This window comes from Oryx dammah, unplaced genomic scaffold, assembly GCF_014754425.2.
Source record: "Oryx dammah isolate SB20612 unplaced genomic scaffold, SCBI_Odam_1.1 HiC_scaffold_5, whole genome shotgun sequence".
In the NCBI taxonomy this organism is placed as follows: Eukaryota; Metazoa; Chordata; class Mammalia; order Artiodactyla; family Bovidae; genus Oryx; species Oryx dammah.
This window is the reverse complement of record NW_024070189.1, coordinates 97,754,871-97,812,734: the sequence shown is the minus strand read 5'-3', so window position 1 is coordinate 97,812,734 and position 57,864 is coordinate 97,754,871. Positions and strand designations below refer to the sequence as shown.

Here is a 57,864-nt window from a genome sequence, read left to right as displayed (position 1 = left end):
GCGGCCGCCGGGCCTGGTCACGTGACCGCCGAGGTCGGCGCCTGGGGAGGGGGCGGGGCCGAGGGGCGGGGCTCCCGGCGGCCCCCGGGGCTACGGGGTCCAGGCCACCGTGCGCCCCCCTCCGGAGCGGAAGCTGCCGGGTCGGTTTCGCTCCTCTTTCCTTCTTTCCGATTTCTCCGTTTTCCCACGGGTCACCCGATTGAGCGCGCGGTAACCCAGAGGAAAAGAGGGAGCCAAGTTAAAGCAGGGAGCGGTGGAGGCCTTTGGACCTCCCTGGACGTCCTCTCAAAAAAACAAAAACAACTCATTTTCTCCCTGTGTTTGCAAGTTGAGGCTTTCTTAGAACGGACTGTCATCCAAGGGCACCGGAGCTTCCCCCACAGGCTGCAGACAAGCTCTGAGCAGACTTGTGTTCAAATTCCAGCACCCTATGCCTTGGGGGAGTCCTCCAAACCTAACAGCCCCTTATCTGTTAAAAAAAAAAAAAAAAGAGAGAGAGAGAGAGAAAGAGAAGGATTGACCTACCCACCCTTGGAGGTGTTGACAAAGTGAAATGAGACAATGCATGCCAAGTGCTGTGAACGCAGTAAGCCCTGGACAAAGGTTAGCTGCTGTGATTTTTAGTGTTTTTGCTGTTGTTATGTAAAGAGATTTGACCTCTAAATCTGTCACGGACTCGCTGTGGGCCCTGTAGCGTCTGATCCTCAGTTTTCGCCTCTGTAAGATGGGGACACGCCTCTTCTTCGGGGCTGCTGCGTGCAGGTGGCGCTCCACCGTGCAGACTCGTGCCCGGTCGGAGGCGGAAGGTGAAGACCTCTGAGGAGCTTCTCCAGGGTCTCCGGAGTCCCTGGAGCATGCAGCCTGGCTCGTGGCAGACCGGGCACTCCCTTTCAAACTCGGTGACTGAACCAAGCTGCGGTCCACTGGGCGCGGGGCAGAGAGCGCTCCTCCGCCTTGGCGCCCTCCTGGGAGCCTCCAGAGCGGGGGAGGCTACCTTGGTTACCCGCAGCTTTGCATGGTATACGCGGTCCCAGAGATCGGGGCTGGGTGTTTTCTCTCTCCCTTTGGGCGACTCTTTGGGGCTGGGTAGTGGTGGTGGTCAGGAAGCAACAGTTAGAACCGGACATGGAACAACAGACTGGTTCCAAATAGGAAAAGGAGTGCGTCAAGGCTGTATATTGTCACCCTGCTTATTTAACTTATATGCATCATGAGAAACGCTGGACTGGAAGAAACACAAGCTGGAATCAAGATTGCTGGGAGAAATATCAATAACCTCAGATATACAGATGACACCACCCTTATGGCAGAAAGTGAAGAGGAGCTAAAAAGCCTCTTGATGAAAGTGAAAGAGGAGAGTGAAAAAGTTGGCTAAAAGCTCAATATTCAGAAAACGAAGATCATGGTATCTGATCCCATCACTTCATGGCAAATAGATGGGGAAACAGTGGAAACAGTGTCAGACTTTATTTTTTGAGCTCCAAAATCACTGCAGATGGTGACTGCAGCCATGAAATTAAAAGACGCTTCCTTGGAAGAGAAGTTATGATCAACCTAGATAGCATATTCAAAAGCAGAGACATTACTTTGCCGACTAAGGTCTGTCTAGTCAAGGCTATGTTTTTTCCAGTGGTCATGTATGGATGTGAGAGTTGGACTGTAAAGAAAGCTGAGTGCCGAAGAATTGATGCTTTTGAACTGTGGTGTTGGAGAAGACTCTTGAGCATCCCTTGGCCTGCAAGGAGATCCAACCAGTCCATTGTGAAGGAGATCAACCCTGGGATTTCTTTGGAAGGAATGATGCTAAAGCTGAAGCTCCAGTACTTTGGCCACCTCATGCGAAGAGTTGACTGATTGGAAAAGACTCTGATGCTGGGAGGGATTGGGGGCAGGAGGAGAAGGGGAAGACAGAGGATGAGATGGCTGGATGGTATCACTGACTTGATGGACGTGAATCTGAGTGAACTCTGGGAGTTGGTGATGGACAGGGAGGCCTGGCGTGCTGCGATTCATGGGGTCGCCAAGAGTCGGACACGACTGAGCGACTGAACTGAACTGAACTGAGTGGTGGTGAACAGAGAAAGAGGAACAGGAGGAAGAGAAATTATACCAGTCTACAATCCGCCCACTTCCCCCCTCCACGGTCTCCACCAAGTCCATCTTCATCATCGTTCACCTGGACCAGTGCAGTCGCCTCCTGTCTGGTCCCTGGGTTCCTTCCTTGACTGCATAGTCTCTTTTCCCCACAACAACCCAGGGATGCCTAGGAATGTCTAAGTCAGGTAATGTCCCACCTCTGCCTAGATCCCTCTTTGACTCCCAGCTTCCCCAGAGGAAAAGCCAAAGTCCTACCAGCAACCCACAAGGCCCTTCACCTTCCTTCTCTCCTCTTCTCCCACCTCTTCCCCTTGCTCACTCTGCAGCCACACCTGTTTCCTGGCAGTTCCTCAAATATTTATCCATTGAATTAAAGAAAGCTTTGAGCCAGCTCTTTTGCTTTTGATTTAAATGTGAGGAAACTCAGGCCCCTCACCCTCAATGAGCTTCCCAGGTGTGCTAGTGGGAAAGAAGCCCCGACTGTCAATGCAGTAGACACAAGAGACGCAGGTTCCATGCCTGGGTCAGAAAGATCCCCTGGAGGAGGGCATGGCCACCCATTCCAGTATCCTTGCCTGGAGAATCCCAGGGACAGAGGAGTGGGGAGAGAGTCCTACAGTCCACAAGGTCATGAAGAATCAGACATGACTGAAGCGACTTAGCACCAGTTATAAAGTCAAGATGTTTATCGTCCTTGCTGCATCTTATTCTCCAGCCCACCCATTTTACAGATGGGGATGATGGGGCCAAGCAAGGCTGAGAACCCGTCCACCACCTTATCCAGGGACGGGCTCTCTGCTGCCTGACACGTTTCCAGGCTGCTTCCCTGGATAGAGCTGGGGAACCCTGCCAAAGTCTCACTCCAACCCTCTGGCATTCATTTATTCAGTGAATATTTATCGGCAACCACTGGGGACTTCGGTAGCACTGGAAACAAAATTTCACTTTGGGCTTGAAACAGGGACACCAAGGACTTATTGTATAAACTCAGCCAAATATGATAACTGCACCAACACCTCCCTGTGCCTCCTCTGGCCTCTTTCCAGTCCTCTCTAGGGCTTTAGAAGCCCTAAATCACCCCCACCATAACCCACCTCTGCCTGCTGGAAAACCTGTTTCTGGCACTCTGGAGCTCTTAGGAAAAACACCACTCCTCATCTGGCCTACAAGGGAGTCCAGTCCAGCCTCTGCCCACCCATCCAGCCACATCCCCCTCCACTTCCCTCAACCCCATCTAACAAAACTGGCCTTCTCTCCGTTCCTCAAATATTCTCACCTTACTTCCAACCACAGGGCCTTTGCACTGGCTGTTCCCCAGTCTGTAATGCCCTTCCCTCCATCTCCCCAAGGCTGGCCTCTTCTGACCATTTAGGTCTCTGTTCTTATGTCATCTCCTCTGAGAAATCTTCCCAGAGCACCCCCATAGCCTGTCATCTCTGGCCCATGGCTCTGCTTTTTTTTTTTTTTTTTAATGTGGACCATTTTAAAGTCTTTGTTGAATTTGTTACAATACTGCTTCTGTTTTATGTTTTGTCTTTTTGACCACCAGGCATGTGGGATGTTAGGTGCCTGATCATACCCACAACCCCCTGCGTTGGAAGGTGAAGTCTTAACTGCTGAACCGCCAGGGAAGCCCGTTTTCTCTCTTTTAAATATCACTTGTCCCTGAAATTTCCCAGTAACTGGCCTAAGCTCACTCAGTCTTTGTGGAAGGAGTAAATGCACTGAGTGTGAGCTGTCAGGAGAAAGGTAACCCAGCCAGTGAATGCCTTGGGAGGACAGCTGCCCTATTGTAGAGGAGGCAGAAGGGCTGGCACTAAGGGACAAATTAGGAAATTGCCAAATAGAGAAGAAAAGGGTGTGTGGTGGAAGGAACAGCAGAAGCAAAAAGGCCCAGAGGTGGGTGAGGTAGAACCTGGTATATCCTTCTTCCTCTGCCCTTGTCTCCCACCCACATCCCCTCACTCATTCCACTCTGGCTGCATAGCCTCCTCACCCGTGCTGATTCTTACCTCAGGGCCTCTGCACTGGCTGTTCTCACGGCCTGTAATGCTTTTCCTTCTCATCTTGGCATTCTCTCTTTCCCACTTCATCTCCATCTTTGTCTAAATGTCACCTTCTTAAGAAAGTCTTCCCTGACTGCATCTCCACCCAGAACAAGGCCCACCCCGTCTCTACCAAACTCCACCCCTCAAATACTTTTTTCATCCTTGCAAATTTTAATACATTTGACGACTATATTCTTTCTTGTCAGACTTTACTAGGAAGATGTCAGTTGCCAGAGGCAGGAGGGGCTTCCCTAGTGGCTCAGTGATAAAGAACCCACCTGCCAAGCAGGAGACATGGGTTCAATCCCTGGGTCGGGAAGATCCCCTGGAAGAGGAAATGGCAACCCACTCCAGTATTCTTGACTGGAGAATCCCATGAATAGGGGAGCCTGGCGGCTACAGTCCACGGGGTCGCAAAGAGTCGGACACAACCTAGAGACTAAACAACAACAAAATAGGATAGGGATTTTTGTCTTGTTCACTGCTGGGCCTCTGGCTCCTTGTTGATTTTCAGTCCCTAAGTGGTAACTGACTCTTTGTGAACCCATGGACTGCAGCACCCCCGGCTTCCCTGTCCTTCATCATCTCCTGGAGTTTGTTCAAACTCATGTCCATTGAGTTAGTGATGCCATCCATTCATTTCATTCTCTGCTGTCCCCTTCTCCTCCTGCCTTCAATCTTTCCCAGCATCAGGGTCTTTTCCAGGGAGACAGCTCTTCCCATCAGGTGGCCAAAGTATTGGAGCTTCAGCTTCAGCATCAGTCCTTCCAATGAATATCAGGGTTGATTTCCTTCAGGATTGAGTGCTTTGATCTCCTTGCTGTCCAAAGGACTCTCAAGAGTCTTCTCCATCACCATGGTTCGAAAGCATCAATTCTTTGGCGCTCAGCCTTCTTTATGGTCCAACTTTCACATCTGTACATGACTACTCTTGCTCCTAGAACAGGGATTAGCACACAGAAGTTACTCAAAAAACAGCTGTTGGATGAAAAGATGAACAAACCAGGTATCATGAAAGCATGGCTGGAGATGGGTGTTTGTTTTTTTTTTTTTTTTTGCTGATGAACTTGGAGTAGAGAAAACACTCCAGATGTTGCCTATAGTGGGAGGGGAATTCAGACCTGACCCTGAGGACTGTGGGAACTACTGGTAGATTCTTAGCAGGGGAGGAACTGAATAAGGATTATTTCTCAAAAGATAAGGCTCTTTGCAAAGCAAGTCTTCACCAGCGGGGAGAGGGGCGGGCCCTGAGAAAAGAAATAGGAGTAGATTCATTTGCCACCAGAAGAACTACATGTATCAACAAGGCTAAACTCAAAAACATGTGGAGGGAGGGGATAAAGAAGCAAGTTTGAAAAATGATAGTTTGCTATTATTTATATAAATTACAAAAAAATCCAGAAAGGGATATTATGTATCAAGTTTGTGGAGCAGTTCAGAGTAGTGGGCAGTATGCCTGGCATCCTGGCTGAGGTTTGCCAGGCTGCATGCGTGCTAAGTTGCTTCAGTTGCATCTGAGTTTTTGTGACCCTGTGGACTGTAGCCAGCCAGGCTCCTCTGTCCATGGGATTCTCCAGGCCAGAATACTGGAGTGGGTTGCTATTCACTTCTCCGGGGGAGCTTCCCTACCCAGGGATCGAACTCACATCTCTCATGTCTCCTGCACTGGCAGGCGTATTCTTTACCACTGGCGCCACCTGCGAAGCCATCTGGGTCCAAATTCTGGGACCACTGCACAGGGACGGTGAGACCCTGGGCAAGTTTCTTTTTTTTTTTTTTAATTATTTTTATTTATTGAATGAATTTATTTGGCTGTACCACGTCTTAGTTGTGGCATATAGAATCTTAGTTCCCTGACCAGATCGAGCCCAGGCACTCTGCATTGGGAGCATGGAGTCCTAGCCACTCAGCCACCAGGGAAGTCCCTGGGAAAGTTTCTTCACTTCTCTGAGCCTCAGTTTCTTCATCTGTGAAAAGAAATCATCACAGTGCCATCTCCCTCATAGGGTTGCTGGGAAGCTTAAATGAATTAATTCTCATAAAGCTTAGAATGCGTGTGCATGCTCAGCTGCTCAGTCATGTCCAACTCTTGGCATCTCCATGGACTGTTGTCCACCAGGCTTCTCTGTTCATGCGATTTTTCAGGCAAGAATACTGGAGTGGGTTGCCATTTCCAACTCCAAAATCACGGAATCGGGCTGCAGTGATTGTTCAGTTATTTTTACTGAGGCTGTTTCTGTAGTGGGGGAGGGGAATGGAGTTGGGGATGTGAATAGAAGTGACTTCCACTTTAACAATAATGTTATGTTATGTCTTTTAAATTATTGATTATTTTGATTGAGGTGCAACTTACCTATGGTAGAGTACACAGATCTTTTGGCGTGCAGCAATATGAATTTGTATATATGCATCTACCCCTGCGGCCTCCACTCCCCTGTTGCATAAATTTTACCTGTACCCTTTCCCTGGCAAGCTCCTTGTGTAGATTCTATGTAAATTAACTTTACATAGAAGTTCTTGAGCTTCATACTTCATGGAATCATTTTATGATTTTTAAAAATGGCTGGACTCCTTTTCTCTTTAAGTTTTTTTTTTTTTAATATGGACTAAAGTCTTTATTGAATTTGTTACAATATTGTTTCTGTTTTTATGTTTTGGCTTTTTGGCCACAGCATGTGGGATCTTAGCTCCCAAAGCAGGGATTGAACCCACACTCCCTTCATTGGAAGGTGAAGTCTTAACCACTGGACCACCAGGGAAGTCCCCAAATGTCTGGATTCTTTCCCTTAACATTTATTTTGTTTTCTGTTAATGTAAAATTCACCCTTTTAAAGGGTACAATCCAATGTACACTGGATTGTACAGTGTACAGTGTATGTTTGTAAAGAATGTGATGTTTTTAATATTTATCCATCATGTTGTGGATATTAATCATTCATTCCTTTTTATTTCTAGTGGTATTCCATGGTGTGAATGGACCACAGTTTCTTTCTTCATTCATTTGTTGATGGACGTTTGTGTTGTTTCCAGTCTGGATCTGTTATGTATAAGGATAACTTTTTGACCACACCGTGCAGTGTGTGGGAACTTAGTTCCTGGACCAGGGATCAAGCCCACAACCCCTGCCTTGGAAGCATGGAGTGTTACCCACTGAACCACTAGGGAAAGTGAAAAAGTAAAAGTGAAGTCGTTCAGTCAAGTCCAACTCTTTGCGACCCCATGGACTGTAGCCTACCAGGCTCCTCAGTCCATGGGATTTTCCAGGCCAGAATATTGGAGTGGGTTGCCATTTCCTTCTCCAGGGGATCTTCCTGACTCAGGGATCAAACCCAGGTCTCTGGCATTGTAGGCAGATGCTTTACCATCTGAGCTACCAGGGATTGCGCTGAACCACCAGGGAAGTCCTGTTCATATCTTTTTGTGGACAAAAAAAATGTTTCCTTGGACTTCTCTGGTGGTGCAATGGATAAGAATTCAGTGGCCAATGCAGGGGACACGGGTTCAACCTCTGGTCTGGGGAGATTCCACATGCCAAGCGGCAACTGCGTCTGTGCGCCTTAACTCCTGAGCCCATGCACTAGAGCCCACGAGCCACAGTGACTGAAACCCGCACGCTCTAAGACCTGCAAGACGCAACTAATGATCTACTCATCAGTAGCTCCTGTGCTGCAGCTCCTGAAGCCTGAACACCTAGAGCCTGTGCTCGGAAGCAAGAGAAACCACCGCAACGAGAAGCCTGCACACAGCAGCTAGAGAGTAGACCCCACTTGCCGCAACTAGAGAAAGTCTGCGGGCAGCAGTGAAGATCAAGTGCAGCCAAAAATTGAAAAAAATAATAACAGTGTGTATATGTCAAAAAAAAATTTTTTTTAACGTTTCATTGATTGTTATGAGGACTGCTTAGTCATGACATAGGTGCCTGTTCAATGCAATGGGTCTGATTGGAGATGATTTTTTTCTGTCTTCAGGGGGTGGGGGTGGACATTAGCAATGTCTGGAGGCATTTCTGGTTTGGAGACATTGAGGCACGGGTGTTACTGGCATCGAGAGGCCAAGAATGCTCCTAAACATCCTACAAGGCACGGGATGGCTCCCACTGCAAAGAAGGATCCGGCTCAGATGTCAAGAGTGTTGGGCTCGAGGTTCCCTAGTTAAGCTTATTACAAACTGCCAAATCATTTTCTGAAGTGGTCTTCTCATTTCTGGTTCCTCCACAGAACTCTCCTCCAACCTCGGTACTGCAAGTCTTTTCCTTTTTAGCCATTTGGGTGGGTGTTTAAAAATCTTTCCTGTCTTAAAATAATTCTGAAGTGAATCAGGCCAATATGACAAACGTGAACATTTTTTCATCTTGGGTGGTGGATATACTTTAGCTGGCTCTAATCTTCTGGATTTAAAGTTTGTAGGATTTTTGTTTGTTTGTTTCTTGTGGCTTTCTTGTTGCTTGTTTTGAATAGTAGAAGCTCCCCCTGGCTGCATAGATGGTGAATGCCCTGTTTTTTTCTCCCCCCGCCCCCCTTGTTTTCCAAGACTTCTTTACTGGACTCAACTGGCTCCAGTCTCCTCCTTCTCCGGCATCATCTCAGATAATCTAATTCCTCCAAGGTCACCTTTCACCTGCTTTCCTGGAGCTCCTCTTCTTTCCCCAGGAACTGGTTTTCTCCAGGCTTACCTGGCTTTGGCCTCTATCTCCACCTATAGACGTTCTGTTGTTCCATCGCTAAGGTGTGCCCAACTCTTTGTGAGATAGAGGTTTTGGCTAAGTCTGATAAAGAGAGCTGGCTTTGGCTTGAATTCCTGCCAGCAGTGTGACTTTGGGACCGAGACTAACTCTCTCTGGAGCTCAGGTCAACCACCTGACAATAGATAGGAACAATGGATGTGCTAATACACACAGCTCATCTATTCCAGGTGAGGGTTAATCTGCTGATATATTTAGATTTCTCAGAACAAGGCTGAGCACCAGGACAGACACTGGGGTGAAAAGTAGGGGAGTCACTTGCCTCCAACACAGCATTTTAAGGGGGTGCCCCCAAATTAAATACGTGTTTTTTTAATGTGCAATTTTTAAAAAATCAAAAGTAATGGGGAAAAAATCCAAATAAAGGCAGGATCAGGGCTTCCCTGCTGGCTCAGTGGTAAAGTAGCCACCTTTCATTGCAGGAGACACAGGTTCAATCCCTAATCTGTGAAGACCCCGCATACCTCAAAGCAACTAAGCCTGAGTGCCATGACTACTGAGCCTGTGCTCTGGAGCCCCAGAGCCACAACTACTGAGCCCACATGCTGCAGGTACTGAAGCCCACAAGCCCTAGAGACTGTGCTCTGCAGCAAGAGGAGCCAACGAAACGAGAAGCTCTCTCATCACCACCAGAGAGCAGTCCCTGCTTGCCACAACTACGTTACCCACACAGCAACGTAGACCCTGCACAGTCAATAATAAATAAATAAATAAATAAATAAATTGTTATTATTATTATTTTTTAAAGACAGGATCAGTAGTTCTGAACGTTTCCTTTTGCCTCAGGTGCCAATATGCCTTGCCGTAGCACTGTTACTGACCCTGTCTTTACTTAAAATTTTGATATTTTGCTCATCAGATATTTTAGAGAGATTTTAAGCATTAATTTCAATTTTAAAATACTGCATTCAAATATTATTTATCTTGATGACTCCGTTTTTTAAGATTAAAAAAATTATTTTTTTATTTTTGGCTCTGCTGGGTCTTTGTTGCTATGAGTGGGCTCTTTCTAGTTGCGGAGAGCAGGGGCTACTCTCCGCTGTGCGTGTTTCTCATTGCAGTGGCTTCTCTTGTTGTGGAGCACAGGCTCCAGGTGCACGGGGTTCAGTAGTTGCAGCACTCAGCCTCAGTAGTTGTGGCTCTTGGGCTTAGTTGCTGCACTGCATGTGGGATCTTCCCGGACCAGGGATGGAACCCACGTCCCCTACATTGCAAGGCAGATTCTTAACCACTGAACAACCAGAGAAGTCTCATGAGTTTTTTGCTTTGGTGTTTGGTACCCCCCCTTTAAGTCTGCATGCCTCACTCTCATTCTGGCCCCGTTTCCCCACTTCCGGTATAGAGGAAGTGCTCTATAAGTGTTCTGATGTAATTATTACATACAATATCTACCTTATGTCATGTAAAGCCCCCCTCTGGATTGACTGGTTTCTCTTCATTGGGCTTTTTGATTGAAGTTATACCTGTGATGACTTTAGCTCTGAATTTGTCTCAGACACGGACCCTGCGATAGCTTTATACTAAAGGAAAACTGAAATGCCTGAACCTCTTTGGAAAACTGTGGAGAAAGAGTTAATTGTGTTAAGGGCTTAGGGAGACTGAAAAGCTGGAGCAGGCTTATGGGGTTTGCCCTACTTACTTTCCTTCCTCCTTCCCACCCCCCAAATCTCCCATAGCTGAGAAAAGACTGACACTACCCGGTATCGCAAGAATTAAGAATCACTGGAACTTTCACAGGGTGCTAGTGAGAATGTAAAGTGGAACAACCACTTAGAAAACTGTCAGGATCTACCTAAGCTGAACACTCACATGACCTTCCACTCACCATTTCACTCCGAGGTATTTGCCCTAGAGAGGTAAATTCGTTTTCACAAAAATATTTGCATATGATTTATTAATAATGGCCAAACACTGGAGAAAAAATTTCTATCTATAAGTGAAAGGAGAAACTACATTGGCTATATTGTGGAATAGCCACACAGTGGAATACTGCTGCTGCTGCTAAGTCGCTTCAGTCGTGTCCTACTCTGTGCGACCCCATAGACGGCAGCCCACCAGGCTCCCCCGTCCCTGGGATTCTCCAGGCAAGAACACTGGAGTCGGTTGCCATTTCCTTCTCCAATGCATGAAAGTGAACGTGAAAGTGAAGTCGCTCAGTCCCGTCCGACTCTTAGCGACCCCATGGATTGCAGCCTACCAGGCTCCTCCGTCCATGGGATTTTCCAGGCAACAGTACTGGAGTGGGGTGCCATCGCCTTCTCCGAGAGGAATACTACTCAGGAGTAAAAAAGAAGGAATATTGCTATGTACAGCTATGTGGAAAATCTCCAAACATTTTGTTGAGCAGAAGCCAGACACAAAAGACAATCTTCTGCATGATTCTGTTTATATGAAATTCAAGAACAGACAAGATTATAGTGATAGAAGTAAACATAGTGGTTGCCTGGTTGGGGCAGGAGGGAGGAAAGGGGTGTGGCTGACTTGAGAGGGACACAACAGAACTTTCTGTGGTGATGGAAATGTTCTATAACAGCACCAGGCAATTGTCACTCAGGTATCAATCATCAGAACTCATGGGAACGCTCAACTCAGGGCAGGATAAAAAGGCTGGTATCATTCCAAGCTCCCTAGCCTTCTCAGAACCCTTTCAGAACCTCTACGCTGCAGGACCACTTCTAAAGCTTCTTTCCTCAGCGTAGAGGCCATATTTCCTAAGGGCGAGACACTCACCCTGGGCTCACATCACGGCTTCGGTTGCCCGTACTAAATATGGTGGCACACGAGCCGGTTACAACCTCGACCACGTGACGGTACGCTCGCAGACGCCCGCTTCGGTCAGCCCACTCCGGCGTACTTTTAGATTGACCAATGAATCGGAGGTATGAGGCACGCCCTTTTCCCCTCTCCACCAATAGCCTCCAGACGCCTTCCGCAGAATCCAATCACCGCTTCCGCCTGTCTTGAATGAAAAGCGAGCGGTCCAGTGAGCTGAGCCGCAGTCGGACGCAGGAGGCAGGAAGCGCAACAGCGCGTGTCGGGGCGCGAGAACGATAACCGGAGCCGGGTGCTCTCTTCGCAGCACGGGGAAGCGAACGAGGAATCAGGTGAGCGGCTGGCCCAGGCGCGGGGCCGCGGTGCGGAGACGTCGGATCGGCGGGCGAGCGGGAGGTAGACGCCAGGGGTTGAGGGAAGGAGACCGGGCGCGAGACAAGGGGAGGCGGGGCGGTTGGGGTGTCCGGAGCGCGCGTCGGCGGCCGTTGGGCGTTAGGGCGCATGCGCGAGGGGCAGACCGGCCGTTGGTGCGCGGGTACGGGTCCGCTTCCGGGAGGGGCTGTCATGGCCGCCTGCAGGCTGAACCCCACCTTGGGGCAGAGTCTGCCTGTTCTTGGAAGCCCGAGACGATTTGGGGAGGGGTCAGGAGGCGACGCGGGGGTCTGGGGCCGCGGAGCGCGAAGCCGGAGCTGGTAGACGTGGCGATCTTCAAGATCGAAAGACTCTTCCTCCGTTCTTGCTTTGAGTTTCGGGGGGGTGGATTCGTGGTTCCAGAGATTTAGGGCAAAAAATGTTCCAATAAGAAACAAAGTCTTAAATGAAAATTCTCTTGGGGGGCACTTCAGGGTGAAAAGGGTACGCGAAAGGGTCTGAGTTGTTACTTAGTCGTCTGTCAGCTTTCAAGTTGATCAGCTCTTGAGGCCTCTGCCCCTTTTTCTGGGTGGAGCAAACAGCGCCAAATCCTGTCCTGATCTAATTTGGTTTGATTTTTAGGTTCTGTCTAGCCAGTCCCTAGAAATTTTTGTGTGTCAAGCTTAGTCTGTCATTAAATTTGTCTCCCCATTAAAACAAAAAGAGTTTCTTCGAACTCTTCTCTTATTGTTTGGAATGCACATCTCTTTCCGGATTTTAAGCCCAGAGTAGAGGACGCTGCCTCTTTTATGTCCAAGACTCCCCCAGGGGTTGGTCCTTCCCTGTAGGGTGATCCATCCTCTTTTCCCTCTCTAACAATGCTCCCACCGTGGTTAACCCTCTTTGATTTGGTGTCTGGTTTTCCCTGCTGCTGGTCCCTTAACTTACTCCATCTTCTCTGGAGTAACTTGGTCTTGAGCAAATCCTGATTGAGTCACAACTAAAAACCTAATCAGCGATTTCTTATTGTTCAGCGAATTAAGTATGAATGCTCTGGGCCTAACCAGCTTGGTTTTCTGCCTCTTGCTTCAAGCAGCCAGTTCTTTCCAACCCCTGAAAGGGTTTGGACTAGTGGTTTCTGGACTGCCCTTTGCTGGCGCCTTTTCTTCTCTTTGATGCTTGATGTGAGCCTTCCTGTTTTCACCAGTAGGAATCCTCAGTACTTGTATCGGATTGCCTCTTTCAAGAATCCCATAAGGATACTTGCTTAGCCCCTAAACTCTGCCTTGAGGCCCCGATTCTGATTCCATTCATTCAGCCATTTGCTCTTGAGTGTTTACTTGTTATGTACTGGGTGCTGGGCTGGCGTGACTGGAGGGGGTGTTTCTTTAGTTGGACCCAACTTTGGAATATGCCTTTTTGGAACAACAGAACAGCTTCCCTGATGTTCAGTGGGTAAAGAATCTGCCTGCATTGCAGGAGACATAGAGATGGAGGCTTGATCCATGGGTCAGGAACATCCCCTGGAGGAGAAAATGGCAACCCACTCCAGTATTTTTGCCTGAAAAATCCTAAGAACAGAGGAGCCTGGTGGGCTACAGTCCATGGTGTCAATAAGAGTTGGAAATGACAGAGTGACTAAACACAATGGAAAACGCCTTTTTGAAACAACAGAGGTCTGAAAAAAGTGGGAAAAGCAAGTTGAAAGGTGCTGAGGCATGTTTGAGGCTCAGCAGCAAGGCCTGTGTGTGAGGGTGACGGGGGCGACAAACTCTTGAGTATAGAGAGAGTCAGGTTGTGCCGGGCTTGATAGGCTGTGATGAAGACTGTTTTACTCTGAACACAGTGAGATCCTGTGGAGGGTGTTGAGCAGAGGAGGGGCTTTCTCTGACAGCTTTTTTAGGCTCCCTCCAGCAGCTGAGGGGCATTGAGGGGGGAGTGGGAGATGGAAAGCAAGGAGCCCAACAAGGCGGCTTTTGGCATAATCCAGGCAAGAGGTGACAGTGCCCAAGTGGCTATCAGCTGACAATGGCTAAAACGAACTGTAGTATTCCAGTAAAAAGGAATATTCATCAGCCACAAAAAGGAATGGTGTACTGATACATGGCCACAATATGGAGGAACCTTGAAAAATTATGTGAGTAAAAGAAGTCAGACTGTCACATGTTGTATGATTCCATTATATGAAATGTTCCAGATAGGCAGATTCATAAAAAGAAAGTAGATTAGTGGTTGCCAAAGTAAGTTGGGGGGGCACAGGATGGTAGCCTAAGGATTCAGTCTTATTGACGTGAGGAAATGTGTGCTAAAGGTGATTGTGGCAGCAGTTGAAAGTATCTGCGATGCGACTGCACAAGAAACCAAGAAAATGTGCCTTTTGAACAGTGCCTTGCATGGCATGTGAATGTCTCCATAAAGCTGCTCTAATCTAAAAAGAAAGGTGATGGCGGCCTGAGAGCCAGTGACGTAGCAGCGGGGAGAAGTGGCCTGATGGACCTGCTTGGCTTTATTGGCTGTAGGACAGGAAAAGAGAAAAGACAGAACAGTTCAGAGAACAGAGTTGCCTTTTCTCAGATGCGGGTTGAGGGGAGAGGTTGTTCATAGAAAGGCCGCACGGAGGTGGTTAAGGCCCTGGGGCTGCATACTCACAGAGGATGAGTGCCGAAAGGGCCACAAATTGGGCCTGGGACCATCAAGATCTATCTCAGGAAGAGGGACTATTTTTAGCACTTCCACCCCTTACACTGGGCTTCCCTGAGGGCTGAATGGTAAAGAACCCGCCTCCCAATGCGGGAGATGTGGGTTCAGTCCCCGGGTCGGGAAGATCCCCTGGAGGAGGGCATGGCAACCCACTCTAGTATTCTTGCCTGGAAAATCCCATGGACAGAGGAACCTGGCCATCTACAGTTCACGTGGTTACAAAGAGAAACGACTTAGCAACTAAATGACAACAACAACCACCCCCTTGACTGGAGGCTGGGGTGCAACAGGGAGGACAAAAGACAGTATTCTCATGTTTGGGTCCCTTGTAGCCTGCACCCACTAGGTGCTCTGTGTGTCTGAATTAAATGAAGCCAGGAAGTGATCGCACTTTGTATTAATTCTTTTTACCATCTTGGCTGTATTCTCCCTGGCTCCAGGCCCAATGGGAGGTCTTTTCATGAGAGCACTTAATTATTCCCTTGTGCAAACCACAAATAGCAGGAGCAGCTGGGGCTGGGTAGACACTGGCGAGCTCACAAGCTCCCATCTCTCCAGCATCCTGGCAGTTGCATCTCTAGGCTCAGGGTGGGGTCCTTGGGGAGTGAAGGGGGAGGGGAATCCTTGAGACTAGGTGGTCTGAGGCTATTCAGTAGAGCTGAGACGGAGGCATTTATTTGTTCAGAGACCAGAAGTAATGCAGGCAGAGTCATGCCTGTGGGGCTGGGCGACCTGAGCTGGGGTAGAGGCTCAGTGAGTATCATCAGCCAAATGAGGCTGGGGGTGGCATGGAATGGGGTGGGCAGGGGCCAGTGAGGGAGGTTGCAAGTGGAAAGGAATTGGGGTTTCACTTGGTACACCTGTGGTTGTGTCCTGAAGGGTCCCAGGGAGAGGTGAGGCAGCTCGGTGGAGGGTGGTGGAGAGGTGGGCACAACAGGTGGAAGCTGGGAAGTGCCACGTAGCTGGGGTAGTGGGACCTGCTGTTGGAGTCAGTGGCGGAGGTGAGTTAGAGAGAGATCGGAGAATGAGGTCCGGTCTTGGCTTCAGTGGCTGGGCGGCCAGACCTGACCCCAGGACCTCAGCCGCCTCAGACTTGTGTCAGCAGCTCGCAGCTTTTGTGCAGCCGGCTCCCTCTTGCCCCTCGCTCTGGGAATTTTCCTGCCTGCATCAGTCACTGTTGTTGCTTCTCTGAGCCCTGTTCCCCCTCCTCTGTTATCAGCAGCATGGCGGAACAGGATGTGGAAAACGAGCTTCTGGATTATGAGGAAGATGAAGAGCCCCAGGCACCTCCAGAGAGTGCTCCACCTCCCCCCAAGAAAGACATTAAGGGTTCCTATGTTTCCATCCACAGCTCTGGCTTCCGGGACTTTCTGTTGAAGCCGGAGCTCCTGAGGGCCATAGTGGACTGTGGCTTTGAGCATCCGTCAGAGGGTACGCATCCCTGGGTCCTTCCCTTCCTCTGTGCTCCCACTGCTTTGGCGTGGTCCCCTCAGGTGAGGGGCCTGCACGGAGGGAGCGTCCGTCCAGTTTCTGATAGCTCATGTGCTCTCTTCCCTCAGTCCAGCACGAGTGTATTCCACAAGCCATCCTGGGCATGGACATCTTGTGCCAGGCCAAGTCAGGGATGGGCAAGACAGCAGTTTTTGTGTTGGCCACTCTGCAGCAGATTGAGCCCGTCAACGGACAGGTGGGTGGACACCCTCCCTGCTAGGCCCCAGCTCCCTGATGTAGCAGGAATCGTGGGTGGTCTTGTTAAAAATCCTTGTTCCTGCATCCTCTTTGTGGACTTTTAAAATTAAGTACGGTACGTAGTTCTACTGGAATAGGAGATGGCAACCCACTCTAGTATTCTTGCTTGGAAAATCTCATGAACAGTAGGAACCTCATAGGCTACAGTCCATGGCATCGCAAAGAGTCGGATGCAAGTGAGCAACTTAGCACACACACTTAGTTGTTACCAATATCGCCCCCAAAATGATAAGCCAAGAGGAAAAACTGAGAAGTGACCGGTCTGACCACCCGGCAAGATGGCTGTTGCTTCCACATGTGCTTTTCTGGATCGTGCATATACGGGATGGTGTTCTTATACTGAACACAGTTTTGTTACTGCTTTTATTGCCGACAGGACACAGTTGTCTTCTCATGCTTGAATGTTGTAGTTCACTATTTTGAGGGGGTAATTGAGGCGTGTGCAGGTGTTCTGTTCCTGACATGCTGGGGCACACCTCCCTGGGTGGTGTGTGGGTGCCTGCACCCTTGTTACTGGCCTTAGGGTGGGTGGTCTCGGAGGGCAGGGTTTCATGGGACGTCATGGTGTGGTCTCAGTCCTTGGCACTGTGGGCCAGGAAGGTGTGGTAGCCTCCCCCTGGTGGTCATAGGCCAGCCAAAGGGCAGGCTTGGGAAGCTGTTAGCATGGAGCTGTTAGCTAGGTGTCTCCCTGGCCTAGGGGGACACACCTGAGTAGCTCTAAGGAGACGTAGGGAGGGCTTTCCTGGTGGCTCCAGTGCAGGAGATGCAGGTTCAGTCCCTGGGTTAGGAAGATCCCTTAGAGGAGGAAATGGCAACCTTGGACAGAGGAGCCTGATGGGCTACAGTCCATTGGGTCGAAGAGTCAGATGTGACTGAGGGAGTAAACAAAAACAACAAACAGTAAGTCTTATCACCTGCTAGGGAAAAAAATAAGATACAGGGAGTGAGCAGCAGCTGATAGACTGGGAGAAGATGGGGCCATATGGACTGGACCTTCCAGTGGCCCAAAGGGGTGGGGGCTGCCAGGGGACCAGCACCAGGGTGGGCTCTGGCCAGGGGAGGACTTCGGACATTGCCTTGAGGGTCTCTGCCCCACAGGTGACGGTCCTTGTGATGTGCCACACTCGAGAGCTGGCCTTCCAGATCAGCAAGGAGTACGAGCGCTTCTCCAAATACATGCCCAGCGTCAAGGTGAGTCCCCAGGCCAAGTGAGGCATCATGTGGCCCTCTGTAGCCTTGCTGGCCACGGCGCTGGCTCAGCCGGCATTAACCAGGCTTGGCTGCAGCGGCTGCCTTTGAGGTCTGTGGTGGTTTACGCTCCTTAAAAGCCTGATGAATTATGAATGGCCCCCAGAGGCCTTTGCCAGTCTCAGTCCTGGGGCTGCTTTTCAGTGGAGCTGGGGCCAGGCTCAGGCCTCTTCTGTACCCAGGCACCAGGTCTGGGGTGTCGGTGGGGGCTTTTCAGGGTTGTGAACTGAGTGGCCGCAGTCACAAGAGTTGGGTGTGAGCTTTTGGCCACTAGATGGTTGACAGCAGCTTTCCGCCCGCATAGGTGTCTGTGTTCTTTGGGGGCCTATCCATCAAGAAGGATGAGGAGGTGTTGAAGAGGAACTGTCCCCACGTGGTGGTGGGGACGCCGGGCCGGATCCTGGCACTTGTGCGCAATAGGAGCCTCAACCTGAAGAATGTGAAGCACTTCGTGTTGGATGAGTGTGACAAGATGCTGGAGCAGCTGGGTGAGTGTCTGCGCCGGGTCTGCGGGCTGTGGAGGCCCCTTGCAGCATCCCCCAGACTTCAGAGCCAGGCCCTGAGAGGGCAGGCCAGAGGTTTCCCCAGAGTGGGGTCATGTGGGTGGCCGGCAGTCAGGTCTCCTGGAAACAGATTTGCGGGCAAATCCTGGCATTTGGCAGAGTGAACTGCGGCTTCTGAGCTAGATCTTGGAGTGGGACCACATGGCCCAAGATAAGCCATGTCTGGGCACATGTCCGTGTTAGCCGAGGACTGTGGCCTTGCCGCCTGCTGGTTTAGCTCTAGGCCCCCGCCTGCGCTCAGGGAGCCCTGACAGACAGGGCTGGTGGGAACTGGGGCTTGTGCCTGGGAGGCGGCTGCAGCTCTCACTCCAGCGGCTGTCTCTGCCTCAGGCTCCCCACCCTGAAGCGTGGCTGGAGGCGCGCTGGCACGGCTGCTCCGCTCTGGCAGCGTGTAAGTGGATTGCCGCTCCTCCCGCGCCTGTGCTTATTACCCTAAGTCCGGACCCTCAGGCACCTGGGGTTCCCTCCTCCGGCCAGTCTGCGCTCACACCGCCCTTGTCATGGGGCCAGCAGCTCCCTGGCACAGGTTGGGAGGGATTGGATCCGGTCTTGGGTGGGGCTCATGGTCTGGCAGGCGCTCACGCCCCATTGCTTGCCAGATATGCGGCGGGACGTGCAGGAAATCTTTCGCCTGACCCCCCACGAGAAGCAGTGCATGATGTTCAGCGCCACCTTGAGCAAGGAGATCCGACCTGTGTGCAGGAAGTTCATGCAAGATGTGAGTAATGGCGGAGAGCTCAGTGCGGTAGCTTCGGCCTTCGAGGGTGCAGGCTCTTGCTGCTCCCCAACATCCACGCTGCCCTCATGGCACAAGCATGCTGGAAGGCCGGCGGAGCCTCTTCCTCTCTTGTCAAACTGGGAGCTGAGAGCTTGGTCTACACCTGAACCGGGCCGGACCTTAGATCCAGCTATTGGGAGACAAGTATTGGGGGTACAGAGGCCTCTTGGAAGTATTGCAGCCACGGAGTCGCTTTTGGAAGGTTCTGGGCAGGCAGAAGGCCCAGAAGTAAGCCCCGCCTGGCTCTTCCTGCTCTCCTCCCCGCACAGCCCATGGAGGTGTTTGTGGACGACGAGACCAAGCTCACGCTGCACGGGCTACAGCAGTACTACGTGAAACTCAAGGACAGTGAGAAGAACCGCAAGCTCTTCGACCTCCTGGATGTGCTGGAGTTTAACCAGGTGATGCTTCTGCACTCCCGTGGCCTGTGCTGGGGTTCTTGGCCTGGGGGAGGGATTCTGGCCCTGACTCAGGTCTGCCCCTCCCTCCCTTGCAGGTTGTGATCTTTGTGAAGTCAGTGCAGCGCTGCATGGCCTTGGCCCAGCTCCTGGTGGAACAGAACTTCCCAGCTATTGCCATCCACAGGGGCATGGCTCAGGAGGAGCGGTGAGTGCGGGCCACTCTCAGCCCCTGGCAGGCCCTGTGGAGGGGATGCCACCCAGGGTCCCCGTATCTGATGGCCACCCCTTGTTCCTCTCGCACCTAGCCTGTCGCGCTATCAGCAGTTCAAGGACTTCCAGCGGCGGATCCTGGTGGCCACCAATCTGTTTGGCCGAGGGATGGACATTGAGCGCGTCAACATCGTCTTCAATTATGACATGCCTGAGGACTCGGACACCTACCTCCATCGTGTGAGTGGCCCCCGGGGGTGTCCCTTCCCTCCTGCCCCTTTCTCAGGGTTGGTGTTGGATGGGGACCTCTGTCTGTTCTCAGCCTGACCCTTGCTCCTGTCTCCCTGCAGGTGGCCCGTGCGGGTCGCTTCGGTACCAAAGGCCTGGCCGTTACTTTCGTGTCTGACGAGAACGATGCCAAAATCCTCAATGATGTCCAGGACCGGTTTGAAGTGAACGTGGCAGAGCTTCCAGAAGAAATTGACATCTCCACATACAGTAAGTGGCTCAGACAGGGCTGGGGTGCCGGGGTCGGGGGAGGGGGGACAGTGGTGGGGCCTATCCTCACCGCCCCCTCCTCACTGGCTTCCCCCGTCCCCCGTGTGTGTCTCACAGTTGAGCAGAGCCGGTAACCACATGCCCTGACGACCAGAGCCACTCTACTTCCCACGTGCTGCTGCTTCAAGTCCTCTTTCTAGGCAACACTGGGCCTTTCATTTTACTGTTTAAAAGCTGTAGATTTGTGCAAAAATACATTTTTATTATGGAAGTCTGGCTCCCACAGTGTCTGTTTTTGTCAGCTCACTGCATTTCATGGATACCAGGGGCCCATGGCCTGGTCGGTGAGCCTCTGGCCAGCAAGACATGCCACCTTCTGTGTCAACATGAGATTTAATTCTTGAAGTGTCAACACTGAATGGCTTATACAGATTAAAAAAAAAAACAATGTCCACAGCCTTCACATCAGTTTGAACCCTCTGCCCTGGGGCAGATGGGCCTTAGTACCATGAGCCTTGTTCGGCAAGGGGCTGAGAAGGGCTCTGCCCCTCTCCCACCGAGCCTCAGTCTTAGCTTACCCTAGAAGCAAAGTCTCAGCACCTTGGCCTCTTCTTCTGTAGCAAAGACAGATGACAGGAAAGGGCCAGGCTGGGCACGAGTCCTCATTCTTTCCGGGCCTGGTGTACTTGAGGGGGCTGCCCCTACCCTGGGTGCTGACCGGGGTGGAGCTGAGAGGCAGCAGGAAGTAGGTCCGACCCTCCACCCTTGCTGGGTGTTCAGGGGTTCGGTACCAGATAGTGGCTGTCACCCTCCTCTCCATGGTGTGTGCGGGGCCCGAGGCAGGGAGCAGAGCAAAGAGGGAGGAGAGGAGGTCATCTGTGTGTGCAAAAGCTGCTGAGGCCACAGGAGCTGCTGGTTTGGCCAGGACTGCGTCTTCACATGCCAGACTCTGAGGGCCTGAGGGCCTGGAAAGAAAGGAGCACCACGTCAGAACGGAGTCCAGAGACCCGGGGGCCTTCTGTCCTGCACCCCCTACCCCAGGCTCGGCCCTTACCTGAGTCTGATTGTGGCTAGAGCCAGACCCAGAGGTGGTTGTGGCGAACTCGGAGTACCTGTTCCCAGCAACCATGCAGGCCCACCTGCGGTACTCCTCCCTCACCTGTGGGGCACAGGGGCCAGGTCAGGGGAGGAGGGGCCCAGGACAGGAGGAGGGTCCCGGCCCCGCCCTCAGCCTGGCCTGCGGCCCACCTTCTTGTTAAGGAGGCAGTACAGCACGAAGAGGAAGAAGCCCTGCAGGCAGTTGAGGATGCTGAAGATGTAGGACAGCACCCAGCTCTCTGGGTCGAAGAGGAGCAGGCCGAAGACCCAGGTGCAGCCCAACACGAAGAGCTGGGCGATGGCCGTGATGGTCAGCACCCTGCAGGGAGGGGGCCAGTTGCAGCTGGGGGCCCCACCTCACACACCCACCTCTTCTGTCGGCCCCCCTCTCTGCCTGTCTCTCACCTGACTTTCTTTAATTTCTTTATGTCAGGGTTGATTTCAGAAAACTTCTGAGTGAGTTTCCAGACAGTAATCACAAAGATGATAGCATTGCCCTGGGCAGGAAGCAAAGAATTCAGATTAGGGGGTATCCTTGGAACTCGCAGGGAGAAAGCTGGTACAGGGGCTCAGTGTGGAGCTGAGTGCTTCAGATTTTCACGGGTGTGGGGTGGGGTGAGGTGAGAGTTACCAAAACGATGAAGGTCACAGGTCCCACAAAGCTCCAGAGGAAGCCACCCTCAAAATTCAACCAGCAGCTGGGCAAGAAGGGAGGGTCTGGTCAGCACCCAGTAAGTCCAGAGGGGAGCAACAGCTCTGTGCAACCCCCAAGCCCTGGCCTTCCCACCACCTCGCGCTCACAATTTCTCGCGGCCATAGCCCTTGCTGTAGGCGCCTGCCGAGATGCCCACGATGAGCAGGGGCACGCCGTAACCGATCAGGCAGAGCCAGAGCTTTCTCAGGCCTTGGCCCTGGAACACGCGCACCACGAGGAAGTAGAGTTCCACGCCCTCGAGGCTCATCCAGCAGAAGGCGGCTAGGAAGCAGTAGTGCAGCAGCACGGCCACCAGGCGGCAGCGTGTCCCCACCTGCGCGGGGGAGGGCGGAGGGACGGGGTGGTGATGTCAGCGGTGGGCGGGTCCGGGACAACGCAGAAACAGTGAATGGGCAGGACCATATGCTTCCGCTGAGGGGAGGCCGACCACCCCACCCAGCTGGGAGTAGGCGGAGCTATTCCACTCCGGCCCTCGCAGGTCTAGCGCCCAGGTGCGAGGGGGGCGCTCCACGGGGCAGGGCCTCACCTCGCCGCCTTCGTTCTCGATGCCCGCCAGGAAGATGGCGGAGCCCACGAAGAGGCAGATGCAGAGGTGCAGGTGCACCGTGGTGCGCGAGCCCTGGATGGGCCGCACCAGCAGGAAGGTGAGGATGCACAGCAGCAGGCAGGCCAGCGACAGCGCCAGTCCCACCTTGGTGATCAGGGCCAGCTTCGGGTCCTAGATGCAGCACGGGCGGGCGGGACTCCATCAGCACCCTGAGGCCTTCCTGCCCTCCTTGTGGGCCCCACCACCCACCCACACCCACCTGGGACCTGGCCTGCAGGACTCTGATCAGGTGGCTCATCTCCCTCCACCTCCTCTACCATCAACATCTGAATAAACCTACCATGTCTCTCACCCTATATACCACCACCCCGGCACCCATGTGTGCAGCAGGTATCCCCAGTTCCTCTGGATGAGTGCCCCACTACACACCCAGACAGTTCTCCTTAGACGGTCCCCCGTGTATCCTCAATGGCTGCAACCTTCTTTCCCTACACTGATGAGCCCACCTCTCTGACCCTCATCTCCATCTCATCTCTTGCCTCTCCGACACCTCGCTGCAACTATGAGCTCATCAAAACCCACATTTGTGTCCTTCCTGGGCCTTGGGCCTGGACCGCCAGCCTCCCCTACTCTGCCTGACCCATTCCAGGTATTCACATGGCCCAGTGTATCTATGGATCCCTCAGGAGCTTTTAGCAATATTTAACAACTTGATGGAGGTTCCCCAGTGGCTCAGTGGTAAAGAATCCACCTGCCAATGCACTAGGAGATGCTGGTTTGATTTCTGGGTCAGGAAGATCCCCCAGAAGAGGAAAAGGCAACCCACTCTAGTATTCTTGCCAGGAGAATCTCATGGATAGAGGAGCCTGGCGGTCTACAGTCTGTGGGGTCATGAAAGAATTGGACACAACTTAATGACTAAACAACAACTTGTTGGGGGTGGGCCATCAGAGGGGCACTGGCTGAAGTAAGGCCCGCAGTGCCAGGCCACTCTCTTTAGTTGCTGAGTCATGTGGAGGTCTAGGGGTCCCAAGCAAGGGGCTGCATCTGGTCTGTGCAACCATGAGGAACCTCTGGGACCATTCCACTGAAACCAGCTGCCTGTCCCGCCTGAGCCAGCCATGCCACAGTGGGTTTCTGAGGATGGCCCCTTCTGCTCACCTCCACGTCGTAGTGGGCCATGAGGATGGCAAAGCTGCTTAGGTGGCTGCACTGGCAGGTGATGCTTCCGTTGCCGCTGCCCATCTTCCAGCAGCCCGAGGTGGCCCAGGACCCGTTCCCGTTGCTGTCTTTCTTCCAGAAGGCACAGATCAGCTCCTGCCGTGGCTTGAGCTCAGGCTGTTCCTAGGGAGAGGTGGTCATAGAAGTTAGCCTGGAACCCTCTCATGGGTACTGGGCTTGGGTGGACCCCAAAGAGGGCTGCTTCTCCTTTGACAGTTGTCTACTGAGCACCAACTGTGTGTGCCAGGCCAGGGGACCTGGGAGTGAACTGGGGAGACAGAAATCCCTGTCCTTCTGGGCTGACATTCTAGTGGGGGAGACAGACAGAAAATAATACACCTAATAAATAAGTAAACTAGATAGTGTGTTAGCAGGTGCTGAATGAGAAAGAAAAGAGCAAAGGGGAAAGGTGGGGTGTGATTACAGATGGTAATTTAAACAAGCAGGTCCAGGAAGGCCTAGAAGAGTAGGTGACATGTGAACGAGTTGACAGGTTAAGGACTGAATCTTGGCAGAGAGGTGTCCCAGGCAGAGGGCACGTGTCAAGGCCCTGAGGCACGTGTAAGGAAGCAGCCTAGTAGGTGGGGGTGGGGGAACGAAAGCTGCTAAGAGACCACAGGGACCTTGGCTATGGGGTGAGCAGTGTGGCTGATTGCCCTCCCCACCCCAGGACTCACATGGAGGGTGAAGGCAAAGGACACATTGGAGTCGAGTTTCTCAGTGTTTGTGTTGCTCAGAAAGACAGAGCTGACCGCTGAGAGAAGCGTGACCTTGGCACCTCGGACAGGACTCTCGTAGGTCTCTTTCAGCTTCTCCAAGTCCAGTTTCAAAGAGGCATTGGCCAGCAATTTTTTCATGTTCTGACTGGAGAGGATGCCCACCACGGAGGGGCCTAGGGGACAGACATGCTGGCTCCCTTCTGCTCTGCTTGCTTCCGTGCCCCATCCTTCCTCTGAAGATGTCTAATTCAAGCTCGCCCGTCTGCCGTGATGCCCAGAGTCCTGCCCCAAGGCTCGGTTTCCTGTGGCTGCATATTCTGAAGCTATGTTGTTGTTCAGTCCCTCAGGCATGTCCGACTCTTTGCGACCCCATGGACTGCAGCACGCCAGGCTTCCCCGTCCTTCACCATCTTCTGGAGCTTGCTCAAACTCACACCCATTGAGTCAGTGATGCCATCCAACCATCTCATCCTCTGTCGCCCCCTTTCCTCTTTCCCTCAATCTTTCCTGTATCCTAGCCGTATCCTAGCTTCTCCCTCCCTTTCCCTGGAGTGCTCGCTCTGGGTGCCTGCCATTACCTGACTCCCCGGCTGCAGCTGCCACAGTCCAGTCCAGCAGCATCCGTGCGTGGCTCTGGCCCACGGTGACATTTCCTTTCCCCTGCTCCTGGACCACCAGGGACAGCTCTGAGAAGAGAGAGTATGGTGATCGGGGGCTCTGGGTGTGGGATGGGGTCCTGGGGGGCTGGGGTGGAGCAGGACGTGGTCTCACCTGTGCCGTCATCCGAACGGTAGGTGAAGGAGCCTTTAGGTATGGCTTTGGCCAGGGTCCTCAGGGTCTCTTCGAGGCCTGAGAGCAGGTGAGTGGCTGTGACGTGCTTAGAAGGCTGATCCAGTGATTCCAGGTCTCCTGAGTTCTTCAACAGGTCATCCACTGACCTGACGAGGTCCTGTGGGTGACGAGTGACAGCTCCTGGGTTACTGCACCACAGGGGCTGCCTGAAGGACCCTGGTATCTCGCCTCCCCTCACCCCACCCCCGCAACTGGAGAACCCCCTGGGTTGCCTGGGGGACAGAACCAGGGGAATCATCAAGACACAGCAGTAGCCAGAAGATGAGTAAGGGGATTGAGCATGTGCCTGTGTGCACGTATTATAACAGCAACATTATAACAGCAACAGTGCTTAACATTTATCACTCACTGGCTTTATGTCAGGCCCTGTTCTAAAGTCTGCGGCTTTTCTGGTGGCTCAGTGGTAAAGAACCCACCTGCCAATGCAGGAGACGCGGGTTCAGTCCCTGGGTCAGGAAGATCCCCCAGAGAAGGCAATGGCTACCCACTTAAGTATTCTTGCCTGGAGAATCCCACAGACAGAGGAGCCTGGCAGGCTACAGTCCATGGGGTCGCAAAGAGTCGTTCATGACTGAGCATGCATGCAGGCACCTTCTCAGTCTGCAATGCCCGAAACAGTTGCCCTGAGCCCCAGATGTCACTTGAAATATGGCTCCACATTGAAATGCTAATAGTTTTAATCTATGGGGTTAAATGCAATTTTCACATTAATTTCACTTGTTTACTTCTTTTTGAAAAAATTAATTTTTTAATTGAAGGATAATTGCTTTATAGAATTTTGTTGTTTTCTAGCAAACCTCAACATGAATCAGCCATAGGTATACATATATCCCCTCGCTTTTGAACCTCCCTATCTCCCTACACATCCCACCCCTCTAGGTTGATACAGAGCCCGTTTGAGTTTCTCTACGTCTGCTTCTCCATTGCTGTCCTACCGTTTTTTCTAGATTCCATATATGTTAGTATACGATATGTATCTTTCTCTTTCTGACTTACTTTGTTCTGTATAATAGGCTCTAGTTTCATCCACCTCATTAGAACTGACTCAAATGTGCTCCTTTTAAGGGCTGAGTAATATTCCATTGTGTATATGTACCACAACTTATCCATTCATCTCAATGAACATCTAGGTTGCTTCCGTGTTCTAGCTATTGTAAATAGCACTGCAATGAACAATGGGATACATGTGTCTTTTTCAGTTTTGGCTTCCTCAGGGTATATGTCTAGGGGTGGAATTGCTGGGTCATATGGTGGTTTTATTCCTAGTTTTTTAAGGAATCTCCATACCATCTTCCATAGTGGCTGTATCAATTTACATTCCCACCAACAGTGCAAGAGGGTTCCCTTTTCTCCACACTCTCTCCAGCATTTATACTTCTACTCTTTAAATTTATTCTTTACCTTTATATTTTAAAAATGCAGCTACTGGAAAAATTCAAATGACATAAAGGGCTCACATATTTCTCTTTTAAAAAATTTATTATTATAATCTTTTTAGAGGCTCAATATTTCTACCAGGCCAAGCACATATGACATATAGTATTTATATTGTATGCCAGGCACTTTTCTTTGAGACTCACTCCTATTAGTTCATTTAAACCTTTTCCCCAACTGGATGAAGCAGGTACAATTTATGAAGTGAGGCAACTGAGGCTCAGAGAGGGGGAGTCACTTGCCTGAGGTCACACAGCAAGAACTGGCAGTGGGTGGGATGAGGGGTATTTGAACTCTGTAGCCTTGCTCCAAAGGTGAATTCTCAACTGCTCCATTCCACTGACATATTCCTCTCAAACGTGTGTGTGTGTGCGTGCGTGTGTGCGTGCGTGCACCTGGAGAATTCCACAGAGGGACTGAGCAACTAAATAACAGCAATCTGTGACTTTTGTATACAGATGTATCCGTTTGACCAGAGGCCTCTGCTTGGGCATCTCCATTCACACTGAAACATCCTCCCGCCACCCCACACTGTCCTGCCCTTACCTGCATGGATTTCTTGGCCGTGGCTGGTTTGAAGTCCCTGCTCATTTTCTGGACTCTTTCGAAGAAGGCAGAGAGTCTCTGGAGAGAGGGGAAAGGTGGGGAAGTCAGAGAGTTTCATCCTGGGTGGGGGAGCTTCGGGGAAAATGAGTGATCTGGGTGAGCTGGTTGGAGGGATTTTTTGCCGCTGGTCCCGCTGGGGCCACTCACCTGGCTCTTGATTCCAGGGGGAGCGGTCCAGAGGGGGAAGGAGATCTCTGCAAGGGACAGGACAGCAGTTCATTAGCTGTGGCAGTGTCTGTGTTTGCTGTGGGCGGGGCCTGGGGCCAGGGCAGTGCAGGTACCTTTACAGGTGGTGTTCTTTTGCTTATCCCCAAATCCAGGTTTAGGCTCCCAGCCTTGGCGGCAGTGGCATCTGTATGAACCCGCAGTGTTGACGCAGACGGTGGAGTTGTGACACCGATGCTCCCCGGAGCTGCACTCGTCCTTATCTGGGGACAAGAAGGAGGAGCTCAGGCGCTGCCCCAGCCCTGTGAGGCCCCTGTCCTCCTTGTGCCCCTCTTTTTCCCATATTAGTCCCCCAGGAGGTAACGCCAACCAGTGTCCACACATCCTCGAGTGGCGGACACTAAGCTTATTTATGGGAAGCGTGCAGAGTTCTGACACACAGCAGAAGAACCCCGCACATATAGGCAAGTTGTGAAAATACTGAAGTATCTTTTCTAGTGATTAGAAGAGATCCTGATGCTGGCAAGAGGAGAAGGGGACGACAGAGGATGACATCGCCTACTCAGTGGACATGAGTTTGAGCAAACTCCGGGTGATAGTGAAGGACAGCCTGGGGTGCTGCAGTCCATGGGTTGGCAAAGAGTCTGACAGGACTTAGCAACTGAACAACAGTTAGCTGCTGCCTAGAATCCCTGGGAGCTTTCCCCTTCGTACCCCAGCTCCTTCTCCAGGACCCCCCCAGATCTTACATTTAATTAACACATTAATCACATTTAATTAACAAGAATAAATGCCTGGCATAGCAGGACACCTCCAGCATTCATTCTGTTTGGTTTGTGTGGGTGCCACTGAATATGTGATCGGATGTTTTGAGTGTGGGCTCCCAGGTGGCTCAGTGGTAAAGGCTCTGTCTGCCAGTGCAGGAGCCCCAGGAGATGTGGGTTTAATCCCTGGGTTGGGAAGATCCCCTGGAAGAGCAAATGGTAACCCACTCCAGTATTCTTGCTGGGATAATGCCATGGACTATAGTCCATGGGGTCGCCAAGAGTCGGACAAGACGACTTGAGCATGCACGCACACTCCAAGAGTGTAACATCTGAGCTCCGAACCTTCACAGACAGTGTTGTTTGGGCCGTTCGGGGATCCAGCAATAGGCTTCCAGCCGGGGCGGCAGCGGCACTCATAGCTGCCCACGGAGTTGAGGCAGTGGGTGGAGATGTGGCATGGGTTTTTCCCCGAGGTGCATTCATTCACATCTGAGGACAAGGCCAGAGGGTTAGCATTACCGCCACTTCCGCTTCTCACTGCCCAGGACCAAGGACCCCACTGTGACTTCACGTGCTAGCACCTGGTGACCTTCAACTGGACTCTTAAAACACCTGTAAGATGGGCGTGGTAGGGGCCATGGTCCTCAGTTTATAGGCAGAAAAACTAGGAGTGAAACTGAGTCACAGGGGCTGGACTTCCAGACCAGCCCTGGACCAAGGTTCCCCTTCTAGGAACTGGAAGTGAGAGCTTCCTCTGCTCGAATGTGACAGATGCAGAAGGGGTGAGGTCTGGGAGATGTTCATAGAGCCAAGTTTGAGGCCTGAAGTCTCTGCTGTCTCCCTGGTCCGTGGTGGGACCATTCGGGAAGGCGATCCTCAGGCAGGGCCCTGGCAGACCCTTGTCGTCACAGGAACCTGAGTCTCCTCTCTGCTGCTTGGGCTCCAGGAACTGCCTCGGCTCCTTCCCTTGCTCCAGACCCGCCTCACCCTTTCTTGCTGAGGTTTCTACCTGTGCAATGCCTCGGGTCATCTGGGTTGAACTCCAAGCCGGGTGGGCACTGGCAGGTATAGCTGCCCTCGGTATTGATGCAGATGCTGCGGCCTTTACAGACTCGGGGTCTGTGCTGACATTCGTCCACGTCTGCAAGGGGAAGGAGAGCGTGATGGATACCTGCTGCTGTGGACAGCCTTCGGGCCTGCAGTTTGGCCACGTTTTCTGGTATAGAAGGATCCAGAAGGGCCCACTCTCTTCCCTGGTGAGTGAGGGCCTTTCCTCATTCACATGGAGGCATCCTATGGTGAGCATGGTGGCCCAGATGTTCTGTTGTCCAGATGTGGCCAGAAGTGGCCCAGTCCTCCCCGTCTGCCAGCTCTGGCTCCCTCAGCCTCCCTGGGAAGCTCCCAGCTTGGATAGGAACATAACAGCTGCCTGTGTCCCAGTCTGAGGATTTGGACGAAGGACTGGGTGGGCCTTCCTGGGAGCTGAGGGCAGCTGCATTCCCTCAGCAGGGCCCATCTTGGCTCCTAGTGATGGACTTTGTCCTGACTCCCCCAGGGCGAGGGCTGCCATCTGAGTTCTCCTTGGATCCTGCGGACTCCAGCAAGACAGCACTCTCCTGTCCTTGCTAACTCTGAGGCTCCAGCTCCCTGAAGATGGACCAAGATCCACCCCTGAGTCAGGCAGCTCAAGGACAATGTTTTGGGGCAGTGGCATGGAAAACGAGAATGACAGAAAAAGGTCAGGGACACCCAGGCAGTGGGCGCCAGGCTGTGCTCAACAGTGGGGCTGGTGTCTGGCCAGGCAGCTTTGGGGCTATGCAGGTACCTTTTTCTGATTCCCATGAAGGCTTCCCACAGACTGACAGGAAGTGGTAAGAATCCATATCTGAGCGAAGTTCACAATGAGCAAAGGCTGGGTGGCTGAAGCAGGGAGCAGGTGCCCTTGGGTGAAGGGTGGCAGGTGTTTCTGCCATCTTGGCACTTGGCCTCCCACTGGAGACGCAGATCTGTGCATCCTGCTGGGTGGGGCTCAGCCTCCACCTTCTGTCCCCACGTGGTCTGGGTCACTGTGGGGCCCTGACTGGTCTCCTCAGTAAAGGGTCAGGCCAGGGGCAGCGGTCTCCGACGACGTCTCATCATCTGGTCCAGATGGAAGCCTCTTTGTTCAACTGACTCTTGCAGCAGGTTGGGGGGTGATGTCACCCTGGGACACCCCTGACACAACATCCTCCCGGGCCTCGGTCATCAGAACTGCCTCAGGTCTGTGAACTGAAATTACTGGGGAGGGTCAGGGTGGAGCCTTGGCTGGGGTGGGGAAATAGATGGAGGCTGAGAAGCTGAGATGTGGGTCAGGGTGACAGAAGGCGTCTTCTCCAGGCAGGTTGCTGGGCCAGGGGCATGGCCAGCCAGGGACCCTGGACTGTTCCTTGAATCTCCTCCTTCAGTATTTCTAGACAGGTCCCCAGAGTCCACCACGACCCAGGTGTCAGAGGCCCCAGTGGGGGGCAGGTCTCCTCCCAGCAGTCATTAACAATGGCAAGAGGACAGATACGGCTCTGGGACACACGGTGCTGTGACCACACTGAGTACCTTGAATGTCACCTCTCCTTTGTGTTATGCAAATAAGATGCCACATGACGGTGGGGTGGATGTTCTGAACATTCAGAAGAGCCCCTCTGCAGAGGTTCTGAGCCTTGGGGTTCCGAGAGGGCTGGGAGACCAGGCAGATGCACAGGACGGCCTTCTGATGCCAGAGAAAGTGGGGTGAGGAAGCCAGGGAGCAGCCCCCACAGCCTGGACACGGATGGACACATGCTCAGGTGCAGCAAAGGCTGCAATGCTGAAATGGGGGTGCACAGACAGTCCAGCTGAGCCCGCCAGAGAGCTAGGTCTTCAGGCGGCAGGCTTTAGTCCCAGTCAGTAGGCTGCTCTCCACCTGGCACCCTTCTTGAGGCCCTTGGAGGTCCCTCTCCCAACTCACTCTTGTTCATGCATGTCTCTAGAAAAACTCGCAACAGTGGGTGGGCAGCACACCCAGTCCAGGCATACTGAGTGGGATCCATGACCACCATGTACTGTTGTGCAGGCTGATCACTGCACAAGGGTATCCAGCCAAGGAAGCAGGTGAAAACCAGCTCACACTCCATTCCCCAAACACACGGTTCAATGAGACGACAGGGAACTTTTCCCTATTCACGTGAAGGCTCTGGCCAGGCCATATGTTTCAAGCACAACATCCACCCACAGAGGACCCTGTGAACCAGCAGAGACCCCACAGATGCAGGACCTCTCTTTCCTCCCACCAGGGAGGCTCTGCTGCCCTCTATCTGCAGGGCAGGAGGGAAGGGGCTGGGACCAAGGTTGTGGTCTCTTCTCTGGGCAGCAGAGTGGGTCAAAGGACCCTCCTCAGAGTCCTCTGGATCCTGGGTTCAGCCCCCTTCTCACCTCCCACCTTCCCTCTCCTCCCCTCCCCATCCTCTGTATTCAGGTCTAACCATCTCCATGGAGCCCTCTCTGGAGTCCTGTCTGCCCACTGCTGGTCTCCTCTGCCCCTTCCCCTGCCTATCTTCTCCCACTGGAAAGGGGGCAAAGCCTAGTGATGTGTGGAGGCCAGGTTCCTCCTAGGTCCCTGGTGAGGGAGTGGACAGGACAGCTGCTCCTGAGCACCCACCCTGGGGCAGAGCCCCGAGGATGCCCATCCTGGAGAGGGTGAGTTAGATCATGATGACCATAATTTAAAATGCCAACAGCCCTCACTGTTTTGTGCTTTGTTATTCTTCTTCTTATTTATACCCCAGCAACTCTATGAGGTAAGCACCGCTGTCACACACTTTTTACAGATGGGTAAACTGAGGGACAGAGCAGTGAAGTAACTTGTCCAAGATCACACAGTTAGTAAAAGGCAAAGCTACTTTTGTTATTATCTGTAAAAGACACTCTTTTTGTTTGTTTAAAGCATAAACTCACAATTATATTATCACATCTCACATGTTAATGACTTCTTTTTTTTTTTTGGCTGAGCTGCGCAGCATGTGGGATCTTAGTTCCCTAGCCAAGGATTGAACCCATGTCCTGTGTATTGCAGGGTGGATTCTTAACCATTGGACCACCAGAGAGGTCCCAAACAGTGATTTCTGAATCAGTATCCTGGTTAGTGTCACACACAGAGAGATCAGGGGGCAAAGCCAGGTCCTGGGTCCCTGCTTCATCATGCCACTCTGCCTCTCTGTGCAAGCTGCACAGACATAGGTACACCTGTCCCAACACAGACCTGGGTGCCACCCCTGAAACCAGGATGCTGCAGGAAGGGCTCAGCACCTGAGGCTCAGCACCTGAGGCCCCAGACCTCAAGAATGAGAGGCGGGAAACACAGCCTCATTCTTACCTCGACATGTGTTCTCACTCTCATTCCGGAAGACCGCTGCCCCAGAAACAGGCTCATAGCCTGGGCTGCACGTGCAGTAGTAGCCCCCTTCTGTGTTCAAGCAGTCTGCTGAGCTTCCGCAGTCCACTGCCGAGGGCGGGCCACACTCGTTGATGTCTGGAGCACAACAGGGCAAAGGGTTACCGCCCAAAGGCACAAGTTTGGTCAGTGCAGAGATCCCCAACCCCTACCTGACTCCCCAGCTTTGGGCCTGAAGTTTAATCACTATCTTTTTAGAAAGAATTAGACTCTCAGGCCAGACAGCTGAGACTGGGCTGTGGCTGGAGCAAGCCACTCCTGAAGCTTGTGCAATCAGCTCTGTTCTTCTTGGCCCTCTGGCTGTCACCCCAGATTTAGACACAGTGGGAAGTGCTGAACTGGGCTGTGGGTAGAAGCTCTGTGTCCCCCTCCTCAGTCCTGAAAGGACAAACTGAGGCACAGACTCCAGACTCCTGGAGACCCAGCTGCCCTCTCTCCAGGAAGCCATGTGTATTCATGTCTCATCTCTCCATCTTCATATCTTTTCCTTTCTCTTTTTTTCTGTCCTTGATGATGGACCTGAGGACAAAGGCTGAGTCCCCCAACCAACACCCATGTCCCCCAGAAACACTGGACTGTACCCCACAATCTCTGCATGTCACGCCATCACCCCCAAGCTGCTGTACCGTCACAACTCTCCAAGGGGTCGGTGAAGATCTCCCCAGAAGAAGAAATGAATCCTGGAGCGCAGCGGCAGGCAGTGCCATTGACACATGAGGAGTTCGGAGGGCACCGCAGAGCGCAGGCTGTGGGGATGGAGACCTTGGTCAGAAGGTGAGGGCTGAGCCAGGGGCTGGGGACAGGGACAGGATCAACTCCAGGAGACGGGATGCTGGGGAGGCGTGACCCTGGCCTTCCCCCTGTAACCGGTTTGTCTCCTGCTTGGGCTGAGGGGTGCGGGCGGAAGTCTAGGGCCCCTTCCCCAGGCTCCAGCTGTGGACCAAGTTGCTCCCAGCAGACTCACCCTTGCTGTTCTGGGATCCAACTTCCGACAGAGTCAGCAAGAAGCACAACACTGGAACAGAGAGGGCGGGGTGTCAAAGGGGCCACCGAGCAGGGAAGGGCGGATGCAGTCCCCAGAGTAATGCAAACGAGGAAGAGGGGGCTCTCGGCCCCTCCCAGGCTTGGGCTCTGTCTCTGTCCGTTGCTCAAGGAGAAAGTGGGTACGTGGCATCTGCCTGCGAATGAACAGCCACGGCCAGGGGATCTGCCACCTGTCACCTGGAGGTGGGTTTCAGAAACTGAGGGATGGCAAGCTTCCCTGGTGGCTCATAATAAAGAATCCACCTGCCAGTGCCGGAGACATGGGTTCAGTCCCTGGTCCAGGAAGAACCCATATGCCACGGAGCAGCTGAGCCCACATGCCACAAGTACGGAAGCCCGAGGACCCTCGAGCCTGTGCTCCACAGCAAGAGAAGCCGCCTCAGTGAGAAGCCCAGAAACCACAGCCAGAGAGCAGTTCCCGCGAGCCACCACTAGGGAAAGCCTGTGCCCAGCAACAGACTAAGCACAGCCAGAGAGAAAGAAAGAAACTGAGGGATGAGGAAGAGTTCCAGGCACCGAGGGGTCCCAGCTCCTGGGGACCTGTGTGGGCAGCAGCTCAGTAATCAGACTGGAGCCAGGCGGCCCCAGGTCTCATCCTGGACTGCGGTCAGGCAACCTCATCTCTCAGAGCCTCAGCTTCCCCTTCTGCAGAGTGGGGATGATGACAGGACCCATTTGCTAGAGTACTGTGAGAATTAAGCCTGCAAATATCGCCTGGTGCATCAAAGTGTATTGTCATCAACGTTTCTTTTCTTTAAGTTATATTGGAGTATAGTTGATTTATGGTGTTGGGTTAATTTCAGGTGAACAGCAAAGTGATTCGGTTATACGTGTACATATATTCATTCTTTTTTCAGATTCTTTTCCCATAGAGATTATCACAGAATGTTGAGTAGAGTTCCCTGGGTAATGTTTCTTTATGTAAGGAGGGGGCAAGATCAGGCAGTTTTCTCAGATTCCACCCCCAACCCTGAATCTAAGATCCACCAGCTCTCATACCCTTCCTCAGGGACACAGGTTCACCCACCCCACACCCGTGTCGGTCAGTCCTGACGGCTGTCCTGGGACCCAGTGGCGATATTTCACCTTGGGCTCCCCCTGCCCCCACCCCAGCGCACAGGAAAATGCTGTGGGTTCACACTGGGGATGTTGCTGGAAGGGGGTCCTCTCTGGCTGTACTTACCACCCAGGGGTACCCCACTCTCAGGGCCTCTTCAAGTCATCAGGGCCTTCAGAGATGGGGATCTCCTTACAATTCCCCAAAGAGAGAGAGACAAGAAGACATGGGGAGAAAATAGAGATGAGAGAGAGGGAGGAAGAGAGAGATGAGGAGAGACAGATGGAGAGAAAGACAGAGGCAGAAGTTCAGGCAGTGATAGAGATGGCCAGTCCTAAAGGAAGTCAACCTTGCATACTCGTTGGAAGGACTGAAGCTGAAGCTCCAGTAACTTTGGCTACTTGAGGGGAAGAGCCGACTCATCGGAAAAGACCCTGATGCTGGGAAAGACTGAGTGCAGGAGAAGCGGGTGACAGAGGATGAGATGGTTAGATAGCATCCGCAACTCAATGAATATGGATTTGAGCAAACTCCGGGAGACTGTGGAGGACAGAGGAGCCTGGCGTGCTACAGTCCACGGGGTCGCAAAGCGTGGGACACGACTTAGTGGCTGTGCCACGAGAGAGACGGACAGAGAAATAGGGAACTCAGCAAGAGAGAAACAGATTGGACAAAGAAACACAGAGATGTGGAGACTGAGAGCGAGACAGGCAAACAATTAGGAGGCAGAGGATGGAAACAAAGGGGGAGGGAGGAGGAGGACAGTGCAGCCGCAGGGGGAAGCATGGAGGGCCTGGGGGAGGCACCTAGTCCCTGCCCACCTGGGAATGCTGTAGGAGGCAGCACAGACCCCAACAATCCAGGGAGACCCAGAAGGGGGCAGTGGGCGGACGGATGGGGGCAGGAGGAAGGGCAGGAGTGAGTCACTTCCTGGGCCAAGGGAAAGCATGACTCACAACTTGTCGCCCCTGGAGGGAGCTTCCAGGGGAATTCTGGGGTCTGTCATTGTGAGCACGGCTTAAAGGGCTGTGAGGGGTCAGCAGACCAGAGGGTCCCCTGGCCACTCAGTCCCTAAGTCCAAACGTGATACCCTCAGGTTGGCGGTGGGCATGGAGTCCCTCCCAGAAGCCCTCTCAGCACGGGTAAACCGAGGTTGGAATGCCCTTCCCCTTCCTCGTTTGCGGATTTCTCTCGTCCTCCTCTCTGGTCACAGGGCTTGGCTAGCTCCCCCCTCAGCTGGGACTCAGTTCCTCTTTGCAGGACAGCCCCCAAATTACTGCCGTCCCCCACCCCTCCCACCACCGCAGCAAGATGCAGCCTGGGCTGATTCGTCCCCATTTCCCAACTTCCTGCTCACAACTGCCCTGTTTGTGTCCATTCTGCAGATGGAATTGAGGCCTGGAGCCCAGAAAAGGCTCAGGAAGAATCTGGTGAACAGAGGAGCTTGGGAAAGTTGGAACTGGGGCCTCCCTGGTGGTTCAGTGATGAAGAACACACCCACCAGTGCAGGAGACATGGTTTTGAGCCCAGAACTGGGAAGATCCCACATGACGAGGAGCAACTACGTGCGCCACAACTACTGAGCTTGTGCCCTAGAGCCCCGGAGGTACAATTACTGAGCCAACGTGCCTCTAAGAGTAGCCACTGCAACGAGAAGCCTGTGCACCGGAACGAGAGAGTAGCCCCGCTGACAGCAACTAGAGAAAAGTCCTCGCGGCAGTGAGGACCCAGCTGAGCCTAAAACAAATAAAAAACAAAAAGTGACAACACTTAAAAAGGTGGAATGGGGTCAAGTTTCCCAGACCCCATATCCCAGCGTGGGGGCGGGACAGCTCTTCTGAGCCCCATGCCCTCCGCCAGGGCGGGGTCGGGCTCTGCTCCCCCACCACAGAGGCTCCCAGGCCACGATTTCTCCATCTGGGTCCTTGGAAGTCACCCAAACAGGAGCTGGGAGAGGAGCTGCTGGTCATCTGCGCCCAGTCCCATCTGGTTTGCATTCCCCCTGGCGAGCCCTGAGGGGTTAGATTCCTGGGGTGGGGGCAGGGCGGGCATCCTCTTTTTCTCCTCCTCCTCAGACCCTCCAGTCTCCCCCCAGACCCGCCAGTGAAATAACAGCGTGCGTGTCCTCAGTTGCTTCAGCTGTGTCTGACTCTTTTCAACCCTTATGAACTGTAGCCCACCGGGCTCCCCTGTCCATGGGATTCTCCAGGCAAGAGTACTGGAGTGGGTTGCCATGCCCTCCTGCAGGGAATCTTCCCAACCCAGGAATCCAACCCATGTCTCCTGCATCACAGGTGGATTCTTTACCGCGGAGCCAATAAAAATATTGTTTACTTAATTCTTCCTGTGAACCAGGAATAGTTTGCTTTGGAACTCACTTAACACAGCCCAATAAGGTGAAGATCGGTCTTACCCCCATTTTACAGATGTGCAAAGTGAGGCTCAGAGGCAGTGAGATTCAGCTCCAGTGACACACCACTCCCCTCTCCATCAGGTGTGACCCACAGACTCCTCTTTCTAGCTTCCCCGCCTGGGAGCCACTGAGCTTATGCCTGCCAACCTGGGCCAGCACGGGGAATCCCGTCCCAGGGCGACCTGGGAAGCCCTGGTTGGTACCTCAAGCGCCATTTCTTCATTCTCTTTGTTGCTTGGTTGCTTAGGCAACCAGCTGCCCAGATAACCGTTAGAGCCACCCTGGGTGGGGCGGGAAGGGGAGGCCCTGGGGAAGTCACAGCAAAAGTTCAAACCTGCCACCAGCGCCGAGCCGGTAAAATCTTTTCCACCCGCCTGCAGCTGAATCCCAGCTGGGTCCGGGGGAGCAAGAATGAGGGTCTCTGGGGCTGATTTTGCCACTGAGACAGTGTGGGACATGTTGGGGGTACCCCCATCTGGCAGTGAAGAGGTCCCGCCCCCCAGTCCTCTAGCCCCCCAGCATCTCCCTACAACCCGTGTTAAGAGCCGCCACCTGTGTGTGTGTGAGAGAGAGAGAGAGAGACAGAGAAGGTCTCCGCACTCCCTTTTTGCCCCTCCTCCTTTCCCAAACCTGTCTCCCACTTTGGGAGCAGTTCAGAGAGCTCAGCGATTTCTCTGGGAGACAGGGACAGGCTCTAGAAAATGCCGGAGAATCCTGCCACGGTGTGGGGGTGCCTGGCCCCTGGCCCCAGGCCCCCTCAGCACCCGCCCCCAAGCCCGGCCATGTGGCTCCCTTCCAGGCTGGCCCCAGAGCTGCCAGCTGCACCTCGCATTTCTCCAGGGAAAAGAGGGTGCGGGGGCTCCCTGGCCGCTTGCCCTTACCCCTCAGGGCCCCAGAGCGCTCACCGTGAAAGAGAAGAAAGAGGCCGCCGTGGGGGCCTCCCATGGTCCGAGCTGGCGCAGGGGAAGCAAATGGGGCAGGGCTGTTTCTGTCGCCGAGCCGGGCAGCTGTGCAAGCTTTCCCAAGGCCCGCCTGGCCTTTATAAAGGGGGGCGGGGGAGCAGCCGCGAGCCCAGGGCCCTCCCCGGAACTGGCGGGGCAGCTGGAAGCCAACAGGAAAGTGGAGCGAAAACACAGACCCAGGGGCGCCTAACGCGCGCGCGCGCACACACACACATTAAGGTACAACCTGCCCTTTGGGTGTGTGCACTTTCTGGCCCCTGTGTAAAACGGCTGGCGGATCCCAGAGGCTAGAGGACGGGGAGGAGTCTTGCCAGGACCTGCTTGCCTTGTCTGGCCAGAGGCGTGTAGGCTGGGGAGGGGCCGCGCTCAGAAATAACTCGGGGCTCCCACGTTGCGGGGACCACCCTGTATTGGCTGCCTTGTCTTGTTGAATCTCTAACGCCAGTTTCTGCGCTAACAGGAACTTCCTCCTTTGTTTTCCAGATGAGGAAACTGAGGCCCAGAGAGGCCAGAGTCCACACGAGAGCTGTGCGGGGGGTGGGGCATTTTAAAGGGGCCCTTCGTGGAAGCCAGGCTGGCTGGCGCCAAGAAAGCGGAACTGCGGGGCCCCAGGGCCTTGGAGGTCCGAGGTCCAGGAGCTGGCCTTTTCTGGGCCAGCGTTTCACCTGGTGGGAGACATATTTCAGGGATTCATGGACACTGCGTTAATCAACAGAGAAATCACATCATAGGAGAGTTGTTTCCTTTTCTAATTAGTCATGTGACTGACTTGTCTCTGAAACCATCTCATCTTTTAAAACAAACAAACAAAAAAACACTATTATTTGTAAAGCACTTAATCTGAGCAAGGCCAGATTCACCTAGAGAAAGTGAAAGAAAATGTTAAGTCTCTCAGTTGTGAAGCTATAGCCCACCAGGCTCCTCTGTCCCTGGAATTCTCCAGGCAAGAATACTGGAGTGCCCATTCCCTTCTCCAGGGGATCTTCCTGACCCAGGGATTGAACCCAGGTCTCCTGCTTTGCAAGAAGGTTCTTTACTATCTGAGCCATTATGGAAGCCCTTTAGTAGATTCAACTAGAGTTATCTATCTATTTTAATTCACTGACTCCTCAAAATACCTTTGAGGCAGATGTTGCTATGATTCCCATTTTGCAGAAGGGGAAAGTTGAGGCACAGTTCACAAGTAGCTAAACGGAGATCCACAAGCAGGCAGCAGGGTCCCCAAGTGTCTGCAAGGAGCCCAAGCTCCAGCAGAAAGTCTCAGTTGGGGCTAATGTGTCTTTAACACCCTGGTAGCCCTGAAGTTTTTCCAGCTAGAATCCATAGCTTTATGTTCCTTGTGTTATTATGTATTTGTTAAGCTTACAGACTATCTGAGGCAATGAGAAGGGTTTTTTAATTAGGACATCAAAATAAAGATTCTTTTAAAGGAATGGATTCAAGAATGCAACAGCATAGACAATTAAATAAAACATTAAGTACATAATAGTCTAAAAGGGGGAGGATTGTGGTCATGGAAAAAAAAGGTCACCCTTGGCCAAAGACAGACAAACATTATCCCAGGGGTGGTGGAGCACCCCCAGTTGTAAAATTAACCCATTCCTGCCCTTGCTGTCCTTTTGATCTGTACAGGTCATGGAAAGGGGGCCCCATCAGGGAAACTGGGGCCTCTCTGGGCCTCAGTTTCCCCAGGGGGAGGGGAGAGGATATGGGAGGAGACTGGGAAGTGAGGGAGCCAGACCAGGCCCAAAGTGGATTTTTGGCTTTTTTCCTTTAAAACTGGAAACGCCAGGGCTGGACATCCTCCCCTCCCCTACAGGTCTGACAGCTGGTGCTTACAAAAGCTGGGGGGGGGTGGGGGTGAGGTTTCCAGCCTAGGGAGCCACTGACCCCCGCCCCCACCCAGGGATGTGTCTTGGGCCCTTGGAGCAGGTGTAACCAGCTTGGGACTCAATTTTCCTTTCTGGAGAATGGGACTATAATGCCTGTCTGCTGGCTTCACAGAGCAGGCTGAGGAAGGAACCAGTGATATGAGAGAGAAGGCTTGGGGAAGGCACAAAGGGGGACATTACACTCCCCCACCCCCACCCTGGCTCCTCCCCCTCCACCCCCTCCATAATCTGGCATAATCAGCAAGTCCTACAGCTCTGCCTTGAGATGGACCCAGAATCTTTCTACTTCTCCTTCTTATTGGACCCCACCCTGGTCCAGCCATGTTATCTCCTTGGTCTGTGTTCCAGCTTCTGCAACGCGCCCCATCCCCGCCAACCCACACTCCTTTCCCCTCCAAGAGGCCCAAGGGTGCCTGAGTCAGGTCTCATCTCTCCTCTGCTCAAGAGCACTCCATGGCTCCCTCTTCCCTTGGAGTAAAACCACGTGTCCTCTTTCAGCCCATAAGATCCTGCCTGCTCTGCTGGGCCACCTCCCTGCCCTCACCTCCTCCCACTTTCCCACTCTCACTTGGCTACAGTTTTTCTTTTGGAAAACACTGGGCGTGGTGTGACCGCAGGGCCTTTACACAGGCAATTGTCTGCCTGGAGCACTCTTACCCAGAGAACCAGGTAACCTCTGTCTCCTCTCCCTCCTTGCCCGAACGTTCCCTGACCTAACCTCCACCCAGGCCTTCGTGTCATAAATCTAATTCTCTGGATACTCCCTGCTTTCTGAGTCTGTCACTGTTCACCATCCCCCCATCATAAAATCTACCTACTTAATTTGTCTACTGTCAGCCTGGAGGGCAGAGCTTTGGTTCATTTGCCTTTCTGCAGAAGCAGAGCTTCCCTAGCGGCTCAGGGGTAGAGAATCCACCTGCCAATGCAGGAGATGCAAGTTTGATCCCTGGGTGGGGAATCCCCTCGAGAAAGAAATGGGAGCCCACTCCAATATTCTTGCCCGGGAAATCCTATGGATAGGGGAGCCTGGTGGGTTACAGTCCGTGGGGTCAACTTAGCAACTAAACAAGATACAGAGCAGAGCCTGCACCCAGTAGGGCTCCACTGAAGGAAGTCCCCTGCAGCCTTCCTGATCTGGCCCCTGCTGAGGCGTCACGGTGTTTCTCCCCCACCCTCTGCCCTGAAGTCCCAGCCCCAATCTCATGACCTCTGGTCCTCAACTGTGTGGGGCAAGGAGGGAACATGGTCCCTGTTGATCAGCTGGGAAACCAGCACGTGGGTGAGGTGGAGTGGGGTGTGATCGGGCCGCTGGCCTGCGATTCCTCAGCTAGGAAGTAACTGATCCAGGACTAGTCAACCAATCAGAATGATAGCCGTATATATTATATTTTTAGTATTGTAGCTGCCATGTAACATGTCACTGGGCTTCCCAGGTGGGGCTCAGTGGTAAAGAGCCTGTCTATCAATGCAGGAGATAAGGGTTCCTTGTCTCCCTGGGTTGGGAAGATCCCCTGGGGGAGGGTATGGAAACCCACTCCAGTATTCTTGCCCAGAGAATCACATGGACAAAGGAGCCTGGCCAGCTACAGTCCATGGGGTTGCAAAGAGTCAGACACGACTTAGTGGCTAAACAGTGGCAGCAGCAGCAGCAGCCAAGGTTATACAGTTAGTGAGTACATCAGGATCTGTTAGGATGATTCCCTTCTCTTTGGTACTGTCTGGGGTGGGGAGGGAGGGGGGACCCCAATATCCTGCCCCCTGGCTTCTGGCGTCACCAGCCCATGCCCAGCCACACTTGCAAGCCTGGGCTGAGGCAGGGGGTCAGATGGGGTCTTTGGGCGGAGAGGGGCATAACAGGAAGCCCCCTGTTAGGGAGACAATGGCAGAGGAAGGGGTGGGCCAGCCCCCACACAGATGAGCCCAGCTGCCGGCTCCAGGAGGGCGGCACAGCTATTGTGAGGCTAGACAGCTGTCCCTGCGCCAGGAAACCCCAGGGAGCAAGGGAAGGGGGTGGGAGGCCAAGGCTGAGGGCCAGCCCTGACCCTAAATCCGAGGGGAAAGAAAGGCCCAACGATGGGTCCATTGTCTCCTCCTGCAGGCTGGACACCTGGGTTCCCTTGAGGCCAGCCCTCTAGAATCCACCTGGCCAGGGAGTCCTGGCACAGACCCTAGCTAGCCCCAGCTGGCATCCTCCTAACCCCTGTCCCCCACCCGACCTAGCCCGTGGTGTTGGGAGCTAGCAGCTGAGCTGGGCTGTGTTTATAGTTCCCTGGGACAAACCCCTAAATATAGAAGCTGAGCTATTTGGGGCCACGGCCCTGGGGCAGAGTTGGGCGGGGGGGCCACGGCACGTGTGCCTTTTTAGCCTGGACCCCCAGGACTGCCCAGGCCTCTCAGTCTCCTGGGACTGGGGCATGGGGGAGGGGTCTCAGGGGCACTCTGTTGTATCCCATTTGAGTGGGGGACAGAGAGAGATATAGTGGAGGAGCTCCAAGCCAAAGAGGGGTGAAGCGAGAGGCTGTGATGCCTCAGAGAGGCGCGTCAGGGGCTCAGGAGTGGGTATGGGGTTCCCAGTGCCCTGTTCCACCTCCTCTCTCACCCCAAACCAAAAAGTGGGTTGAGCTGTTGCTTCAGAGTTCTCAGCTTCTAGGAAATGAAGGCCTACAGGAAACTGCAGGGCCACATTCAAACCCCAGACAAACCCCAGAGCTTAGCAACCTCTTCCCCTTCCCCATCAGCACTGAGCTCACTGGTGGCCCCAGCATGGCAGGGGCTGGTGACGTGGGCTGGGGAGGTGGGGCTATAAATAGCTGGTTTATAAGCAGCTGCAGGCACAACAGGGCAGGGGTTGGCCATGCATCCAGGAGCGCTCTTCAGGGTAGCTAGACCCCAAAGTGTCTCCAATGTCACCCCCCGACCCCCGGCAGCCAGCAATCCCCAAGATTTGGGGAAGAAGAGGGACCAGAGGGGCAAGTTGCTTAACAGGAACAGCGCCAGTGGTTCATTAAAGGCAGCCCATTATCACAATGGCTTTTAAGAGATTCCACAGCAGGAGGCACCGTTTCGATCCCCAATCAGGGAACTAAAATCCCATATGCCTCGTGGAGTGACCAAAAATAAATAAAAGAAAGAAAAAACTGTAATGGAACATTAATGCTTACTCAGCAGCAACCAGAAAACCAGTGGAATATTACACAGCTGTGACAAAGAACCCCAGAGGGTTTGCTGCTAGGTGACTGGGTCCTGGCAACACATTCTTTCCTTTTTAAAAACTGAGTGCAGTGTGCCATGCTGTGTGCTGTGCTTAGCTGCTCAGTCGTGGCTGAGTCTTTGCGATCCCATGGACTGTAGCCCGCCACACTCCTCTGTCCATGGGGATTCTCCAGGCAAGAATACTGGAGTGGCTTGCCATGCCCTCCTCCAGGGCTCTGAGTGCAGTGTAGATCTTAACTTGCAGCTGGACAGATTTCATAGTAGAATCTTTAAGCCCTGCCCACCCACCCCCAGCTTTATTGAGGTATGACTGACAAATCTGTAATATATTTAAAGCCTATGACTGGATGATTTGATCCTAGTTGGATCTTCAGCTAGGAAGAAAAGCTGTCACCAATGTAGAAAGCATATTGAAAAGCAGAGACATTACTTTGCCAACAAAGGTCCATCTAGTTAGGGCTATGGTTTTTCCAGTGGTCATGTATGGATGTGAGAGTTGGACTATAAAGAAAGCTGAGTGCCAAAGAATTGATGCTTTTGAACTGTGGTGTTGGAGAAGACTCTTGAGAGTCCCTTGGACTGCAAGGAGATCTAACCAGTCAATCCTAAAGGAAACCAGTCCTGAATATTTATTGGAAGAACTGATGTTGAAGCTGAAACTCCAATACTTTGGCCATCTGATGTGAAGAGCTGACTCATTTGAAAAGACCCTGATGCTGGGAAAGATTGAGGGCAGGAGGAGAAGGGGATGACAGAGGATGAGATGGTTGGATGGCATCACAGACTTGATGGACATGGGTTTGGGTGAACTCCGGGAGTCGGTGATGGACAGGGAGGCCTGGTGTGCTGGAGTCCATGGGGTCGCAAAGAGTTGGACACGACTGAGCAACTGAACTGAGGTGAACTGAATCTTGAGCAAAATAGAAGTCCCAAAGCCTATACAGAAACCACTCGCGTCATAAAGCTCAGACAGAAAATGAAACAAGTTTTCAGGCGTGTAAGAAAACAAAAATAATAAAGGAGTGAGAGAATAAGAAACAGAATTCAGAATGGTGGAGGGAGGGAGCAGGGCCATCTCCTACTTCTTTTTGGGGGTTTGTGGGTATACCTTGCAAAAAAAATTTTTTTAATTAATGAATAAAGTAAAGTAAAGCCGGTCACGGATAGACCTGTGATCATGAGAATGACATTTCATCACTTCTGTGAACTAGGCCCCATCAACAGTTTTATGAAATTGAAAAATATTTAAAGGATTTCACGAGAAGCAGTTAGAGGAAGCAAAGAAAAGAGAGACGGCCAGAGGTGGCCAGAGATGGGGAGACCCAACTGGAAAAGGGGCGCCGCTGGTGGTGGGGGGCAGTGTTCGGGGAAGGGGAACTGGCAGCTGCCAAGCGGAAGCTCTGCAGTCCAGAGCTGGGAACACCGCTCAACTCCTGCTGGTGTTTCTGCCTCTTGCTCTCAGCCCTCAGCTTCTTCCCCATTCTGTGAGGACTCTGGGAGCCCCAAGCTGGGGGCTGACAATGCCCAGTGACGGTGGACACCAGCCTTGCAGAGGCTCTGCAAGGGGGTCCCAGAGTGTGGGGTGGGGGAGGGGAAGGGAAGGGGTTTACGCTGAGGGCCCTCGTCCATCTCTCCCCCAGCCTCAGTTTCCCTATGTGGGCGCCCGCATCACAGGTTTCCAGGGTCCTGGGTAGTCAGGCCATGGATGCTGCTGATGATCCTGACCAATGCTAGAAAAGAAGTGCTGTATTCTGGGCCAGGGGCTTTAGGAGAAACAAACCCATCTCCAGGACTCCATCAGACTGTTGTTTAGCTGCTAAGTCATCTCTGACTCTTTGGGACCCCATGGACTGTAGCCCACCAGGCTCCTCTGTCCATGGGATTTCCCAGGCAAAAGTACTGGAGTGGGTTGCCATTCCCTTCTCCAGGGGATCTTCCAACCAGGGGTCGAGCTCACGTTTCCAGGATTGGCAGAGTTCTTTACCACTGAACCACCAGGGAAGCCCATTCTATCAGCCATGGCTCTGCTTTCAACAGCTGTGGGAAATAGTCTGGCAGTTCCTCAAAAAGTTAAATATAGAGTTGTATTATGAACAAACAATTCCTCATTTAGGTCGATACACAAAAACAATTGAAAGCAGAAACTCCAACACACACTTGGACACCCACATTCATAACAGTGTGATTAGAAACTGCCAAGAGGCGGAAACCACCCAAGTGTCCGTGGACAGATGAATGGATAAACAAAATGTCCATCAGCGTGCTGGAATATTATTCAGCCATAAAGAAGAATGTATTTCTGAGATGTCGACAGCATGACTGGAGGTGGTGATCGAACAACATTGTTGAATGTACTAAATGACCCTGGGTTATTCATTTGCAAATTGTTGTTGATGTTCAGTCTCTAAGTCAAGTCGGACTCTGCGACCCCATGGACTGCAGCACGCCAGGCTTCCCTGTCCTTCATTGTCTTCACTATCTTCACTTGCTCAAACTCATGTCCACTGAATCTGTGATGCCATCCAACCATCTCATCCTCTCTTGCCCTCTTCTTCTCCTGTCCTCAATTTTCCCCAGCATCAGGGTCTCTTCCACTGAGCCAGCTCTTCGCATCATGTGGCCAAAGTGTTGGAGCTTCAGCTTCAGCATCATTTGCAAATAATTAACTTTATATCATGTGAATCTCACTCCAATTTTAAAAAATTCTGAGTGGGTCACAGCAGCGTCCCCCAACCCAACTGTGGGCATCTCTCCTTTCACTCTCCTTTGGGGCTCATAGGTCTCCCCTCATTTCATCTTTCCAAGGCCCTGAGATGAGTTAGGCATTGTTTTCTTCCTTTTATGGATTTGACAGTCATACATTCACTCAACAAACAAGCATGCCAGGAATTCCCCAGCAGTCCAGTGTTAAGACTCCATGCTTTCAGTGCCGAGGGCCTGGGTTCAATCCCTGGTCAGGGAACTAAGATCCCATAAGCCGAGCGGTGGGACATAATTAATTAATTAATTAAAAAGAAAACACAGCATGCCAGTCATTGTTCTAACACTGGGGAGACAGGTGGTGGTGGTGGTGGAGATGCGAACAAGCCGGACTGTCTGTCTCATGAGGCTGATATTTCATGGCAGGTGAAGCCTGTGAATATGATAAATAAGAACATTGCAGAAAATGTTAAGAATGGGAATATTAAGCAAGTTAATGAAAGAGGTCCCGTCGCTTCATGGCAAATAGATGTGGGCGGGGGGGATGGAAACAGTGACAGATTTTATCTTCTTGAGCTCCAAAATCACTGTGGATAGTGACTGCAGCGATGAAATTAAAAGATGCTTGCTCCTTGGAAGAAAGGCTATGACCAACCTAGATAGCATATTAAAAAGCAGAGACATTACTTTCCTGACAAAGGTCCATATAGTCAAAGCTACAGTTTTTCCAGTAGTCATGTACGGATGTGAGTTGGAACATAAGGAAGGCTGAGCACCAAGGAGTTGATGCTTTCGAACTGTGGGTACTGGAGAAGACTCTTAAGAATCCGTTGGACAGCAAGGAGATCAAACCAGTCAATCCTAAAGGAAATCAACCCTGAATATTCATTGGAAGGACTGATGCTGAAGCTGAAACTCCAATACTCTGGCCACCTGATGTGAAGAGCCGACTCACTGGAAAAGACCCTGATGCTGGGAAAGATTGAAGGCGGGAGGAGAAGAGGGTGACAGAGGATGAGATGGTTGGATGGCCTCACTGACTCAGTGAGTATGAGTTTGAGCAACTTGGGGAGATGGTGAAGGACAGGGAAGCCTGGTGTGCTGCAGTCCATGGGGTCACAAAGAGTCTGACACGACTTAGTGAGTGAACAACAACAATGAAAGAGAGGGAGCTGGGTGGTGGGGAGGTTGCTGAACTGAACAGGGCAGTCAGGGAAGGCCCTTCAGAGAAGTTATTTGAGAAAAGACTTGAAGGAGGTGAGGAGGGCGGAACTATGGGGAGATCTGGGGAAGAACCTTCCATGCAGAGGGAACAGCCTGTGCAAAGGCCCTGAGGCTGGTGTGGAAGAGCAAGGAGGCCTGTGTGGCTGAAGCCGAGTGAACAGCGGGGAAAGAAGCAGGAGAGAAGGCCAGAGAGAAAGCGTGGGGTGAGATTGTGTGCAGCCGCTAGAAAGTCAGAGGTGACATTTAAAACATGTTTTAACATCTAGCAAGTTGTGGAGGAGGCCAGCCAGTGAGAACAGAGTTAGCCCCGTGTGGGTGCTCTCCTGTTTCCGGTATCTCTGAGGGCCTGGGGGCACCGGGATCCTCCATGGGTTGTATCCGTTCTGCACTTCCCGCGTCCCTCGAGCATGCGGTCCCTGTGTCTCACGGCGCATGCTCCGTGGCTGTGCTCAGTCATGGTTGCCAGGATGAAGGTGCACGTCTGAATTTACTGTGGTTGAATCTTGACACTTTTCCCCCTTTCTTTCTTAAGAATTGAAGTGTGTTTGATTTACAATGTTGTGTTAGTTTCGGGTATACAGCAAAGTGAGTCAGTTATACATACATACGTATGTATGTATTCTTTTTTCAGATTTTTTTCCATTGTAGGTTCTTATAAAATGGTGAGTATAGTTCTCTGTGCTATACAGTAGGTGCTTGTTGTTTACCAGTTTTAGATACAGTAGTGTGTATATGTTAATCCCAAACTCCTAACTTATCCCTCTGCCTCCCCCTTTCTCCTCAGGTAACTGTAATTTTGTTTTTCTGTGTCTGTGGGTCTGTTTTTGTTTTGTAAAAAAGCTCATCTGTATAATTTTTTATTAAGGGATATCATGTGATATTTGTTTTCCTCTGTCTGGCTTATTTCTCTTACTATGATCATCTCTAGGCCCATCCATGTTGCTGCAAATGCCACTATTTCTTTTTTATGGCCAAGTAATAGTCCACTGTCTATATTTAAACACCACATCTTCTTTACTCATTCAGCTGTCAATGGACATTTGAGTTGTTCTGTGTCTTGGCTATTGTAAATAGTGCTGCAATAAACACTGGGGTGCGTGTATCCTTTTGAATTATGGTTTTCTCCAGATATATGCCCAGGAATGGGATAGCTGCATGGTAACTCTATTTTTAGCTTTGCGAGGAACCTCCGTTCTATTCTCTATGGTGATTGCGCCACTCAACATCCCCACCAACAGTGTAGGAAGGCTCCATTTCCTCCACCCCCTCTCCAGAATTTATTGTTTGTATGCTTTGGATGACGATGACCATTCCGACTGTTATGAGGTGGTACCTCACTGTCTTGATTTGCATTTCTCTAATAATTAGTGATGCTGAGCATCTTTTCATGTCTGTGGGCCGTCTGTATGTCTTCTTTGGAGAAATGTCTATTTAGATCTTCTACCCATTTTTTGATTGAATTGTTTGGTTCTTTGATTTTGAGATGCATGAGCTGTTTTTGACATCTTTCAACACTTCAGTAATCTCTTTCCATTTTCCTTTATTGCCTTTTTTTTTTTTTAAAGAAGGGAAATAGTCTTTGATTCATGACTGGACTGTAGGATGAGGTCAAGGCTCTCAGGCCCCTGGAAGTGAGGCCAAGCCCTGAGAGTCAGTGACCTTTTAAACTTCGCTCCTGGTGCCTCACTCTCCTCACCCTATTCCCAGCGCTGAGTCTTAAGAAGGCAGGGGCATTAGCTGATTTAATATGGCCTCTCCACTGTCCCTGCTGCCAATGTTGTTCTTTTTTCTGCTGTCCTCCACTATGAAAATGGCCTTATTTTCCTTTAATGGCAGTGGCATAAAGGTTCTTTTTCTTTAAAATTATCTTTTTATTGGAGTATAGTTGATGTACAATGTTGTGTTCATTTCTGCTATACAGCAAAAGTTTTCTTTCAAGATACATTCATTCAAGAATTAGAAAAAGGTGGTGGTCCAATAGCTAAGACTCTGAGCTCCCAATGCAGGGGGCCTGGGTTCAATCCCTGTTCAGGAAACTAGATCCCAAACGCCACAACTAAGACCCAATGCTGCCAAACAAAAAAAAAAAATTAATTTGAAAAATATCTTTTAAAAAGGATTTAAAAAAGGAAAAGTTGCTTGAAGGAAGAATCTGTGGGCAATGGAGAGAGGAATGAATGGTGTTTGGGAGCTGTCAAATAGATGGGGAAACAGTGGAAACAGTGTCAGACTTTATTTTGGGGGGCTCCAAAATCACTGCAGATGGTGACTGCAGCCATGAAATTAAAAGACGTTCACTCCTTGGAAGAAAAGTTATGATCAACCTAGATAGCATATTCAAAAGCAGAGACATTACTTTGCCGACTAAGGTCCGTCTAGTCAAGGCTATGGTTTTTCCAGTGGTCATGTATGGATGTGAGAGCTGGACTGTGAAGAAAGCTGAGCGCCGAAGAATTGATGCTTTTGAACTGTGGTGTTGGAGAAGACTCTTGAGAGTCCCTTGGACTGCAAGGAGGTCCAACCAGTCCATTCTGAAGGAGATCAGCCCTGGGTTTTCTTTGGAAGGACTGAGGCTAAAGCTGAAACTCCAGTACTTTGGCCACGTCATGCGAAGAGTTGACTCATTGGAAAAGACTCTGATGCTGGGAGGGATTGAGGGCAGGAGGAGAAGGGGACGACAAAGGATGAGATGGCTGGATGGCATCACTGACTCGATGGACGTGAGTCTGAGTGAACTCCGGAAGTTGGTGATGGACAGGGAGGCCTGGCGTGCTGCGATTCATGGAGTCGCCAAGAGTCAGACATGACTGAGCGACTGAACTGAACTGAACTGAATCAACTCCATGCTGCAGGAGGCGAGGGTGGGGCAGCAGACCTGGATCCCGTGCGCAGGAGTGATGTTGCCTCGGCCAAAAGTGTCTTGTAGGTGATGCTACTCTGAGACAGGGTGAGAGAGGGGCAGAGGCCCCCCTCTGGGCAGACAGCGTACTTTTCTGAGTGGTCGGAGAAATGACTTTTCTGAGATAATTTCATGTTGGCATCCCCATGTCTGGGGCCAAGGGTGTTCCAGGGATTTCCAGGGTGTCAAGTGACAAAGTTCAGCAGGACTTGCTTTGTGGATATGCCACTGCAATGTCTGCCTCTTGCCCCTAATTTCTGTCTGGCTCAAGGAGCCAGCCCTGGGCACCCCACAAGCTGCCTGATGCCCATGACACCAGGAAGCTCTGGCATTGACAAGGAGAGTGGCACCCATGCCCTGCGCTTTCTTTGAAACTGACTCGTTAAAATCCCTGGTGGGAGAGTTCCCTGGTGGCACAGTGGATAAGAATCCACCTGCCAATGCACACCAGTTCTATCCCTGGTCCGGGAGGATCACGCCTCAGAGCAATTAAGTCCGTATGCTACAACTACTGAGCCCACGAGCTGCAGCTGCGTAAGCCTCTGCGCCTAGAGCCTGTGCTTCAAAACAAGAGACACCACCACCACGAGAAACCAGCGCACAGACGTTAAGAGAGCAGCCTCCGCTCTCCACTAGAGAAAGCCCAAGTGCAGCGGTGAAGACCCAGTGCAATCAAAAAAAAAAGAAAAGAAAAAAGAAAAGCTCTGGTGGGGTAAATGGCCATTAAATGATGCTCAGGATCACTAATCATCAAGGAAATGTGAATCAAAACCACAGTGAGATACCACTTCCCACCCATTAGGATGACTACTATCAAAACAGAAAATAACAAGTGTTGGCAAGGATGTGGGGAAATTGGAACCCTCATGTTCCATTAGTGGGAACGTAAAAGAGCGCAGATGCTGTGGAAAACAGTATGGCAGTTCCTTAAAAAATTAAACAGAATTAGCATACCACTTCTGGGTGTATAACTTCCCCAAACTGAAAGCAAGGTCTCAAAAAGATAACTGTACATCCATTTTCATAACAGCATTATTCATAATAGTCCCAAAGTGGAAGCAACCCAGTTTCTATAAGTGGACGAATGAATAAACAAAACATGCTACATCCACGCAATGGAATCATATCCAGCTTTTAAGAGGAAGGAAATTATAACACATGGGTGAAGACATAACACTAAGTGAAATAAGCTGGTCACAAAAGGACAAAAATCCCATGATTCTACTCACATGAAGTGGTCAGATTTGTAGAAGAATGTCACTGCTTGCTAAGGGCTGAGGGGAGGAGGAGGGGAGTTGTTTAGTGGGTACAGAGTGTCACTTTTGCAAGATGTAAAAGTTCTAGTGGCTGATTGTACCACAGTGAATGTTACTTAACATTCACTGAATGATACTTAACACTGCTGAACTGTACACAAAATGGTTATGATGGTAAATTTTATGTGTTTTTAACACTTAAAAGTTTTTTAAAAAGGAAAGATATTTAAACACATAGTACAATTTGGATAAAACTTGAGGACATTATGCTGAGTGAAATAAGTCCAGCACAAAAAGACAAATACTATACGATTGCATGGGTTTGCTCTCTGGTCCGAGAGGATTCCACACTCCCTGAAGCAACTGGAAGCACATAGCAACATAGAAGAGTCAAAATCTTGCAGAAAGAAGAAAGGTGGATGCCAGGGGCTCCAGGAGTGAAGAATAGGGAGTTATTAATGGGGACCAAATCAGTTTGGGATGATGCAAATGTTTCTGGAGATGGATAGTGATGATGGTTGTACAACACTGTGAATGTACGCAATGCCACTGAACCGGTCACGGAAGATGGTTAAAATGGTAAATTTCGTTATGTGTATTTTATCACATTAATTAAAAACTCAGGGTGGGAGGTTAAGATGGGACTGAGGCTGGACCCACCAGCCCATGAGGCTGTTGGACAGATGATGGACCCCCTATGGAGTCAATGCCAATTATATCCTGAAGCCTCATGTGTTTCTGTTCCCATGTGGACCTTCCAACCTAGATTCAAACACCCAGCTCCTCCTCAGTCTCGCCTGGGGCTGCTACAGTGGCCACTGGGGTCTGTCACTACCATTCCAGCTTCTCTACTTCCAGGCGGAAGGGAAGAAGCAGCTGCCCCGCCCACTTATATGGCCATAGGACTTGCTCTGCCCACTGACAAGTGAGCAGTTATGACACATGTCATTTCATGGTGGAAGCTTTAAGAGCTGAGGCTGGCCCTGCTGTGTTGCCTTTTCCTTTGGCAACGGGCAGCCTGCAATGTGCCAGATGGTGGCTAAGTGCGAAGTAAGATCTGTGATGTCTTAAATCCCTGAGATGTGGGGCTCACATGTTACTGCAGCAGAACTGAGGTTGCCCTGACTCTAATACAGTGACTGGCATTTGAGTCATCTCCTCTGTGTGCTGATGGCCTTGGACCATGAACTCCAGGGCTGGAACTAGGGTGAGAAGTGAGGCTTTCACCACAGATAGCAAAATGTAAGGGGATGACAAAGAACTCTATTGTCAAGATGAATATTTTTTATAACTTTATTTTTATTATTATTTTTTCTTTTGGCTGCGCCATGCAGCATGCATTAACCAGGGATCAAACCCAGGCCCTCTCCATGGAGTCTTAACCACTGGACCACCAGGGAAGTCCCAAGGTGAATATTACTTCAGTGCAATGTTCTGAATAATTGAAATGAATACAAAACATTTATGATGAATAAAAAGGTAAAATTTTAAATGAAGATGGGATTTGTCCAAGTGATATGCCAAGACATATTGAAGCTTGTTGTTGGTTAGTTTTTAAGTCATGTCTAAATCTTTTGCAACCCCATGGACTGTAGTGCACCAGGCTCCTCTGTCCATGGGATTTCCCAGGCAAGAATACTGGAGTGGGTTGCCATTTCCTTCTCCAGGGGATCTTTCCAACCCAGGGATCAAACCAGAGTCCCCTGCATTGGCAGGCGGATTCTTTATCACTGAGCCACCAGGAAGCCACCAGAGGAGAGGAAGGGGGACAAAATCAACCTGTGCACCTCACTCACCTTACTCTAGTCCCAGCCCTGCTAAACACCCAGGATGCTCTGCCTGGGAGCTTTCGCCACAGGTTTCTCCATGGACCACAGGTCTGGACTGATAGGACGTTAACATGCCTGGGAATAATCCTTCATCACTTTGGGTGGATTGGTACACCAGCTCCCTCACGCTCATATGGGATAACTAAGGTGTGTGTTCTACATACTCTGTCAGAGGTGCCCCACACGGACTGAGTCCCAGGTCTTCACAGCAAAAATGTGCTCATTCAGACTTTCAGCATTTCCTGTCCGCCCCTCCCTACCTCACTTCCCTTTTTCTTCACTCATGCTGCCCAGGATCCCCTTCTAATGAAGCACCTGCACTCAAATCCTTTCTCAGGCTCTGCAACTGGGAGAGGTCAGTGATGATTTTTTTCAACATGGCAAGCACTTCAATTCCTGGTTCCCCTCCTAACTTCTGGCCAAACCTGCTGCTTGTTTTTCAGTTGCTTAGTTGTGTCCGACTCTTTGCGAACCCATGGACCGCAGCGTGCCAGGCTTCCCTGTTCATCACCAACTCGCGGAGCTTGCTCAAACTCATGTCCATGGAGTCAGTGATGCCATCCAACCATCTCATCCTCTGTCACCCTCTTCTCCTCCTGCCCTCAATATTTCCCAGCACCAGGGTCTTTTCCAATGAATCGGACACCGAGGCTGGGGTGAATTTCCCTGGTTGGCGATACTCCACGCATGTTGGCACACATCCTTACTGGCAGCACTGAGAGCTGTCAGCATGACCCAGAGGGGACAACGGAAACTTGTGTCTAGTCTCTCGAGACGCTGACCCATGCACCGCTGTTTTTTGCTGATGTTAATCTCGATCTTTCTTTTCCTGCGATAAATTGCAACTGCGAGTGTAACAACTTTTCTGAGCTCTGTTGAGTCCTCCTGAATCACTTACTCCAAGAGAGGTCTGTTTTTTGGTTTTGTTTAATATTTATTTATTTATCCGGCTGCATTGGGTTTTCGTTATCACACACAGTATCTGCATTGCGTCATGCGGGATCTTTTGTTGAAGCGTGTGAATTCTCGAGTCAAGGCCCAGGGGCTTAGTTGCTCCATGGCATGTGGGATCTTAGTTCCCTGAGCAGGGATCAAACTCACATCCCTTGCATTGCAAGGCAGGTTCTTTTTGAAAAGAAACATTTATTTTTTGGCTGTGCTAGGTCTTCATTGCTGCGCAGGCTTTCTCTAGTTGTGGCGAGTCGGGGCCGCTCTCTAGTTCTGCACACAGACTTCTTACTGCAGTGGCTTCTTTTGCTGCGGAACAGGGGCTCTGAGATGCTTGGGCTCAGTAGTTGAGGCTCCTGGGCTCTAGAGCGTTAGCTCCATCGTGGTGGCACACAGGCTTAGTTGTTCAGCAGCATATGAGATCCTCCTGGATCAGGAATCAATTAACAGTGTCTCCTGAACTGGCAGGCAGATTCTTTACCACTGAGCCACCAGGCAAGCCCGAAAGGTGGATTCTTAACCACTTGACCCCCAGGGAAGTTCCCCCGAGGGTGGTCTTGGGGGAATCTCCAACCCAAGCTTCCATTCCCCAACCAGCTGTCCTCTTTGAGATCTTGTCACTGAAGGATATTCTTGTTCAGTTGCTATTTCTTGTTTCTCTCGCCTGAACTGAGAGCTTCTGGAAGGTCAAGGCCTCATCTGTGGTCAAGAGATTGTCCCAGCTCAGCCACTTTCTGGCACTGTGACCCTGGGCAACCAACATCTCCTCCCTGTGTGTAAAAGGGAACAGGAACCCATCTTGCTCTTTCTTAAAGCTGTTTGGAGATGGATGGCCTGATCTAATAACGGCCAGAAAGGCCTCTTTACAATTATTAGCTTCTAAGCGTCGGCCAGTCTGTCTCCCCCGTTATAAGAGCTCGGTTTGGCGGGTTAGTGGTCAGCAAAGGGGCAATGAATTAAAGCAACCTCTCCAAAGCCTTTGACATGGAGAGGGAGGAGGGGACCAGAGATCCCCAAGTGGTGGGGAGGAGGAGGGAACACAGAGGTCAGAAGATGGGGGAGGGTGTGACCCCTGCCTTGTGGCTCTAGCCACATAATGGCCCTGCCACAGCTATTTGGGGCTGGCTGGGGAGCCAGGCCCACTGTGGCCACCAGGGAGGCGGCCTAGGGAAGTGGCAGAGCTGCGTAGAGACGGAGAGGTTGGGGGAACCAAATCCCATAGTCATGGCTCTTAGGAGGAAATACGTGGGAGGCCTGGGGGGGAGATCTGAGCAATTGGAGCCGGGGCTGTGGGCCAGTCCCCAAAGAAAGCATGTGCCGGGCGGCAGTCGGTCTGGCCCAGCCTGGGAAGATGCCTCCTTTACTGCTGGACGCCTGGGAGATGCCTCTGGGCTGCTGGACACCGCCTTGACCATCCCCCACTCCCCAGGAGGAATGTGCCCCCTCCCCCGCCACTGCCTCTACACTCTTCCACATAAGGCTTCTGGGGGGCGGCGGGCGGTGGGGGGCGGTGCTCTCACACCATATGAGTTCAGGACAAAGGAATCAGAAGCATACGCACTGGATTCCCCAGGGAGGAGAAATTCTGGAAAGACTGAAATGAAGAGAGCAGAGCCCGAAGGGGTGCTAGGATGGGGATATGAGAGGAAGCAGCGGGGAGGTGCCTAGCTCTGCTGGTGATACTCACACCCCCAAGGCTCTCAAATCAGCCTCACCTGGGGATGAGGTCCACCCTGGACCCTTGTGCCCCATCCCATACCTCTCTGAGCCTCAGTTATCTTCTTAGTGGCCCAGAGGCTCAGGTCAAAATTTTGGAAGTCATCCATATCTCCCTGGGCTATTTTCATCTTCTTCTTCTTGCTCCACACCCCACTTCTTCCTCCTTCCCCCATCTCCCCCTTCTCTCTCTTCTCTCCTGCATCAGCAAACCCAGTGGTCCAGAGGTTGCTGACCACCAACTCCCAATTATGCATAATTCCACCACCTTTCACCTCCTTCCCAGCCTCAGTCATCTCCCACTTGGACCAGTGCAATCACCTCTGCCCAGATCTTCCAACTCAAACTCTCACCTCTCTCTAGGGTGCTCCCCCAACAGTGGCCAGAGGACATGCCCCCTGCTCAAGAACCCTCCTTGGCTCCCACTTCACTCAGAGCAAAAGCCAAAGTCTTCCCCAGGACCTCCAGGCTCTGCACACTCTGTCCCGTCCCCTCCCTGCCCTTACCTCCTCCACTCTCCCCCTGGCTATTCCTTCTGCCCTCCACTGGTTTCTTCACTGATCCTGGCATGCTCCCACCAGAGGGCCTTTGCACCTGCCATTCCCACTGCCTAGTACCTTTCCACCCTAGATTTCTGCATGACTTTCTCTTCACCTCCTTCCTCAAACATCACCTCCTCAGAGAGCCTTCCCTGACCCCCGACTTAAAATTGCATAATTTTTCGTTAACACATGAGCATCTGACAGCTCTGTAGGTTTTCGTTTCTGATCTTGCTTCCTGTCTTCTTGTGAGAACATCAGTTTCACACAGGCAGGTTTTTTTTTTGGTTTTTTTTTGGTTTGTTTTCTTCCGCATGTGCTCCCAGTGTGAAGAGTAGCTACTTGTTGATCTAACTGACTGAATAACGACAATCCCATCTGAAGATGGTTGGGGCAAGTTTTTTTCTAGCTTTCTTGCAGTGTAATTTATATTTTGTTTAATTCACCTGGTATCTGCAGTCAGGTGATTTTTAGTAAATTCAGGGTGTTATGCAACCACCACCACAATCGGGTGTTTGGGAACACTTTCGACAGCTCAAACATTCTCTCCTTCCCTTTTGGGTTTGTTTTGTTTTCTTAAATTTTATCTGTTTGGCCACACACCTGGTCTTAGTTGCAGCACGTGAAATCTTAGTTCCCAGACCAGGGACTGGACCTGAGCCCTGTACATTGGGAGTGCAAAGTCTTAGCCACTGGACCACCAGGAAAGGCCCCTCTCTCATTGCCCTTTATAGTCTGTCTCCACCGCCCCCTGGTTTAGGCAACCACTGGTCTGTGTTCAGTCTTTCTAGCTTTGCCTCTTCTAGAAATTTCTCAAAAATGGCATCATACAAAATGTAGTATTTTGTATCTGGCTTCTTTCACTTGGGGTAATATTGTTGGGGATCCATCCATGTTGGTGTGTTTATCAATTCTTTGTTCTTTTTCATCGCTGAGTAGTATTCCACTGTATGGATCTACCACATTCTTTTTATTCATTATCAGACTGTATATCTGATAAAAGTCTTATATCCGTAATATATAAAAAGCTCTCAAAACTCAATAATGTCTCAATATCCACCCATATTTAAAACTCTAAGCAAGGTGAAAAATAGACAGAAACTTCTAAACTCGGATATAAGGTGCCTTCCAAAGCTCATAGACATTTCAGTCATTGCCACCTTTGGGCTATTACAGATAGGGCTGCTCTGGAGACTCGTATGCAAGTTTTGTGCAGAGTTTGCTTTCATTTCTGGATCATATGAGATACAAATGTTTAACTTTTTAAGACACTGCCAGATGGTTTTCCAAAGCGATGGTACTATTTTACTTCAACACCAGAAGCATCTGAGGGTTCCAGTACCTCCATATCCTAATACTAGGCATTATCAGTCTTTTTTATTTTACCTCTTCCAAATGGTGTGCGTGGTGGGATCTCATGGTGGTTTTAA

At 51.5% G+C, this 57,864-nt stretch overlaps 2 protein-coding genes across 7 annotated transcripts; one reads left to right on the top strand and one right to left on the bottom strand.

Annotated features, from left to right (window-relative positions):
* Positions 1-11,848: 11,848 nt before the first annotated feature.
* On the top strand, positions 11,849-20,427 carry DDX39A (DExD-box helicase 39A). 3 transcript variants are annotated; one of them, XM_040240936.1, is made up of 11 exons: positions 11,849-11,990; positions 15,932-16,140; positions 16,269-16,396; positions 17,557-17,649; positions 18,011-18,194; positions 18,869-18,987; positions 19,317-19,448; positions 19,544-19,653; positions 19,754-19,898; positions 20,009-20,156; positions 20,274-20,427. In XM_040240936.1, exons 2-11 carry the CDS (start codon positions 15,933-15,935, stop codon positions 20,288-20,290), a joined length of 1,284 nt encoding a protein of 427 aa, XP_040096870.1. In that variant the 5' UTR covers positions 11,849-11,990; position 15,932; the 3' UTR covers positions 20,291-20,427. The 3 variants fall into 3 exon arrangements, with proteins under 3 accessions (XP_040096870.1, XP_040096869.1, XP_040096871.1); XM_040240935.1 differs by having other exon boundaries at positions 11,854-11,990; positions 15,929-16,140; XM_040240937.1 differs by lacking the exon at positions 11,849-11,990 and adding an exon at positions 12,020-14,146 and having other exon boundaries at positions 15,929-16,140.
* Positions 20,428-20,530: 103 nt separating this feature from the next.
* On the bottom strand, positions 20,531-38,282 carry ADGRE5 (adhesion G protein-coupled receptor E5). Of its 4 annotated transcripts, XM_040240925.1 has the most exons (20): positions 38,162-38,282; positions 33,707-33,757; positions 33,369-33,488; positions 32,665-32,820; positions 29,290-29,421; positions 28,623-28,769; positions 27,630-27,776; positions 27,496-27,542; positions 27,289-27,366; positions 25,228-25,405; positions 25,035-25,142; positions 24,415-24,629; positions 23,678-23,860; positions 22,496-22,687; positions 22,056-22,282; positions 21,886-21,952; positions 21,660-21,751; positions 21,405-21,573; positions 21,211-21,315; positions 20,531-21,121 (listed from the first exon to the last, which is right to left on the bottom strand). In XM_040240925.1, the coding sequence occupies exons 1-20, from the start codon at positions 38,199-38,201 to the stop codon at positions 21,092-21,094; spliced, it is 2,484 nt and encodes an 827-aa protein (XP_040096859.1). In that variant the 5' UTR covers positions 38,202-38,282; the 3' UTR covers positions 20,531-21,091. The 4 variants fall into 4 exon arrangements, with proteins under 4 accessions (XP_040096859.1, XP_040096860.1, XP_040096862.1 ...); XM_040240926.1 differs by lacking the exon at positions 29,290-29,421; XM_040240928.1 differs by lacking the exons at positions 28,623-28,769; positions 29,290-29,421 and having other exon boundaries at positions 27,630-27,765; positions 32,654-32,820.
* Between the last annotated feature and the right edge of the window lie 19,582 nt (positions 38,283-57,864).

Coding starts and splice junctions, on each gene's coding strand:
- ADGRE5 (XM_040240925.1), bottom strand. CDS start 38,201: ATGGGAGGCCCCCACGGCGGCCTCTTTCTTCTCTTTCACG. Junction 21,953..22,055: donor GGCTATGGCCGCGAGAAATT/GTGAGCGCGAGG, acceptor CTTCTTGCCCAG/CTGCTGGTTGAATTTTGAGG. Junction 21,752..21,885: donor CTGTGACCTTCATCGTTTTG/GTAACTCTCACC, acceptor CTTCCTGCCCAG/GGCAATGCTATCATCTTTGT.
- DDX39A (XM_040240936.1), top strand. CDS start 15,933: ATGGCGGAACAGGATGTGGAAAACGAGCTTCTGGATTATGAGGAAGAT. Junction 16,397..17,556: donor TTGAGCCCGTCAACGGACAG/GTGGGTGGACAC, acceptor TCTGCCCCACAG/GTGACGGTCCTTGTGATGTG. Junction 19,449..19,543: donor ATGTGCTGGAGTTTAACCAG/GTGATGCTTCTG, acceptor CCTCCCTTGCAG/GTTGTGATCTTTGTGAAGTC.